The sequence below is a fragment of the Notolepis coatsorum genome, assembly GCF_963971535.1.
Source record: "Notolepis coatsorum genome assembly, chromosome: 17".
In the NCBI taxonomy this organism is placed as follows: Eukaryota; Metazoa; Chordata; class Actinopteri; order Aulopiformes; family Paralepididae; genus Notolepis; species Notolepis coatsorum.
Window position 1 is genome coordinate 24958839 of NC_140181.1, and position 72089 is coordinate 25030927.

Consider the following 72089-nt stretch of genomic DNA (forward strand, 5'->3'; position numbering starts at 1 on the left):
ACTGACCTTTGGGAAGTATTTTGACATGTACATGGGTACCTTGGTCGTGTAGTGTATCTTGTAGACCAGGCCCATTGCAAGTTGCTGTACTCTGTCGTCTACTCTAAGCCATCCTAGGTTGTCAAAGTGGGCAGGGGTGAGGTGGGTTCTAGGAGTAAGGTCAAGCAGTAGTCTGACCAGTTTGTTTTGAGATGTTTGTAATTTTGTTTTTAGCGCCTTTGAGGTGCTTTGGTACCATGAGGTGCAAGCATAGTCGTAGTACCCCTGAATGAGTGCTCCTGCCAGAGTCTTCAGGGTATTCTTGTTTACCAGAGAGGAGATCCGGTACAAGAATCGAGTTCGTTGGTTGACTTTTTTTTATTACATTGGATGCCATTTTGTCACAGGAGAGATTAGCCTCTAGGATGGAACCCAGGTAGGTAATTTCATCTTTCCTTGTGACAATATTGTCACCCACTGTAACTGAGAAGCCGTCGGTCTTGCTGAGTTTGTTATTTGAACCGAAGAGAATGGACTCTGTTTTGCCCATGTGTAATGATAGTTTGTTATCAGCGAGCCATATGCAGATTCTGCTACCTGATTCTGTTACCATGTTGGTGAGTGGGTTCATTTACATGTTACATTAGCTCAAAGCTGTCCAGTAGCTTGGTAAGCTCAATAGCCTTGGGGTCGTTCTTCTTATTTATATGAATATTCAGATCTCCATGTATGATTAATCTTTCACATCTAAGGATACCGACTGAGATTAGCTCTGAGAATTCCTGCAGAAATATTGATGAGTATTTTGGTGGCCGATCAATGTGATGATGAGCAAAGACAGTTCAGCTTTGAGCTCAATAGCAAGATATTCAAATGATGTAAATTCACCCATGTCAATGTCATTACATACAAACGATGTAGATAAAATAGCAGCAAGCACTCCCCCTTTTCTATTTTGTCTGACCGATTGATAATACTTTTTTTTTATCCACTTATTCTCCCATTTTCTATATTTTCTCCCATCCCAATTTCGTATCATCCAATTCAACCCTCCCCTGTCACGAACGCTGTTTCTTGCCTCCCACAAGCCGGCTGCAATGTGGACTAAGTCATACATAGCACAAGTCCCCTCCGGTACTTGAGGTAACAGCAGTCGCATCTTTTCACCTGCGCAGCTCGATCTCTGTGGCGAGGAGTAACGCGTGGGAGGCTCACGCTGCCCCCGACACTTCCTGATTCTACTGCGCAGGCGCACCAACCGACCTGTAGGAGTCGCTGTCCACAACGCCCGATCCCCACCCATCAGTTTCCCACCCCCTAATACGGCCAATGTGTATTAGTATGGACGGCCAGCTAAACTGAAAGCAATGTGGAGCGCTGGGCTCGAACAGGCAAGCCCAGCGTCTCCGTCATTCGTGGCGAGCGCCTTGCCCACTACGCCACGTAGCCGCCCACCGATTGACAATACTTATAATTTGGAGGGCAGGCTTCTATCAGCGTTGTCGCACCAGTAATGTCATTTAGCCAGGTCTCGACTAGGAACATGCATTGCAAATTCTTTTCAGTTATCAGATCATTGATTAAGAAAGATTTGTTGCTCAACGATCTAACATTCAGAAGGGCCATTGTCAGTGATTTTGTGATGGGGGTGTGGCCGGCCTTGGCTGAGCGATGATGGGTCTGAGGTTGCAGTACGAGTCAGGCATTTCTTCTTGAGTCTGATAGTAGTGAGAACAGGAACAGCATGGTTTGTTATTGGAACAAATTGATAGCAGTAGTTTGGGTGTGAGGCGTGGTGGACGTTTCGGAGGTTGCAGTTGCGGGCTGTCGAGGAGAGATGGCGGAATAGTTCTTTTGTGATGTTTTGGAGATGCCTGGCTGTAAATCCGACCAGCATTTACCAGTTCGACCATTTTTGACGTGAAAGGCAGGTGGGGGGGGGGGGAGCAGGGAGAGGGGGGAAAGGGTGCCTGGTAATTTGGTGATGACATGGCAAGAGGGAGGGGGCGAGGAGGAGAGTGACACAAGGGAGGAAAGATATGGGGGGCTGGGCGCCCTGCGTTTTAGAGTTGTTGATGGGGAGGGGGATCCTCCGTGATCCGATCCAGTTGTTCCGCCCCTCATAATCAGCTTGCTCTGTATGTCCTCCGATAGCGATTCTATCATCTTGATGTTATCAGAGTTAGGTTGTGTTATTGTACCGTCCGTCTTAGAGCTTGTTGCAAGGCCGTTGTAGTAGAAAAGGTGGGAAGTGAACATTTTTCCTCCATATCTGTTCAGAGAAAATCCATTCCTTTGGAACAACTGTTCACGTCTCCAGAACATGTCAAAGTTTGCAATGTAATTGACATTGTGTAGCACACAAGCAGATGAGAGCCATTTGTTTAGCTGGAGAAGTCTGCTGAATCTTTCAGTCAATTTAGAGACTGTTGGCAAGGGGCCACTGACGCCGTCACAACATAGATACATGCACGTATGCTGTTGCAACATAGATACATGCATACGCTGTAGCAACAGATACATGCACATACGCGGTCAGCAGCAATTGGGAAATCACGCTTGTTAGCTTTTATTTATTGATCTATTTTCAATCTATTTTTTTAATCTATATTGATCTATTAACAAAACACAACACCCGTTAAGATTTTATAAAAATGTAAAACAATTTATTATAATTAATTTGATACAAAGAGTGTTTGATTAATGAATGGCAATATTGTACAGATCAACATTATTTAAACTGAAAACTAAAAGAAATTACCTCCAAATTTGGATACAAACGAGTTGTGAAACTGGAGAACTCTACTACAGAATTACCCTTTTCAAATAGGTGACATACAAACACTCAGTATTAGGACCCACTTGAGTACAACAACCCAAGGAAATTATTGTATGTGGGTTTTTGATATTGCTTTAAAGGAACACTCCAATATTTTGGGAAATACACATATTTGCCATCTTCCCCAGAGTCCGACGACAAGATTGATATAAATTCCATCTCTGTGCATCAGTTTTGGAGTTGTTGGAAGTAGTTTTTCTTCACTTCCGACAGAGCTAGGCTAGCTGCTCCCTACGGCTTCCAGTCATTGTCCTAAGATAGACTAGCATGCACCTGGACCTCTCTCTGGGGCTACAGGACACACAGAGATGAAACTGATCAATCTTCTCAACTCTGGTGAAGATGGCAAATAAGTGTATTTCCCAAAATGTTGTGAGTGTTCCTTTAACCTACAATCAGGCGTAACAATGCAATCAACAATATTTCAGCCATATTGACAGTATAAACACTGTTGATATGTAGAATGTTACTTTGTGGTACATTAGAACAGACTAGATCCCCAGAGCCTAGAGAGGAAATAAGGTCAAATAAGGTAAAAAAAAATAAAAAGTCAATGGTTGATATATGAAAGGAGGTTGTGTAGAATAGAGGAAAGGTCTGGTGAGCAGGAAGAGTCACATATCAGGATAGGGAGCTCGGGTTCATCACATCTTCTCAGACCAGAAGATAGAGACCAATTTCTGGCTGCAAGCTCGCCTAGCTTAGCACAAATAAACGGAAATGAATACGGATCTGTAGCCAAAAACACCTGTCCCTGAGTTTTAAGCTAGGTCAGTGGTCCGTATCCACTTCCATTAATTTGTGCTAAGCTAGGCTAGCTTGTAGCCGGATAGCTTTCTACTGAACGCAACGAAATTGGTATCCATCTTCTTGTCTGACTCTGGTGAAGACTGCATTTCCCATAATGTTGGTGTGTTCCTTTAATCTCTGCTTCGATGACAGTAGGTTGTGTGGTTGGTGTTGGGTTGATCACATCTCTCCACACTGAGCGATGAGGATAGGGAGCTTGGGTTTGTTGTTGGGCCCCGTCGGAACATTCTGTAGGGAGGAGAGAGCAGAGGTTTAGGGCAGTGGTTCTCAAGGACCCCCACATTATACACATCAGGCTGCCGGCCTCCGTTTGATAACATCTCGTCTCAGGGACTCTCTTCCAAGAAGACATATTATTAAATTCAGTAGTTGAGGAGGTGACAGTGGATAAGTGGAAACATGCTGTATAATGAGAACAGTCACTCTTACACTGGATATTCTCTCAAGACGAACCTTAAAGGGGCACTTTATCATTGCTACCTTATCATTGTATTAAGCTGTAAATAACAAGAATTCAATGTCCCAGATGACATCACTGGTGGCCATATTATTTTTTTTTTTATATATATTTTTTTTTGCACAAATCTCTCCAACATTCCAAACATCTCTTTCCACATCATCATATTCAATTTCCAGGATTTGCCTTTTTCTTTTTTTGTAAGAACATACAAAACATGTAAAGGACTCATACAAATACATTAATAACTGACATGGAAAATAAAAAAAGACTTACGAAAAAAGAAACATACTATACTATACATTATGCGTATACATTCCTGATATATATACCTTGCATGTAGACCGAACTACCTTCGAGCAGGTATGTGCTGCATCCTCTATCGGGATGCCACCCTTCTCCATATTGCATGTGAGAGAAAGCGCCCCAGACATATGCAGTTGTGCATGATAACATGCATGCACGCATGTCTCCGACACATGTATGTGGGTACGTGTATCACGTAAGCATGTGTACATGCCTCATATGTGTGTGTGTGCATCTTCCTGGTATGTGACTGTACTCCTATCTCTTGTGTGTGTTTCGTATCCATGTGTGCCTCTGCCCCCTATGTGAGTGTATATCTCAGATGTGTATATATATGTGCGTCTCAGCTACGTATGTGTGTGTCTCCTATATACATGTGTATCCCCCTTATGTGTCAGTGAAAGCTTATATTTCAACTATGTGTATATGTAGGTATGTGTATGCCTATTTCCTATAAATGAGTATGTGCATGTATGTGTGCCCCTGACGTGTATACCTTATCCTTGTGTATATGAGTGTGTGTAAACCTATTATGTACACATATGAATATGTGTATCCTAGATACTTGTATGCGGCTATACCTGCGCACATGTGAGTGTGATAGAGACAGTGACCGTTCCATAGACACACCATCCGGACATAAAATATATGTACATATATACACAATACATTATAAAGCACAGGTACCATCAGATCAAATCCCCTTTTTCATATTCATCCTTGATAATATTGTAATCCCATCTTAATCATTTGTCCCCAGACCGTTCAGTCAGGTGTAGAAAACTGTCCCATACCTCAGCGAAAATATCCTCTCTCCCTGCGACTCTATACGTCACCCTTTCATATGATGCTGTCCGGAACATTAGTTCCATCCATTCTTTAAAAGTAATATCAACAGGTGATTTCCAATGTCGTAATGCAATTCTACATCCTGATATCATGGCCATTCTATACCACATTCCCCGGTATTTAGGCAGTTTAATCCCTTTCGGTACTATACCCAAAACACATGCCATTGGGGCGTTATTTATCTTCACATTCAAGACCTTACTTAGGAATATCACAATTTGATCCCACATTTTCCGGACCTTCTCACATTCGTACAACATGTGCAGTAAAGTGCCTGTCTCCTTCTCACATCTCCAGCAGATGTCACTGTCCCTTAATTTCAGTCTGGCCAGTTTACTAGGCGTCCAATAGCTTCTGTTCAACACTTTGTAAAAAATAAGTTGTGATTGCGCCTCCCTAGAGAATTTACTCCATTTGGACACCAGTTTCTCCCACATTTCCTCAGTAATATCCTCACGTACATCGTTCTCCCAGCTCAATCTCAGACCCGCCAATTTGGGTGCATTGTATTCTCTTATAACATCATAAAATCTTGACGCACCGCCTTTCCTACCCCATCCTTTATAGAATATTTCTTGAATTGCAGTAATCGGGCCACACTTTGGTCCTCCTATTGATGACGATATACAATGTCTAATCTGTAGGAATTTATAAAAGTTGATTCAGTTTGGAGAGCTGGGAGAGCGAGAATGCATAGTGATACCAGTCTAGTTTAGGCAGGGATAAGCCGCCATTTTCCTTTGCTGCATACATTTTGGCCCGTCCAAATAGCGGCCTTTTGCCCCCCCACAGATAAACATTAGTGACTTTGTCATACTGTTTGAGTAATTGGGTCGGGAGAGTCAGCGGCAACATATATAGGATATAATTTAATTTGGGAGCCAATATCATTTTTACTAGGTTTATCTTTCCCAGGAGGGACATATTCATTTTGGCCCAATTCTGGGTCAGAGCACTAATGTGTTCGATTATAGGGGCAATATTGGTTTGCATCAACTCTTTCAGACCTGGGATCAGCTTTATTCCTAGGTATATCAACCCTGACGGCATCCATCTGTATTGCCACCCCCTTCTGATATCAGGGGGACAACATTTAGAGAGAGGCATTGCTTCTGACTTGCTCCAGTTGATTGTGTACCCAGATATCTCGGAGAAGGACTCGATAATAGTTCCAATGACCCCAGCTGCTGTTCGGGGATTGCTGGATACCAATAAGATATCGTCCGCATACAAAAATAATTTATGTTCTACCTGTCCCGCTATTATCCCTTTGATGTCCTGATTAGTCCTTAGTGCGATAGCAAGTGGTTCGAGGAAGAGCGCAAACATTTGGGGAGAAAGCGGAGAACCTTGTCTCGTCCCCCGCCCTAGGTTAAAGGGCGAGGATACGATCCCGTTGGTCAATACTGATGCCATCGGATTTGTGTATAACAGTTTTACCCACCCGGTAAACGATGGTCCGAACCCGAAGCGCTCTAGTGTGTGAAATAAGAATGCAAATTCCACCTTATCAAAGGCCTTTTCGGCATCCAATGAGAAGGCCACTGTAGGTTCTACATCATTCCTGACCTTCCACATTATGTGTAGGAGTCTGCGGATATTATCAGCTGAGTTTCTCCCCTTCACAAAGCCCACTTGATCTGAATGCACCAGAGTTGGTAATACATCTTCTATTCTATTCGCAAGTACCTTTGCCAATACTTTTTCTTCCAAATTGCTCAGGGATATAGGTCTATAGCTTCCACAGCATTGAGGGTCTTTGCCCTTTTTCTGTAGTAATGTAATAGTGGCAGATCTCAAGCTAGTGGGCAAGCCCCCCTTTAATAATGAATCCTCATATACTTTTAATAGTCTCGGAGCGATTATATCACTGAATTGTTTGTAGAAATCGGGAGTAAACCCGTCGTCTCCTGGTGCTTTACCCAATTTAAGGCTGTTGATTGCCGCGTGTATTTCTTCTATCGAGACCCCCCCCTCCATTGATTTTACCTGTTGTTTCGATAATGACGGTAATTTGATTCTGTCGAAGAACGCGTCCATTTTTAGCTGATCCACCGCCTTCTGTGGGGTATACAAGTCCTGGTAGAAGCCCCTGAAAACATTATTAATTTCCTTTTTGTCTGTAATGATCTTGTCATCTTTATTACGAATCGAGGATATAATATTTTGATTATGCATTTGTTTAACCCGATTCGCTAGTATTTTACCCGCTCTCTCCCCTTGTTCATAGTATCTTTGGTTGGTCCTAAATAACGCATATTCAGCCTTCTTTTGATATATGTTGTTCAATTCGTATTTGGATTTGCTTAGGTTTCTCCACGTTTCTGGGTCTGGTCTCTGACTGTGCTGTTTCGAGAGTATTTTAATTTCCTCATCTAACGCTGTCATTTTTTGTTTCTCTGCCCTTTTTAGTATCGCACCGTATTGTATGAGTCGTCCTCTCATGTAAGCTTTACATGTGTCCCACATTATGCCACTATCATCTATTGACCCTTCATTAAGTTCCCAAAATTCCTTAAATATAGTTCTAATGTACGCACACGATCCTTCATCATTTAACATCAGGTTATTGAATCGCCATCTCCGAGATCGTTGCCCTTCTTCCATGGATGTGATCACTAAATCAACCGGAGCATGGTCAGATATTACAATGTTCCCTATCCCAGTACTTGCCACCTGTTCTACCAGTGCGCTAGAGATCAGGAAATAATCTATTCTAGAGTATGAGGAATGCGGGTGAGAGTAAAACGTGTAGTCTCTTTCTTGTGGGTTCATAGCCCTCCAAATATCCACTAGACCCAATTCCTCTATCAGAACACCAACCGCCAGTCTCCCTGTGTTGTCAGCGGTCCTGGGTTGATACGATCTGTCCATTAAGGTGTTTCCAACCAAGTTGAAGTCCCCCCCTATGATTACGTTGCTATTCCCTATTTTCCTGATCACCTCACATACCTCATGGAAAAAGTCTGAGGATGACCCGTTGGGCGCATATATATTAGCTAAAGTAGTCCTCTGTCCCTCTAAATCAGCATCCAGTATAACCCATCTTCCCTCATCATGTGAGAAACTATTGTGCACCTTTAGGTCTAAGTTTTTTCTCACCAATATTGCCACCCCCCTCTTCCTAGAAGAGAACGTACTATAGTATATTTGTCCCACCCAATCCCTTTTAAGCTTGGCCGACTCCTCCTCATCCAGGTGTGATTCCTGAATTAGTGCAATATCTGTCTTTTTTTGTTTCAAGAACGTCAATATCTTTTTTCTCTTAATGGGATGATGACATCCGTCTATATTCCACGATATTATTTTAATCAGCCCCATATTCCTCGTAATGCATCTCCCCATGTGCAATCCAGGACGTATTCTAGTGCCTGAGACTGTGAAGATATATATACAATAGTATAGCATACAATGAAATAAAAAAGAACATAAAAAAAACATAAATACATTTCCCCCCCCCACATTTACCCAAGCTACGTTCGATATGACCCCAGATAGAACAGTCGTACCGAGTGTGAGATCGATACTCACCCATGCACCTTGGTCCCCCTCGACTAACAGAGGAGTGCATATGGCACAAGGCAGGTTGCCCAAAACTGTGCCCCTACTATCTTGTATACCCTGATGTAACGTATGGCTCACACTGTAATCTATATACAGTGCGATCAATTCAACTGAACTTGACAAAACGGTAACGTTTCCAACAATTAACATTTGTATATCTCTCAGATATATATTGGTATATTGTAACTTCTATGACATAGCCATAATGGCCTGTGGTTCATTTCGTTATACTTTTCCTGTATCCATCCGGGATATTTCCCCTCCCACAGTTTTATCATATTCTCCTATCTATTGCCCTCTATTCTCATTACACATATCTTTTTTTTATATTTTTTTTTTTTTCTCAATCCCTTTTTTTTTTGTCTTTTCTTTTATATACCTATTGGCATTTTGTGATGTTATTTATTCTATGACGATGCCCCCGTGACTTATCTGTATCCATGCGCTTCATGAACTTTATCTCAATTGTCCGCCTCCGACTGTCCCCGTCTGAATCCCTGTAGTTTCTCCCGGTATCCGTGATGACCATTGCCCTGCTGTGTGGGGCGTTCAGTCCCCGTCGCCTGCATGTCGTTCCCCGGTCCCCGTTTTCTTCCCACTGTCTGCCAGGTAGACAGCCGCATTATCTCCTCTCGGTCCGGGTCGGTAGTCGGGTTCACCACGGTGATCTTGAATCCACGTTTTGCCATATCCGCCGTCGCCTCCGCCGCGCTCTGGTACAGGCGGGTGCCATCCTCGTAGAATACCCTCATCTTCGCTGGATACGGTGTCTGGAACTTGAGATTCTTCTCCTTCATTATTCTCTTGGCCTCGGCATATTCTCCTCGCTTCTTCAGTATTTCAGTGGGGAAGTCATGGTCGACATAGAAGCGATCGTTGCCACATGAGACGTTCTTCTTCTGCCATGTTCGGCGTATTATCTCTTCCTTCATTTTGTAACTCCCAAACTTAACCACGATTGACCGTGGCTTCAGCTGTGGGTTGTTAGGCCTTGGGGCCAGTGCCCGGTGTGCTCGTTCGATACGAAGGTCCATGTCATGAGGCAGTCCGAGTGCGTCCTTAAACAAGCCGTCTAGAAATCCATGCATGTCTTTTCCCTCTTTCTCCTCCGGGATACCATACACCCGCAGGTTCTCTCTCCTCGTTCTGCCCTCTTGGTCGAGCAGTTTAGCCTCCATGTCGGCCTGCCTCTGTATCAGTTTTTTTATTAAAACCGTCGCCGCATCAAGCACATTTTCATTTTCTCCGATTCTCCCCTCCGTTTCACCGAGCCTGTCGTTCATTTTGTTCATGTCATTCCTTATCTCCCGAAACTGACGCTCATTGTCTTTTCTGAAGTCTTTGAGCTCGTTGTATATGTTCAACAGCGTGGCTTCTTGTTCACAGTCATCGTCGCCATCTTTTCCTCCCGTTACTTCGTCATTCTCTGCCATTCCGTCGTCCTTTTCAGTTGTAATCGTGGTCGCCCTACGTCTTGTGATAGCCCCTTCTGACATCCCTATTAAATATATACCCTGGTGTTGTTAATAAATGTTTCCCGGGGCTAAATCATTTTGCTGTCGGGGAGCTCGCGAGTTAAGCAGCCATGTTCTTCCGCGGTCAAACCGGAAGTCCACTGGTGGCCATATTCTAATTAATTTACAATTTTTTTTTATCCACTTTATCTCCTCCTATTTTTCTGTATTTTTTCTCCTATGCCAATTTAGTCGTTATGCCAATTCCCCCCTCCCCTTCCTGGTCGTTGCGCGCATTTGCCCCCTACTTGCCGGTCTAGGGAGCCCTGAAGTCTATCAGATGCTTACACCGATACATAGGAGACAGCCAGCAGCCTCTTTTCACCTGGCAGCGAGGACTCTCATTGGTGAAGTGTAACACGTGGGAGGGTCACACTACCTTCACCAGTTCCCTCTCTCTCTGTGCAGGCGCCCTGACCAACCTGCAGGAGTCACTGTTTACAACGACCAGAATACCACCCACCAGCTTCCCTCCCGCTGACACTGCCAATTGTGTCAGTATGACGACCGGCCAAGCCGGAGGCACCGCTGACAGCCGGATTCGATACGGTGGTAGACAGACGCTTAGTCCACTGTCATTTTTTGTTGAAGTGCCCCTTTAAGTGAATGAAATAGTGAAAACCAGAAGGGAACTCAGAGATGCCTATAGTCACTGCTGTCCCCCCTGGGCTGCTGTCCCCCCTGGGCTGCTGTCCCCCCTGGGCTGCTGTCCCCCCTGGGCTGCTGTCCCCCTGGGCTGCTGTCCCCCCTGGGCTGCTGTCCCCCCTGGGCTGCTGTCCCCCTGAGTTGCTGTCCCCCCTGGGCTGCTGTCCCCCTGAGTTGCTGTCCCCCCTGGGCTGCTGTCCCCCCTGGGCTGCTGTCCCCCCTGGGCTGCTGTCCCCCTGAGTTGCTGTCCCCCCTGGGCTGCTGTCCCCCTGAGTTGCTGTCCCCCCTGGGCTGCTGTCCCCCCTGGGCTGCTGTCCCCCCTGGGCTGCTGTCCCCCTGAGTTGCTGTCCCCCCTGGGCTGCTGTCCCCCTGAGTTGCTGTCCCCCCTTGGCTGCTGTCCCCCCTGGGCTGCTGTCCCCCCTGGGCTGCTGTCCCCCTGAGTTGCTGTCCCCCCTGGGCTGCTGTCCCCCCTGGGCTGCTGTCCCCCCTGGGCTGCTGTCCCCCTGAGTTGCTGTCCCCCCTGGGCTGCTGTCCCCCCTGGGCTGCTGTCCCCCCTGGGCTGCTGTCCCCCCTGGGCTGCTGTCCCCCCTGGGCTGCTGTCCCTCCTGGGCTGTTGTCCCCCCTGGCTGCTGTCCCCCTGCGCATGTCCTTCAACATTGGAATCGATGTGTGAACTCACCACTAACTCACTGAACCACATCCAATTCTACGTCTACAGCTGTGACCGGTGTCTTAAATCGTCACAAGTATCAGTCTTTCACTTTTAAAGCAAGTAAAAAAAAAAAAAAAAGAAAAAAAAACACACTCCTTCTCCAGAGGCTGACAGTGAGCATGTAGAATAGTATATAATCATTAGAATGTTTGCACACCTGAAAGGGTTAAAAATAGATATACATCCCCAAAATGGGTATGCACATGGCACAAGATGGCCATTGCCTTGGTACATGCTCAAACTCACTGCTTTCCCATCAAATAATTACAAAAAACGCTTTTTACCTCAATTTTCCTCATGACCAGCAACCCGTCGACCACTTTCCCTGAAAACGACAGCAGTCAATAAAGACCAATTAGTATCTTCCCATGTAAACAACACCACAGGAAGTAATGCCAGTAAAGCTTCATGTTAAATATAGACGTGTTACTTATGTTATACTCACCGAAAACTACATGTTTTCCATCTAACCAGTCACACTTTGTACAGGTGATGAAGAACTGACAGCCATTAGTTCCGGGACCGCTGTTCGCCTGGAGAGAGATGCGAGGAAAAAGCTGTTAAAAAAATCACACCAAGCAGTGTAGAAAAGGTTACCTTCATATTGGAATCCATTGCAGATGATGGATTACCCGTTTACAATTGTTTTCAAACTCAGTCATGTAATCTGACCACTTTAAAGTTACTCTTCAGTAGAGGTGCAATTAGGGATGTCCTGATACAGATACCTTATGTACTTGTAAAACTACTCAGTGCCATGTCAGGAAAACACTAAATTGAATGTTAGAAATGTTGTATTTATATTATTTAACTTAAAATGTCTGCAACAGCGTCATATTGTATATTTCATTTGTTAGTCAGAAAGTGAGGAACATCTGATGAAAATAAAACTTTAACAAAGTCATTGTTAGAACTGTGATGGTATTACGTTTATAAGAAGAAAATTATGTAAACATGTACAAATGCCCCATGATGATGCAAAGGCCAGTCAGTGGCTGAGCTACAGTCCTGAAGCACCAGGCAGGTGTTGAACCTTGGTCTAGAGCAGGGGTAGGCAACCCTAGGCACGCGTTCCCGCATAGGCACGCAGGGGCATTTGCATTGGCAGTGCACAGGGGGCAGCAAAAAATAAATAAATAAAATTAAAAAATGTTAAATCATTTTTTACTTCGCTTTGAAATATTATAGTGAAATATTTTGCACTGTTGTCGCATTTATCTTGTTGAAATCCTCCCACAGGTTCTTTTTTGTAAGTAGACTGTTTTGCACACCCCTATGACAGCTATACAGCTGTTCCCATGGTGCTCAGCTGTCAGCAGTCAGCTGGCCTCCCGCGCCCGTGCGCAGTTCCCAGGTAATCACACAGTGCTGCGGTTGCATTCTGTATGTGCCGTCTTTCATGATGGCAACCCTGCTAAGAAAGTTAAAGCAAAGGAAATTCGGGCATTCCAGCCCTCGTGGACGACTACGGGTTTGTGTGTCAGAAGGACGTGCTGTGTGTACTTTATGTTTAGAAAATGTAGTTTGCAGAACGTCAGGTGTGAAATGCCATTTTGAGACAAAGCATCAAAAACGTTTCAAAGATCAGGCGTATAAGGCAGAATCGATTAAACATGCCGTGGCCAGGTATGGAAAGCAAGCCAGCACCCTCAAAGTGTTCACGACTGCTAAAAACCATGCAACTGAAGCAAGCTATCGCATTGCTCATTGCATTGCGAAATGTGGAAAGCCATTCACTGATGGCGAGTATATCAAGGAGGCTTTTCTCTGTAGCTCAGATGTTTTTTTTTTCTTTTTTTTAAACAAACATATAAACAAACATGACAACACACAATAAGATATACAAGCATTATTAACAGTGCACATCCAATGAAATCACCATTTAGTTAAATGTCTTATACAGGATATACCCCTAATACCTGCTATCTAATACCCTACACACATATGCTCGTACCCCCCCCTCCCGGACCCCCCATTGGATAATCCATCCATTATCCCTCGCTCCTAACCAGACACTACCATTATATGCTATCTTTTATTCTCTCCACCACTTCTAACCACATTGTCATTTTGGATTCATTGAGACCCAAAATTCTTGCTGTAGATATTTCTTGATAAATCACATCGAGATATGTAAGAATCCAGACCTTCCGGCACATTTTTTCCGGTTGGAACCATCGTGATGCTATCAGCTTTTTAGCCACTGTGATACCCGATAAAACCAATCTCTTTAGCTGTGGATGTACTGCACACTCAAAAACATCATTCAGCAGTAATACAGAGGGGTGTACAGGTATATTCAGAGTTAAGATATTTGATAATTGCTGGGTCACTTCTTTCCAGAATATCTTAACTGGTGGGCAGTCCCAGTACATGTGCATAAATGTCCCCTCGTCCCCATTTGTACATAAGGAGCATTTGGAGTCTTGTTTAAGACCCATTCTGTTCAGTCTTATAGGAGTCAAGTATGTCCTGTGAATATAGTTAAGATTGATTTGTTGATGGTCCGGGTTCCTTGATGTAAATCGAACATTTGCCCAGGCTTCTTGCCAATCAAAATCTTTTTCCAGGTCTGGTATATCCCTCCTCCACACTGAGTCTAGGTGGAGGGTTTCATACGAGGACGTTAGTAATTGATGATAAAAATCTGAAACAAAAACTCTCGATGTCTCTCTTTCATAGAAGAATTTGTGGTATCTGTGGTGTTCAATTGGTATCCTTAATGGAACACCGTGAGCCTTCAAACATAACAATAACTGTGCGTAAAAATAATATGTGGACTCTGTGAGATAAAAAAAATTGCGTATTTCATCATAACTACAAAAACCCTGTTTGTTGAAAACATCACCTAATGAGTGTATGCCTTGCTTTTCCCATATAGGGAATCTTATAGGTCGTTTTCCAATCAAGAGTGCATTGTTATTGAATAAGAGAGTATGATTATGCCATTTATGTGGGTTAGAATATTTTTTTTGTGTTTCCCGCCATATCCGGATCGCATGAGTAATTATGGGGCCAAATTTCCGTTTGCATTGCTTAATTGATAATTTGGTGTATGCTATGTCCTTCAGTCTATGTGGAGCTACTATATTTTCTTCTAAATTTCTCCAGGATACTAATGTTTGGGGATCAAACCATCAAACGTTATATTCCTCTTACCAATGAGACTGGCGGTGAAAGATCCCATTTATACGACGCTGATCGCCTAGGTCCATTTCCGGTTTGTATGGCGCAATAAACGCCGAAATCATATCGATTATTAAATTTAGAAAGCGATCCATATGTACATAGTGTCTGTCGGGAGTCCCGTAACGAGATGTGACTGCTGGATGATTTTCATCGATGCACTGATGGCACATCCTGTTTGCGAGTGTAACTCGCCCGACCATCCACCAGGCGGCGGTATTGAGCCGTCGTTGCAGTCAGATCTGGGGTCCAGCTGCAGGACCGGGGGTGGGTATATGAATTATGAATGCGGGTGGCTACGTGGTGCAGTGGGCAAGGCGCTCACCACAAATACTGGAGACGCTGGGTTCGCCTGTTCGAGCCCAGCGCTCCACATTGCTTTCAGTTTAGCTGGTCGTCCGTACTAATACACATTGGCAGTATTAGGGGGTGGGAAACTGATGGGTGGGGATCGGGCGTTGTGGACAGCGACTCCTACAGGTCGGTTGGTGCGCCTGCGCAGTAGAATCAGGAAGCTGACTTAGTCCACATTGCAGCCGGCTTGTGGGAGGCAAGAAACAGCGTTCGAGACAGGGGAGGGTTGAAAAAATTAAATATTGATCTCAAAAACGCTGTACAGCGATCCTGGCAGACAACGCATGGCGGCCAATAACGCTGGACAGCGTTTTTGGCACTGGAAGTGTTAATGTTGCATTTCTTTTTTTAAATGTAGCCAAGAGTAAAAACCCTAACCCTATCAAAACAGCAGTCAAAGTGTATATTTTCAGCACTACGTTTGTTTACCAATGATTTTAACCCTTTCACTGCCACACGACAGCCGGTTAACCCTTTCACTGTGACAATAATAATAATAATAATAATAATAATGGATTGGATTTATATAGCGCTCTTCGTGACACCCCAGAGACCCCAGAGCGCTTACAGAGTCCTAGGTTAGCCCTTTACTATCACACAACCGACGGCGATGCTCCAGCATTAGCATCATTAGCTCCGAGGGTTAACCTTCTGTCGTGTGGCAGTGAAAGGGTTAATCTTGTAAAAAATCTCTGCGCATTGCATCGAAAAGTGGAGGATTTAGGCGGAAGTAAAGCAAGCTGTCATTAGTGTGTGTAGTCCTATCAACGCGGAGACCCAGGGCTTTCGATGGGCTTTCGAATTTCATAAAACTACACTTCCCAGCTCATGCCAGCCCCAGTCAATCATCGGACTTCCAGCGCAAAGCTTTTTTTTCCCCCCGTGATTTTCGGGGTCATATATCTTCTTTTTTTTAACAAATGTTTTTCATTTTCCCTTTTTTTAACATAAAACTAGACAAACAATACAGTGGTTGTTTTGTCTGGTACAGACCAGGTGTGGTTGTTTTGTCTGGTACAGACCAGGTGTGGTTGTTTTGTTTGGCTCAGACCAGGTGGTACAGATTTTAGTTGGAATTGATCAGTAGGTCACAAGATGTTTGAAGAATAGGATTGAAAACATCCAGGGTTTCCTAGCAGTGTGTGTGTGCTGTTATACACACCATGGCCAGAAGACCAGGGGCAGAATGCTTCATTCTGAAGTTTTCATCTGAAAATGGACCTCTGTAGATGCTGCAGATGCCTGTGCCGTCACCCTGCACCGCAAGACAAAAGGCAAAGAGTTAAGGACGAACGTAGGAGAGAGAACGTGTCATGATGAAACCTAAGCAATGCAATTGTATCTTACAGACTTGATTCTTGTAGTGCTGGGAGGTATACCATCATGGATGTATGGAAAAGGTAAGGCGTTTTACTTTACGTCGTCCATGATACTATAGTATATATTCTTTAAGCTCATAAAATAATTGTCCCTTGCAGCAACATTAAAAAAAACACCACCATGACAACTGTACACCAAGAGAAAGAGATCAAAGAAAAACACATGCATCACAACTTTACCCTGACAATGGTAAAAAACAATGTCATTCCTTTATTTTCTATTACTGCCTAAATTGTAGTTCCAGCTATTTAACTCCCACCTCAAAATGTGAAAAGTAATTAACTACTAAAGTCACTACGGAAATTTTAATTAAGATCCAACAGGAAGCAAAAAAACCTGCTATTTTAACTGCTATTTATTTGAGTGAAACTAGTCCCCAAACTGATAACATCACATTTACTAAATGTTATTTAGTATAAAGTGAAACTATACAATTTGGTTTTATATTCTTCTTCAGAATTCCCAGACCTGTGTAGTGACCATGAGAAAGGGGCCTGGAGGCCTGATTGCTTTTACCAAACGGTTCGTGTTTCCGCATTCCCGTTTTGCGCTCTGATTGGCCACTGACGTTTCTGGTCATGTGACATGTGTGCCCAATCGTGTGACGGCAAGTACTTTGGACGGTTAAGCTTAGGCGCTCTTTCGAAGTTGGTTAAGGTTAGAGTTTGTCTTAGAACAGGGCGATATCGTGTGACGGCAAGTTCTTTCGCCGGTTAAGCTTAGGCACTCTTTCGAAGTTGGTTAAGGTTAGAGTGTGGATCGTAGGCGTTAGGTAGTTTGCTGCTGGTTGAGGCGGAAATGGGCGCGTCATGTGATTGGGCGCACATGTCACATGACCAGAAACGTGCGTGGCCAATCAGAGCGCAAAACGGGAACGCGGAAACACGAACCGTTTGGTAAAAGCATAGACGCGGCCTGGAGGTCATACAATGGTGGTGGAGTTCCCAACATACCCACTAGAGGGCAAAAGATGAGAAGTCTACACTCTACAGAGTTGTTTAAATGGGATTATTATGCATCATTCCAATCATATGATGACTTCCTTGAATCTGTGGACATGTTTGTTCATTTGTTTTTGCAAAATAAACTAGTCTAAATCTAATTATTTATTTTCCTTCCCTTGTAATGAACACAGTGTTTTAGTAGGTGTAGATATACACCACATTATACATTAATTATACATTTCCCTGCCTAAAACACCTTGACAACTGAACTGGGCAGTACATTCAAGTAAACAGTGTTCCTGGCTCAGCTAACTGATCAAAACGAATTCATCCCATTGTGACATCACTGAGGAATAAGCAATAGAGGCCTTACACGGAATGTTTGTGTAGTTATTTCTTCCAGCATGGCACATGGCATTGCTTTGTACATAGCAATGGAAGAGACAACAGTTGCATTGTGTTAATAAGAGAGATACATCAACAAAATATACTAATTTGGTGTCTTACTACTGGATCTTGTAAGCAAGTCAGTAGAACAGTAATAGCATGCTTCTCCAGTGTTTTACCTACACTAACACGGCACACAGAAATGAGGCATTTTCTTTTGAAATCAGTTACTAATGGTTACAGGCAGCCATGCTGGAAGAATCTAACTACACAAACATTCAGTACAGCAAGGCCTCTATAGAGCGATAGATGAACAATCATTAACCACACTGCTGAAAGAAGGGGGGGGGGGCAGGGGGAGAGAGAAGGAGATGAGAAGGAGACGAGAAGAAGAGAGGGGGGGGGGGGGGGGGGGGGGGGGAGAAAAAAAAAGAAAGATTGTACTCACATTTACAAAGTCCCCTCCCTGGATCATGAAGTCTTTGATAACCCTGAAAATAAAGCCACAACAACACATTAACGAGCTGCCATGGAGTAGCCTTATATGCTCTTAGTGCTGGGAGGTAATATTACCAAATATCAATCTACACCATCATGAATCCATAGAACCACACAATAAATATGTCATGTCGCATTGTAATTTGTCTCCGTCTCAATACACCAAAAAACAAACAAACAAACCCAGAAAGGACAGTGTTGTTGGAAAACAAAAAGATAAGGTCAACTGATAGGATCTGTAATACTGGGACTGGCTCCTAAGTATTCTTTTGTGGATCAGCAAACAAAGCCGCCATAACGATTTCCAATGGGAAGGTCTAATTATTAATACATTTTTGTATTATTATTGCCCCCCCCCCCCCCCCATCTTATATTCAACTGTGGGGTTGTTATACAATAGTCAGTGCATAACATAACTTGATAACATTTCAAGAATTCACATAATATGTTTTAATATGTTCTTCCTGTACCCCCAGGATAGTTCAGTCAGGATATCTGAACACGCACCACTCTCTACTAAAGCTAGAAATCAGAAAGATAATCAGTGAGTTTAATTCTGGTTCAGACTTTCTAGCAATGCTACAATATAAACCTTATTTAGATGTAAGAGCTCACGCCTCGTAAAGTCAGAGACAGAGCCCCATTCAATGTCTGTGGAGCAACCCCAGATTTTACATCCCAGTGACATCATTGATTGGAGGGTTCTTCTCTCTCTCATTTCTAGCTTCAGGAGAGAGTGGTGTGTCTTCACACAAATACTGACTCAACTGTCCTGGGGCACAGGAAGAACACCTAGTTGGTGTGTGTGAACCACCGGCGAGATGCTGGGTGAAAGCTTTGCTCTAAATATGAAATGTGTAACTATGAAGTATGCACTGCTAAAGACTCTGCAACACACAGCACTGCTAAAGAGTCTACAGGTGTCCAACCTTTTTTGAACCAAGATCTACTTTTTTATTTACCACCTAGCCCGAGAGCTACCAGCCAAAATTGTATATTGTAAGCCGTCATTTGAGGCTTTATAAAAGCAGCATAATGAACACAAATCTGTCAGTGCCGAGTCTGACCTCATCTTAAATAACAAACAGCATTGCTTGTTGTAGTTAACAAGGAGAGGAAGAGTTGATTTAGCAAAAAAAAAAAAAAAAAAAAAAAACACGTTTTTTTTTTTTTTTTAAATAATCGAATTTTATTAATCAAGATCTACTTGAAATCAGCCCGCGATCTACCTGTCGATCGCGATCGACTGGTTGGGCCCCACTGGTCTACAGTAACACACAGCACTGCTAAAGACTCTGCAACACACAGCACTGCTAAAGAGTCTGCAGTAACACACAGCACTGCTAAAGAGTCTACAGTAACACACAGCACTGTTAAAGAGTCTACAGTAACACACAGCACTGTTAAAGAGTCTACAGTAACACACATCACTGTTAAAGAGTCTACAGTAACACACAGCACTGTTAAAGAGTCTACAGTAACACACAGCGGTGCTAAAGAGTCTACAGTAACACACAGCACTGTTAAAGAGTCTACAGTAACACACAGCACTGTTAAAGAGTCTACAGTAACACACAGCACTGCTAAAGAGTCTACAGTAACACACAGCACTGTTAAAGAGTCTACAGTAACACACAGCACTGTTAAAGAGTCTACAGCAACACACAGCACTGTTAAAGAGTCTACAGTAACACACAGCACTGCTAAAGAGTCTACAGTAACACACAGCACTGTTAAAGAGTCTACAGTAACACACAGCACTGTTAAAGAGTCTACAGTAACACACAGCACTGCTAAAGAGTCTACAGTAACACACAGCACTGTTAAAGAGTCTACAGTAACACACAGCACTGTTAAAGAGTCTACAGTAACACACAGCACTGCTAAAGAGTCTACAGTAACACACAGCACTGTTAAAGAGTCTACAGTAACACACAGCACTGTTAAAGAGTCTACAGTAACACACAGCACTGTTAAAGAGTCTACAGTAACACACAGCGCTGCTAAAGAGTCTGCAGTAACACACAGCACTGTTAAAGAGTCTACAGTAACACACAGCACTGTTAAAGAGTCTACAGTAACACACAGCGCTGTTAAAGAGTCTACAGTAACACACAGCACTGCTAAAGAGTCTACAGTAACACACAGCACTGTTAAAGAGTCTACAGTAACACACAGCACTGTTAAAGAGTCTACAGTAACACAGCACTGTTAAAGAGTCTACAGTAACACACAGCACTGTTAAATAGTCTACAGTAACACACAGCACTGCTGAAGAGTCTACAGTAACACACAGCACTGTTAACGAGTCTACAGTAACACACAGCACTGTTAAAGAGTCTACAGTAACACACAGCACTGTTAAATAGTCTACAGTAACACACAGCACTGTTAAAGAGTCTACAGTAACACACAGCGCTGTTAAAGAGTCTACAGTAACACAGCACTGTTAAAGAGTCTACAGTAACACACAGCACTGCTGAAGAGTCTACAGTAACACACAGCACTGTTAAAGAGTCTACAGTAACACAGCACTGTTAAAGAGTCTACAGTAACACACAGCACTGTTAAAGAGTCTACAGTAACACACAGCACTGCTAAAGAGTCTACAGTAACACACAGCACTGCTGAAGAGTCTACAGTAACACACAGCACTGCTAAAGAGTCTACAGTAACACATCACTGTTAAAGAGTCTACAGTAACACATCACTGTTAAAGAGTCTACAGTAACACACAGCACTGCTAAAGAGTCTGCAGTAACACACATCACTGTTAAAGAGTCTACAGTAACACACAGCACTGTTAAAGAGTCTACAGTAACACACAGCACTGTTAAAGAGTCTACAGTAACACACAGCACTGTTAAAGAGTCTACAGTAACACACAGCACTGCTGAAGAGTCTACAGTAACACACAGCACTGTTAAAGAGTACAGTAACACACAGCACTGCTAAAGAGTCTACAGTAACACACAGCACTGCTAAAGAGTCTACAGTAACACACAGCACTGTTAAAGAGTCTACAGTAACACACATCACTGTTAAAGAGTCTACAGTAACACACAGCACTGTTAAAGAGTCTACAGTAACACACAGCACTGTTAAAGAGTACAGTAACACACATCACTGTTAAAGAGTCTACAGTAACACACAGCACTGCTAAAGAGTCTACAGTAACACACAGCACTGTTAAAGAGTACAGTAACACACATCACTGTTACAGAGTCTACAGTAACACACATCACTGTTAAAGAGTCTACAGTAACACACAGCACTGCTAAAGAGTCTACAGTAACACACAGCACTGTTAAAGAGTACAGTAACACACAGCACTGTTAAAGAGTACAGTAACACACATCACTGTTAAAGAGTACAGTAACACACATCACTGTTAAAGAGTACAGTAACACACATCACTGTTAAAGAGTACAGTAACACACATCACTGTTAAAGAGTCTACAGTAACACACAGCACTGCTAAAGAGTCTACAGTAACACACAGCACTGTTAAAGAGTATGCAGTAACACACAGCACTGTTAAAGAGTACAGTAACACACATCACTGTTAAAGAGTCTACAGTAACACACAGCACTGTTAAAGAGTCTGCAGTAACACACAGCACTGTTAAAGAGTCTACAGTAACACACAGCACTGTTAAAGAGTCTACAGTAACACACAGCACTGCTAAAGAGTCTACAGTAACACACAGCACTGCTAAAGAGTCTACAGTAACACACAGCACTGTTAAAGAGTCTACAGTAACACACAGCACTGTTAAAGAGTCTACAGTAACACACAGCACTGCTAAAGAGTCTACAGTAACACACAGCACTGTTAAAGAGTCTACAGTAACACACAGCACTGCTAAAGAGTCTACAGTAACACACAGCACTGTTAAAGAGTCTACAGTAACACACAGCACTGTTAACGAGTCTACAGTAACACACAGCACTGTTAAAGAGTCTGCAGTAACACACAGCACTGTTAAAGAGTCTGCAGTAACACACAGCACTGCTAAAGAGTCTACAGTAACACACAGCACTGTTAAAGAGTCTACAGTAACACACAGCGGTGCTAAAGAGTCTACAGTAACACACAGCACTGTTAAAGAGTCTACAGTAACACACAGCACTGCTAAAGAGTCTGCAGTAACACACAGCGCTGTTAAAGAGTCTACAGTAACACACAGCACTGTTAAAGAGTCTACAGTAACACACAGCACTGTTAAAGAGTCTACAGTAACACACAGCACTGTTAAAGAGTCTACAGTAACACACAGCGCTGCTAAAGAGTCTACAGTAACACACAGCACTGCTAAAGAGTCTACAGTAACACACAGCACTGTTAAAGAGTCTACAGTAACACACAGCACTGTTAAAGAGTCTGCAGTAACACACAGCACTGTTAAAGAGTCTACAGTAACACACAGCACTGTTAAAGAGTCTACAGTAACACACAGCACTGTTAAAGAGTCTACAGTAACACACAGCACTGCTAAAGAGTCTACAGTAACACACAGCACTGTTAAAGAGTCTACAGTAACACACAGCACTGTTAAAGAGTCTACAGTAACACACAGCACTGCTAAAGAGTCTGCAGTAACACACAGCACTGTTAAAGAGTCTACAGTAACACACAGCACTGTTAAAGAGTCTACAGTAACACACAGCACTGTTAAAGAGTCTACAGTAACACACAGCACTGCTAAACAGTCTACAGTAACACACATCACTGTTAAAGAGTCTACAGTAACACACAGCACTGTTAAAGAGTCTACAGTAACACACAGCACTGTTAAAGAGTCTACAGTAACACACAGCACTGCTAAAGAGTCTGCAGTAACACACAGCACTGTTAAAGAGTCTACAGTAACACACAGCGCTGTTAAAGAGTCTACAGTAACACACAGCACTGTTAAAGAGTCTACAGTAACACACAGCACTGTTAGAGTCTACAGTAACACACAGCACTGCTAAAGAGTCTACAGTAACACACAGCACTGTTAAAGAGTCTACAGTAACACAGCGGTGCTAAAGAGTCTACAGTAACACACAGCACTGCTAAAGAGTCTACAGTAACACACAGCACTGTTAAAGAGTCTACAGTAACACAGCACTGTTAAAGAGTCTACAGTAACACACAGCACTGTTAAAGAGTCTACAGTAACACACAGCGCTGTTAAAGAGTCTGCAGTAACACACAGCACTGTTAAAGAGTCTACAGTAACACACAGCACTGTTAAAGAGTCTACAGTAACACACAGCGCCACAGCGGTGCTAAAAGCTCTGCAGCAATAATCTTATTTCTAGCTGAAATTCTTGGTAATTATTGCTCACTGAAGTAGCATGCATGGTTCAGACTCAGAGGGTTTTATTTCTGGTTCAAATCGAATAAAAAATAAATAAAGACAAAACACGCTCACCTCACAATTAGATGACTAAACGCTGGGTGCTGTACCCTCAATGTAATACATCATAATGAAGAAACCAAAACAGCCACATGGACACTTCAGGAAAGACACCCTTCGTCAGTGTGTTTTCTGGCAATCTGTCATCTAGTCACAGGTGGGTTTAATTATACCCTGTCCAGCCCAACGAATCAAGATCAGTAAACATTCACATGTATCATGACTATGTTGCTGCCATGTACTGGACACTGTCATGCTGATTACAGTTAAAAAAAATTAAAACTCCTGTTCACGTTTTAAGCGGGTAGGATACTTATTACGCAATGTAATAATGTTTATTTGGAAACAATAGCAAATGGACAGAATTGAGATGAGATGGAGGGAGAAAAAAAAAGACGCTGTTCCCTCATAGTTCTATGGTTGTTCCCTCATATAGTTATATGGTTTTTCCCTCATATACTGTAGTTCTATGGTTGCTCACTTCCCTCATATAGCTCTATGGTTGTCTCTACTAGTCTAGTGGACTGCTGGAGACCTTGTTCCCTCATAGTTCTATGGTTGTTTGTCTCTACTAGTCTAGTGGACTGCTGGAGACCTTGTTCCCTCAGTTCTATGGTTGTTTGTCTCTACTAGTCTAGTGGACTGCTGGAGACCTTGTTCCCTCATAGTTCTATGGTTGTTTGTTCCTACTAGTCTAGTGGACTGCTGGAGACCTTGTTCCCTCATATAGTTCTATGGTTGTTTGTTCCTACTAGTCTAGTGGACTGCTGGAGACCTTGTTCCCTCATATAGTTCTATGGTTGTTTGTCTCTACTAGTCTAGTGGACTGCTGGAGACCTTGTTCCCTCATGTAGTTATATGGTTGTTTGTTCCTACTAGTCCAGTGGACTGCTGGAGACCTTGTTCCCTCATATAGTTCTATGGTTGTCTCTACTAGTCTAGTGGACTGCTGGAGACCTTGTTCCCTCATATAGTTCTATGGTTGTTTGTTTCTACTAGTCTAGTGGACTGCTGGAGACCTTGTTCCCTCATATAGTTCTATGGTTGTTTCTACTAGTCTAGTGGACTGCTGGAGACCTTGTTCCCTCATATAGTTCTATGGTTGTTTCTACTAGTCTAGTGGACTGCTGGAGACCTTGTTCCCTCATGTAGTTCTATGGTTGTCTCTACTAGTCTAGTGGACTGCTGGAGACCTTGTTCCCTCATGTAGTTCTATGGTTGTTTGTCTCTACTAGTCTAGTGGACTGCTGGAGACCTTGTTCCCTCATATAGTTCTATGGTTGTTTGTTTCTACTAGTCTAGTGGACTGCTGGAGACCTTGTTCCCTCATGTAGTTCTATGGTTGTTTGTCTCTACTAGTCTAGTGGACTGCTGGAGACCTTGTTCCCTCATATAGTTCTATGGTTGTTCCTACTAGTCTAGTGGACTGCTGGAGACCTTGTGTGAAGAGAGGTCTGGCTATGAGAGACCGGCGGAACAAAACAATCATAGAGGAACGAAATGTATTCAGCGTAACACCTGTGGTATCGAGCGAGCTAGCTGATGCTACGTTAGCTATCCGTTAAATAATAAAAACTCACGTCGTCTGAGTCTGGCATGATTTTGCCTTCAAAATTAAAGCATGAGAATGTTTTATTTTCAAAGTTCTGTAAAAATATATGCGTGTGTGTGTGTATGTGTGTGGGGGGGGGGGGGGGGTTGAGATTACCCAAGGAGGACCAAATGTCAGGCTGTAAGTGCCACACAGCCTACCTGTGGAATGTGCAGCTTTTGAAACCAATAGGGACTCCATCTTTTCTGTACGACAGACATTTAAGGCAAAGACAAGAAAACATCAGTTAAGATTAAAGCACAAGAACATGACAGATGGAACTTCTCTCCATGTCTATAGTCAGCGAGGCATGGATGCTAATATCTCTGAACACACTAAGTTTGTATTGGATGCAAGACGCTAATAAATATTCTATGAATTTACAAGCAGTATGCTTGATATTAGTAATTGTAGGTTTCTTAAAAAGGTAGAATCTGTAATGCTGTCAAACAGCAAGCTCTGGTGTGTGGGTTGGAATTGAGTGGGGAGGAGGGGGAGGGGGGTGGCTATTGCTGCCCACACCTCAGGCTCTACCAAGAGAGGTCTGGTCACAGTACTAGTGCAGCAGTACCTGTTCAGAATGGCCCCCTGACACTGCTGTTGGCAGCAACACAGCTTTGTTACAAGATACAAGATACTTTAATGCCACACAACAATGGTTGGTGGTAATTGTTTTCTGTACAGATTGTTAAGCACTGGTTACATCAAACATGAAACAGACATCAAACGTCAAAAACGCCCCCCTCCCACCTCCCAATAAATACATATAGGACAGTCACGGTAACAGTGTCAGTCAGTGACAGATGCTTGCCCGTCTGTACAAAGGGGGGCGGGCCAGGGTGTTCAGTGTTCGGACTGCTGTGGGGAAAAAGCGGTTTGTGAAGCGTGTGTGTCTGGTTAGGATGGACATGTAGCGACCTGAGGGCATGTGCTGGAATAAGTGGTGTGCTGGGTGAGAGGGGTCATTGACTATTTTACCAGAGCGGGTGACTGTGCGTGAGGTGTAGATGGAGTCCAGAGAAGGGAGGGGACAGCCAATTATTTTGGAGGCTGTCTTGATGATGCGTTGTAGTTTGTGTTTGGTGTGTTCGTCAGTGGAACCGTACCAGACTGTGATGGATGAGGTGAGGATACTTTAAAATTCCCTGCCTCCCCCCCCCCCCCCCCGCTCCAGGCAAAACCACCATTTTCAAGTAAACCTCTCCTCAGAGAAGCCTCTCGTACTTTTTTTTTTTTTTTTTATTATTGCAAAACAAAACTTATTAAAAGTCAGTACTCAACACACAATGTATAATGAAACTTTCAGTAAAGGTGGTTAAAATATATGCAAGTACAGAAACAGGATAAAACAAAAATAGTCAATAATAACATTTTAACTGTATACAGTGTATATCCAGCGAAGTTACAATTATATAAATGTTAGTATATAATATACCCCTAATACCTATTTTCTAAAACCCTACACACATATGCTCCAGCTCAAACCCCCCCCTCCCGGACCCCCTCTTGGATAGTACCTCCATTATCCCTCACTCCTAACCAGACACCACCATTATAGGCTAGCTTTTATTCTCTCCACCACTTCTAACCACATTGACATTTTGGATTCATTGAGCCCCAGAATTCTTGCTGTAGATATTTCTTGATATATCACATCGAGATATGTAAGAAACCACACTTTCCGGCACATTTTTTCCGGTTGAAACCAACGTGATGCGATCAGTTTTTTAGCTACTGTGATACCCGATAAAACCAATCTTTTTAGTTGTGGATTCACTGCAAACTCAAAAACATCATTCAATAGCAATACCGCGGGGTGTACAGGTATATTCCAAAATACGAGTATTGATAATTGTTGGGACACATCTTTCCAGAATGCCTTAACTGGTGGGCAGTCCCAATACATGTGCATAAATGTTCCTTCGTCCCCATTTGTACATTGGGAGCATTTGGAGTCTTGTATAAGCCCCATTTTGCACAGCCTTATAGGAGTCAAGTATGTCCTGTGAATATAGTTCAGATTGATTTGTTGATGATCCGGGTTCCTTGATGTAAGTCGGACATTTGCCCAGGCTCCTTGCTAATCAAAGTCATTTTCCAGGTCTGGTATATCCCTCCTCCAGACATTGTCTAGTTGAAGGGTTTCATACGAGGACGTTAGTAATTGATAATAAAAACCTGATACAAAACCTCCCAATGTATCTCTTTCATAGAAAAATTTGTGGTATCTGTGGTGTTCAATTGGTATGTGTAATGGAACACCGTGAGATCTCATACAAAGTCGTAACTGTATGTAAAAAAGCCATGTGGACTCGGTGAGGTTAAACTTTATGCATATTTCGACATAACTACAGAGGCCCTTGTTATTAAAAATATCCCCTAATGAGTGTATGCCTCTTTCTTCCCATATAGGGAATCTTATAGGTCGTTTTCCCATTAAGAGAGCATTGTTATTGAATATGGGAGTGTGATTATGCCATACTTGAGGGTTAGGAAATTTCCTTTGTGTTTCCCGCCATGTCCTGATTGCATGGGTTATTATTGGGCCTCTCGTACTTTCTATAATTATATGAAGACCTCTCCTCATAGAAGCATCGCATACTTCCTATTAGATGAAGAATCTGTGTTTGCTTACCTGAACTCTCCAGTACAAAACTGCCTGTAAAAAGAATTGAAAAAATAAGCTGATGATTAAAATCCATCATCAAAACGATAACATGATATTTTAGAGAGTAATTGTGTTCAGAATCGAGTTATTTTCATGAAGTCACGTAGTGTAAGACCAGGGCTGTCCTTGACTAAAGAAAGAAAAAAATCTATAAGTATAATAATAATAATAATAATAATAATAATAATAATAATAATAATAATAATAATAATAATAATAATAATAATAATAATAATAATAATAATAATAATAATAATAATAATAATATTATTATAATAATAATAATAATAATAATAATAATAATAATAATAATAATAATAATAATAATAATAATAATAATAATAATAATAATAATAATAATAATAATAATAATAATAATAATAATAATAATAATAATAATAATAATAAATGGAGAGGGGGCAGGCATGGTAAACATGTAATGTAGACCAAGTTCCCTACCGGAAATTCTCAGCTGTCTTGGGAACTACGTCGGCAAAGAGTTCAATCTTCATACGTCCAACTTCCTGTTAAAAAAATGTAAATAAAAAATTAGCAGACTTTCAACTGTGAATGAATGATCATTACATTAATATAGCGCTTTTCTAGACATTCAAAGCGCTCCCCACAATGTAGGGTGGAAATTGCCTCCTTCACCACCACTGGTAGCACCCAACCTTGGGCTACGCAAGCTCAATGGCTGCCATCAGTGGCACTGGTGATTTTATCTTTGGTTGCACTATGTTTTAATGACTTGTCTTGTATTTGACCAAGGACCTGCCTTGTTCTGTTCATATGCTGAATAAAGACGATGACTAGTAATTGCCTTTCTAGGAATGGAATGCAACACATTTCATTCACAGGTTGCATGTGAACGGTCCAACTGTCTGCTGACGACCTGAGCTATTGTTGTGCAAAGTAGCCAGGTGGGTACTTGGCACACACGAGTCGAGTGGAACACATTCTTGTGTGCACACACGTGCGGCGTGCCCATCCGTGCATGTGCGTGCGCGTGCTCCTGCTCAAAGAAGTTTGGTATGCCGTGCAACCCCGTCCCATGAGCACTGCATGCCTGGCTGCCATACACTGGCACCAGGCACACATCACACTACGCAATGTCTGAACGGCTCAGGAGACAGGGATTGATACCAGCCAATTAAGGGGAAGGGATGATTAGGTGGCCTTGATGTCAGAGATCTGATTGGGAATTTGGCCAGGAACGTCGAGGAACCCCCTACTCTTTCCAATAGGCGTCCTGGGTTCTTTAATGGCCAAACTCATTCAACTGTGTTGACTACACTACACCCAACAAAACAAATAAAATTAATAGTGAGGTGACATAATGACAGGGGGATACTGTGGCATGCCCTTTTTTTGCATAGAGGCCACATGTAGGAGAACAACTCTGTCTGGACTAACCAGTTCCTCACAATCAAACAGGCACCAGGCGCAAGCAGGACAGGTTCCACTTGTTTTACATATCTGTGAGACTATAGACTTGATAATATACATTGTATACTTTATTATTTGTATGTATTCAGAAAGTATACTAAAGTTGTATTAAATTGAAAGCACTCAAGATAATCCACAAAACCCTGTTGTGAGCAGTTTCATGTAAGAACCTTTTTTCTACCCAAGTGGCGGGTGTACTTTGTTAGAAAATAGTTCCTAAAATAAACAGCTCAGTTTGTGTATTATCTAGACTCGGAGTAACCAGGGCATGCTTTCCAGAGACACTGCTTTTGAGTTTTTCAAGTGTATCTCTTTGCCCTTTTGAGACAAACCCAGTGCCATTCAGCTCCATTGTAGATCTTGTGTGCAGAACAGCATGGATTGTGTGCTGAGAAGGGAGTGGGACTCTACGGAGAATCTAAAATTGTGAACTTCCCCTTTAGGAGTTGGACAGTGAGGAAGACTGAGGCGTACACGTCCCGGACTGTCACAGCACTGTGTGTGTGTGTGTTTGAAAGAAACGGTTTTCTGGTGCAAAAAGAGCCGTTTGTTCCCAGACACCCCCTCACTGCCCCATTCTGACGACTCACAGTGAAGCTGGCCGTCAGTTGGTCTCTATCATCTCTGCTGTACAGACCATATAATATTGGTCGTCTAGAGAGGTTATGAAATATCGAAATGCTAAACTTCACCACCACAGGAGGAGAACATGGTGACTACTACACATCCAAAGACATGGTGTTAAAAAGGCTTTCTCTCTCTAGAGTGGGAGGCTACATGTCAGGTGTATGTGATGAGGCTCCAAAAAGGTAAGCTAACACTATCACTGGTCAAGTGATAATATACAGAATCTAGAAACATCTCTTAAAGTCTAAATTATTGTATTTAGTATGTTTTGGTCCATAAGCCAGTCTATTTCTTACGCTTACAATGTTTAGTGTGTAAATGCCTGTGTGTGTATACATTTTGTGTGCACTGTTTAGTGTGTCAAACTTCCAAGGGATCACCTCCAGGCACCTTGCATGTGAAATGTAAGCTACTAAGATGAGGCTGAAAGGGTATTACTATTAAGTACACCATTTTAAATGCAGGGGACATACTCTGTGCGGATTTGGCTTCAGTTTGAAATGTTATTTGGGTGCCGGGGTAAAATGACAGATAGTGGGGGAGGTGGGTGTCCTGGGATGGGAGAGGTATTTTGGGTGTGGAGGGCGGTTGAGCTGGGGGGATTTAGGGTTAATTTTCTATACTTTTTTTTTTATCCACTTTTTCTCCTCCTGTTTTTCTGTGTTTTTCTCCCATCCCAATTGAGTCGTTATGCCAATTCCCCCCTCCCCTTCCTGGTCGTTGCTCGCATGTGCCCCCCACTGGTCGGTCTAGAGAGCCCTGAAGTCTATCAGATGCTTCCTCCGAGACATAGGAGACAGCCAGCAGCATCTTTTCACCTGCCAGCGCGGACTCTCATTGGTGAGGTGTAACGTGTGGGAGGTCACACTACCCTCACCAACTCCCTCCCTCGCTGTGCAGGCGCCCTGACCGACCTGTAGGAGTCGCTGTTTACAACGACCAGAATACCACCCCACCGGCTTCCCTCCCGCTGACTCTGCCAATTGAGTCAGTATGACGGCCGGCCCAAGCCGGAGGCAACGCTGACAGCCGGATTCGATACCAGTGTCTGTCGCGTTGGTGACGAGCGCTTAGTCCGCTGCGCCACCCAGCCGCCCATACATTTTTCTTTATAAAGTTTGGACATTTAAAAAATGTGAATAAACAGATTCATGTATTATTCTTTTTATTTAGACTAGTTTATTTGCTAAAAAGATTCAAGGAAGTTGTAGGCCTATAAGACACACGATGTCTCCTTTAAGGCCTAACAAAATTAATAGTTGGTTTCAGGTTGCCGACCGACCCTGCCGATTTAGGTGCGACCCAATATATTTTATGAGTTTTTAGAAAAAATTATAAATTTTTTTTTTTTTTTTTTTTTTAATAAAGTTTCATAGAAATCTTAGTCAAACATTTAGTATTATGGATATTAAACATGCTGGCAGAGTACATGCATCCATGTTGTTGTGAACATTTTAATTAAATAAAGAAATTCCCTATCCATAGTCGCCGTGGGAAAGAATAAAATAAAAAAATAAAATAAAATAAATTCCCTACCTACCCATGGCCAAACTGACAACCAACCTGAAACCAACTATTAATTTTGTTAGGCCCAAGCCAGGGTACATACTAGTCTTCTGCATCTCCTCTTTTGGCTCATTATTTCAGCCAGACTGACCTGACTCACTGGCTGACACGCCTTAGTAACCTTAACATTTGCACTGTGATAACAAGTGCAAACAAACAAATGTAAGAACCATTCGGTTCACACAGATTGTGCCACAAAAGGAGATTATAAATGAGCCTTCCTCTTTGGGGGGGGGGGGTTCTACAACATGGCCTGGCAGATGTAGAGTGAGGGTCAAACCCAAGATTTGAACTTGTCATTAAGGATCAAGTCGAGTCAAGTGTTCCTTTATTAATCCCCAGGTGTCATAGCAGCATGGGGGGGGGGGGGGGGGGGTACAGGCAGGATGCAAAGATATGAGTATAGGATATCAAGCCGATCCCAGAATATTGGCATCTGGAAAATTGCATTTTGGCAGGTAGAAAGATGTTAATTCTGTCCAGTGGCAAAACCTTTATTCTATCTCAATAATATTTGTCCAATGACCCCAAACCAGGGGTCTAACGTCTACATTGTTCAGTAAAAGCAATGCGATTGGCCTTCTGTAAGCTGACTCCAAGTCTGCATCTCAAACCACTGTAGAAGGGTTGAAGTAATCTCCTGTGCGTCAGAAAGCGTGTCAGCTATTGTTATCTGAAGGACGTTTAGTTGTTTAGGAACTGCATTATATCATAAGCCACCTTGTCCATAAACTATTTATCATCAAAAACGTTCTGTCCCAGTTCAGACTTAGATTCAACACCACTATCATGCACGATAGAGAAACTCCTTCAAATGTACAGTGAGTAAGCAGACGTGTTTTTGTTTCAGCCACCTTCAGATGCAAATTTTCAAAACAGGATATGCAAATTGGCATTTAGTAAACATACCTGCGGGGCAGAGGACACAAGACAGAAAACTATACTTTTCCTGAAGAGGCAAGTAGGTGCTTTAACAAGGTGCTCCTCCTCGGGTATTGGTTTCACACTGCGAAGGCGGGACCAAGAACAAGCCGGCAGAATACCCACTCCACCTGCTATAACAGCCCGTCAAGACGCCTCCTTCACTGCTAACCGCTTGACCGGAGAGAGACACGCTGCCGCTGCTCTTGTTTTTGTGTTTCTTAGGGCAGAGTTAAGCCTTGGTGTGGCAACTGGACGTCCAGAGACTCCCATGGGATCAGGAGAGAAGCCTGGACAACATCGAGGTAGACACCACTGAATGTGGAATACATTTTCTTCGTTTTACTTATCATGCTAGGAGCGAGAGCACTCAATTTCTTCTTTTGAAATGCCAGGGAAACTTGTTTTACAACATACATTACATATTATGCATGGTTGAATGCATAATGCAATTACCAACTGTCTTGCATTTAGAACAAATACTAGAAATTGGGAATGTTCACTACCAAAATAAATATCAACCTTGCTCTGGATACGATTAGTTTCACAATGTCGGAAAATAGCAAACCAGAGCATATTGCAGAAATATTTACGTGACTATGATGCAGTTTGGGCAAAATTGTACATTTCAGAAGGTTGGGAGAGTCATGTCTAAAAAGGTGGAGTAGATGACTTTCCTCCATTTGCACAACAGGTGTCTTGGTTTCATGACCATCTCTGAATAAAATGACAGTAGATCAAGATGAGCCACGAATGACATAGTAAAATGAGAAGTATAGTGTAACAAACAAGCATTTGATTCTTCCAAGTGTAGATTCGAAGTGTGATTACAGTGGTGCTGCCAGGTGTTCCGACACTACTCCAGGGACACGGTCATGGACCTGCCTCAGCTGTGGTGCTCGTGGGGTAGTTCACCACTCCAGGGACACGGTCATGGACCTGCCTCAGCTGTGGTGCTCGTGGGGTAGTTCACCACTCCAGGGACACGGTCATGGACCTGCCTCAGCTGTGGTGCTCGTGGGGTAGTTCACCACTCCAGGGACACGGTCATGGACCTGCCTCAGCTGTGGTGCTCGTGGGGTAGTTCACCACTCCAGGGACACGGTCATGGACCTGCCTCAGCTGTGGTGCTCGTGGGGTAGTTCACCACTCCAGGGACACGGTCATGGACCTGCCTCAGCTGTGGTGCTCGTGGGGTAGTTCACCACTCCAGGGACACGGTCATGGACCTGCCTCAGCTGTGGTGCTCGTGGGGTAGTTCACCACTCCAGGGACACGGTCATGGACCTGCCTCAGCTGTGGTGCTCGTGGGGTAGTTCACCACTCCAGGGACACGGTCATGGACCTGCCTCAGCTGTGGTGCTCGTGGGGTAGTTCACCACTCCAGGGACACGGTCATGGACCTGCCTCGGCTGTGGTGCTCGTGGGGTAGTTCACCACTCCAGGGACACGGTCATGGACCTGCCTCAGCTGTGGTGCTCGTGGGGTAGTTCACCACTCCAGGGACACGGTCATGGACCTGCCTCAGCTGTGGTGCTCGTGCCTCGTGGGGTAGTTCGTTGCGGCGTCCATACTATAGAGGTTGCTCCGCGTCTGCTCTAACCTGCTGTAATATTATATTACTAGTACGTTGTGTTCCGTTAAAGGGACACTTCACCAAAAGACAATGCCCATTTATTTTGTACATAATCTCATGCACATTCAAAAACAGTTAATTTAGTTTTACAGTTATTGAGAGTAAATGAGTTTGAATATGTGCCACACACACAAGTGATGACATTGGGGACATTGAATCCTTATGTTGTGTTAACACTTTGGCTGCCAGGAGCCGTGTTAAAGCGTCATTCCCGGCCATGCTCAAGTTGCCGAGGACGCTTTACAGCGTCTTTAATATCAATATTTCAAAAATCTGGAATCGGATTAATATTTCCCCTCCGCTGGCCTGAGATCCACCAGGAGGACCCACTGAGCTCTCTGGCGGTTCAGGAGCGCCATCTGGTGGCCGATCGGCGCAATCGCTTAACAGGAAGCGCAGTAGAGGTTTTGCTGGACGGCCGTATTACTTCCGGGCACTCGGTACATGTCCCGGGACTCTGGCTCGTCACACTACATGGCGATCGATTGCCAATAACTCGATAAACATGATTTGGACGTATATACCATTATACAAGCTGGAGATGGACCGGGTAAATCGCCATCCCATAATGATAAAATTTCTACTCTACGATGATCGCCCAACGGCGCGCGGAGACTGGGGTGAGTTTTAGCGTGTAACGTTACCGTCTTCGATACTAACTGCTATTATCAACATTTGACCCACATTAGATGATTGGTATAACGCTGCCCACGGAATTATAAACGCCCCCTCGCCCATCCGGTCAACATCAGATGACGTGTAGTAACTTCTAGAAGTACGTCTAGTTGGAATTTTTTATATCGCGCTGATTGCCATCAAACTGTATTTCATCATCAATATAATGCATTTGGGGCTATATATCACGTTCTGGAGAAAGCTGCAGAAAGAGATGAAAACATACTTATACATTAGACCATACTTTACTATGAATATGTGAATGGCCCATCGAGATATTTCTATTTATTTACTGTGTATATATTTATCCACACCTGTCTCTGAATATATTCCAGTTTGCATACCTCGTCTATATAGTATATGCATATAACCCAAACATACTCTTAGTAGTTATACCACTGGCCAGTATGGCTACGCCTACTACTATAGTGTATTTATACCTGTATCACTGTACATACATCAGATTAGCATCATTACTCAGTAGTACTAATTTATTTAATATATATTCCAGTTTAATCACTTGTGCATTGTATATTGCACTTTACAGTTACATTTGCACTCTGGTTTAGATGCAAACCTATTTTTGTGTGTGCTGTATGACTTGAATCTAATCCAATTGTAAAGTCTGTGAATAAATGTGAGTATTACACTTATGTTAAGGTTTTACACATGTGGCCAGGGAACAAACTTAACTTTTTGACTTACCAGCCATTTTTACCAGCCAAAAATTATAAATAGCTTTTTAGTATATCGCCATGTGTTATTATTACTATATAATACTCTCATATGCTATTTTCAATTAATATCATAAACAACATAAGGAATATTAGCATAATTTTGAGTGGACTGAAGGAATGAGTCAGCGTTAATAGTTTTAAATGCAAATAATTTATTGAAACATAGAAGTGGGGTCGGGACACACACACACACACTGTTTCAACTCACCACCCCTGCATCATATTGTAGTCTAGTCCGTCTTCAAACTTCCACCCCTCTCGAAACTTTTTTATATTTGAATATCAACATTATCTGTCCATCCTCAGTAATCCTCAGTTTACTATATAATATACTCCTGTCCTGAGTCCTGACTAGTGACTTCATCGTCTTTCCAAACGCAAATAGCACGGACTGGGCGGATATGACTCGCGGAGTTGCTACAGGGTTTTTCAAAATAAGAGTATCATATGAACCGAACGTTGCTAGCTGCCGGAGCCATCGATATTATGACTGGAGCTGCGCTTGGGGCGGAAATGAGACCCACACAGGATTTTCAAAATAAGAGTATCGATATGAACTACACGCCAGGTGGCGGGCAGACCTCTCATTTTTACTCGCCAAACCTTAAATCTACACGCATTTGGCGCTTGGCGGGTGCTTATTTTGTTCCCTGCATGTGGCCCATGGCGTTGGTCAGTCTACTCATGTATCAAGTCAAGTCAAGTCAAGTCAAGAGTTTTAATTGTCACGGCATACAAGCAAGGAGCGAAATTAACTTTGACTCACCGGCCAGTGGCGGGTAGATGGGAAGAGTCTACCCACCAAGCATATTTCTTACGTGCCAAACATTTTTTGATTAAAAAAATTATATATATTTTATATAATTTTTTTTTAAATAAAATATATATTATATAATCATACTTGTAGTTGTATTATCTGCGAGACATCGCCACCACGCAATAAGTCAAAATGCTTGCCATCTGCAAACAGCTCCACTGTCTGTGTGTATACTTGAGTAGCCTCCAGCTCCAGCAAGGATTCTCCTGCCCTGCAGCTAGACCCTATATTCAGCTAGACCCTACATTCAGCATGCAAGGATTCTCCGGCGATGCAGCTGGACCCTATTTATAACGTTACGGTTCTTTTGTCAAATCACATTCAACATGCCCTCAGCTAGAATACGCATTCAATCAATGTTATAAGACATTGATATCAGGAGCTATCTGTAGCTACTGCTAGCCCGGTAGATAACGTTAAGACAATTTAGTTTACTGGGACAGATAGATCTAACGTGAGCTAGCTAAGCTAGCTAACGAGGGAACGGAGGTATTATGCACTCGAGTCGACTATTGCTGGAGCATTTGTTGATATCAGCAGCTATCAGTAGCTAGCCAGCTAGATACCGTTAGACAATGCCTCGTCATGTATTAAACTAAAAGTGAATAGTTGACTGGGTCATTGTTTAAACAGTAACGGTAGCTAATGGAGGTCCGCTCTTCTAGACTAGAGCAGACAGACTGCCTGTGTTGACATGAGCACTGCGAGCAGAAGCCCTTAGCCAATAGTATCCCGCTGCAGGGCTGGGCGGATATGACTCGTTGCCACGTTTTTTTTCAAAATAAGAGTATCATACGAACCTAATTGTTGCTAACTGCCGGAGCCATCGATATTATGACTGGAGATGCGCTTGGGGCGGAAATGAGACCCGCACAGATTTTCAAAATAAGAGTATCGTTATGAACTTGATTGATTACACGCCACACGGCGGGCAGCCCTCTAAGTGTCAAGCGCCAAAGGTAAAAACTGAGCGCCCCTGGCGGGCAGCGGGCTTTAGTTTCGGTCCCTGCATACAAGTATACAGTGAAATGCGGGTGGTCTTGCCCGCAACGATGTGCAATACAGTGGTACAACATATAATAGAATCCAATAAAAAAACAACATTGTGCAATAAACAGGTAACAGGTAACATGGTGTGACATCTCGGTATCTGTACATAGTTATTTACAGAGCATATAGGACATGCTAGGTAGCTTTGGTAGTGCAATACACTGTTCCTGTTATTCTAATTTAAAGTGGCCTTTCCTTTTGGCCATAAGTGTGCGTGTGTGCGGCATGAGTGTGTGCCCGCTCATGTTAAAGTGTTAAGTGGCTGCTAGTGTGTGAGCGTGCACAGCGTGCGTGTCGTGTGTGTGTTCATGTGTGCTTGTGTGTGGATAGTTCAGTGTTCTGTGGCACTCAATGTTCATTGTTCAGGTCTCTGATGGCCTGGGGGAAGAAGCTGAGCCTAAGCCGCTCTGTCCTAGTAGCTGGGGTTCGCAGGCGTCTGCCTGACCTCAGCAGCTGGAACAGGCTGTTATTGGGGTGGTGAGGGTCTTTCATTATCCTGCAGGCTCTGGATTTGCACCTCTTGTTGTATAGAACCTGCAGGGGAGGTAGTGCAATACCCGTGGTACGCTCGGCTGAGCGCACCACTCTCTGTAGGGCCTTCTTGTCCTGTGCCGTGCTGTTTCCATACCAGGCAGTGATGTTTCCGGTCAAGATGCTCTCTACAGCTCCTGAGTAGAAGGACTGGAGTATCTTCCCCGATACTCTTGAACTTCCTTAACTGTCTCAGGTGGTAGAGGCGCTGTTTCGCCTTCTTTACTACTGTGTCTATGTGTGTTGTTGACCATGTCAGATCCTCTGAGATGTGGACCCCCAGGTACTTAAAGCTGCTCACCCTGTCCACGGTAGCCCCGTTAATCATCAGTGGTGTGTGTGTCTCCTGCTGTCCTCTCCTATAATCAATGGGCCATGGTCACGGGTAGGTGACAGTGGGGTCGCACATTGGCAAAAAAAAAGAAAATCCTAAATAAAATGGGGTCGTGGTAGAAAAAAGTTTGAGAACCCCTGCACTAGAGCGTTGCACCTCATATTGATCTTCTGATTTCAGGGTGCTGGAACCTGTGATCCCTGGAGCTCATATCCTCACACTACTCATGACAAACAGCACACTGCAGACGTCAGCCGCTTGACACATCAGGTTAGTGAAATTTATTAGCCAAAATGTTGTTGGGTCATCATTATCTCGTCATCTGTCCTGGTCCCTTCTAATGGGCCGGGAGACTATTAAATATGACTGTCCCCATTAGGCCTAACAAAATTAATAGTTGGTTTCCGGTTGCCGACCGACCCTGCCGATTTAGGTGCGACCCAATATATTTTATGAGTTTTAAAAAAAAATTATATATTAATAAAGTTTCATAGAAATCTTAGTCAAACATTTAGTATTATGGATATTAAACATGCTGGCAGAGTACATGCATCCATGTTGTTGTGAACATTTTAATTAAATAAAGAAATTCCCTATCCATAGTCGCCGTGGGAAAGAATAAAATAAAAAAATAAAATAAAATAAATTCCCTACCTACCCATGGCCAAACTGACAACCAACAGGAAACCAACAATATATTTTACTTTGCCTTATAGTAGACACATCAGACCCATGGCCATGGAGCAAGCTTGTATAGGGTTCCATGGGTCTGACGTGTCAGCTATGCCCCGATCCATCCCAGAATGCAAATCACATACCACATCTTCTTTTGCTGTTGGCAAACAATCGGTGCAAACGTAAATTAGAGCTAAAGTCAGCTACCTAATGTTGCAACAGACTCCAGCTACTATTAACCAAAGACTATGTAGCATTAGCTGTCATATTTGGTAGCAAATATTAGCACTAATGCTTTCTAACAGCCAAAGATGCTTTGCATTGTTAGATGTATAGAAAATTCTTGATGACATCATTAATGTCACCCATTGTTTGCCATTTTCTAATTTTCTAGCATCTAACCACCATCCTCTTGTTTTTGACAGGTTTTCCTGGTGCATGCAGATACTGGACTGACTGTTGAATGTGCTATACGCAAGTCTCCATGTTGCCATTTTCTCTTGATGGAAGTCAAAACAAAATGCTGGCCATCATAGAGCGGTGGGAGGAGACCAGCTGTCACGTGGACAACACTGGAATATATATGTTCATCTTGCTCATCAAGCTAGCCTTGGATGCCTCCGTCTTGTGCATGCGCTGCCGCAAACTGCACACCTCCTTCCTCAGTGTGTCGGGCCTGTACGTGGTTCTGGCCGACGCCGTGCTGGCGAGCTCCATAACAGCTGTGTGGTTCCTGGGGCCCAAACAGTCCCTCCTGTCAACCTGCTTCCTCTTGGCCCATGCCTCGGCGACATACGCAGCACTTCCACTGCCCACGCTGGTCCTGGGGCTGTTGGACTACGTCTTCTGTAACAAGTATGCCGGCGGTCGGCACGTCTTCCGCAAAGCCTTAATAAACGTCACCGTAGTCTCGTTGGTGTGGGTGCTTGCTGTCGTTTACTCCCTTAGAACAACGGAAACGGACCCGGTGGAAATTGAATACGAGGGGGGCAACGCTCTGGTGTGTGAGGTGCAGGGGTCGATGGTCATCAACTACTTCTGTATGGAGCTTTTCTTAGTTGTACTTTTTGCATTGGTACCCCATCGCTCAAAGCTCCCCGGATGGTGGAAAGAGGCCAACAGGTTGTCTGACCAGAGGGAGGCCCCTGCTGAACACCTGAAGAGTGACGTTGTGTTCAATTACACCAGGTTCCACAACACCGAAGGGGACGAAGAGAATGTCCCCATGGAAACTGTCCAGCGACCATCGCTGTTTCTTAGCTTTACTTTGGCCTTTGGATCCATATGGATACCTTACTTGATCGTATCTGTGATTACCTTTTTACTGGACTTCAGAATACCTGCTTACATTGTTGTCAACCTGCTATGGCTGGAGTGTAGCAACAGTCTATTGATAGGGGTGATTTTCTGGCTGAAAGGAGACTGCCTGGGGCCATACAATCATCTCCCAGACGACATTTGCTCATGGCGCATTTATTGGTACTTGAGTAGAGGAACGGATCTAGATCTTCACACAGCTTTCCACAAGCCATCAGAGAAAAACAGTAACCCACTAATACATTTGTGAATCAACAGTAAAGTAAATAAATGTATATGATATGTAGCAACAAGTGCCTGGAGAGATGAACCCTTTGCTCAAGACTTAAGCTCAGGTTAGACCTCAAGACTAGACCACAGTTCTACTACAACTTGAGCAGTGACCACGTGCTGGCTACGGAGGTTATTTGACAACTCCATCATCAGTTACATCACAGACGACCACGAGGATGAGTACAGTGCCCTGGTGGAGAGCTTTGTAGGGTGGCGTGACAACAACCACCTCTCCAACTGAACATCAGCAAGACCAAGGAGATAGTGATGAACTATCTGCGAAGAAAGACGAGGCCCCCTACTCCCATCACTCTCTGAGGGGAGGTGGTACATTCAGTAAACTGGGCTGGTCAGACAACAATGAGGCCGTCTACAGGAAGGGTCAGAGCAGGCTGTTCTTCCCGATGAGACTCCAGTCTTTCAACATGTGTAATAGGCTGCTGCAGCCGTTTTACCAGTAACCTAACCAGCATCATCAGCATCCTCTTCTTCACCGTCGTATGCTGAAAATATCTGGTGAGGAAGGCTAGCTCTGTAGTGGGAGTTGAACTGGTCAAGCTAGAGGTGGTGGCAGAGAGGAGGATGATGAAAAAGCTGGACACTATACACTGGAAAACCCCTCCAACCCAGGAGAATAGCCAAGATGAGGATCCCCCGACACACCACAAATCACCTCGGCCAGTCCCCATCAGGCTCCACAACCATGGGCATGGACTGCTGTCAATAGTTGGATAACTAATGGCTGGAGAACTTTAGGACTGTGACTCTTAATACTAAAGTTAAACAGTACACTTGACTGCATGGACTCTGGCGCAGTGTGCTGCTACTACTATTATATACCATTATTATAATTATTGATCAAATATACTGCCATTCTACTATTATCATTATAATCTTCTACTCTATTATTATTACTATATAAAAATGTTCCCTGCCTGTATCTCCGCTCCCCCTGGCATCCCCATGCTGCTATGACACCTGCATTTCCACAAGGGGATTAATAAAGGAACACTTGAATAAACAAATGGCAAGCAGAAGCCTGGTCTGTTAATGGTTCATTTAATAATATAATAAGCTTATGACTGAAAGGTTGCTTGTTCAAATCCAACACATCTCATCCCCACCTCCAGCTAGCCTAGCATACCACTGACTTAACCCCTTGATCAAGGCACTTTCTCAATCTTCAACTGCTCCAGTGGAGTTATTCCAAAAGTGAAAGAACCAGGCAAATCCCCAGAGCAGGAATGTGTGTATGTATGTACAAAAGACAGTACGTCTAGTAAACTGAACTGAAATGTTTAACTGAAAGGTTAAAAATATTTAGAGAGGGGGGGGGGGGGGGTTCATCCTCGATTTAAAAAAAAGAAATGTAAATCACAGGAAATGCTGCTGGAACTCTGTATAATAAATTATTACATTCAAATCATCTGGTTTTCTGTCTGAACATGAGTGAAATGGAGAATCCAACTAAATGAATTACTGTAATGTAACTACTTTGTTTTTCAATACAAAGAGACCCGCCTTGTTAGGTGCGAGTATCTGCACAGACTCCTTTTAAATTCTATTCTATTCAATTAGGCTTGAAGGCACTGGGTTCAAAGGGCCAACACCTACCACTGTTGTAAAATATGTCATTTGGTGGTGTGGCTGGGTAGTGTAGAGCTCTAAACACTCACCTACCACCGCAGAGACCAGGGTTAAATTCCTGTTTAGCTTTTGTAAAATAAACTCACTACACCTAGAGTAAATTGATCAATGACAGAACTGGGCAGTGGCATGTTTAGTGATACAAGTGTATAGTGAACGAAATAATAGTGATACAAGCGTATAGTGAATGAAATTCAAATGATAGTGAATACAAGTGTATGCCGATTGCCGAGACACTTTCTCTCTCGGGCAGAGACAGGTACAAACAGGGACAGAATGGTTTAAAATCATGGATTTAAAATGTCCAAGCGTAACAAAAGTGGTATCGACTAGGGTTGGGTGATTAATTCAGTTTCAATTAGGATTGACAAAATAATCCAGATACCGCGTTGCTCTCACTTTGTCTTGTGTTGCAAATGCTACACCTCAGCTCGTGTTGAGAGGGAGGAGGGGGCCAAGGTGCGTTTCCCCAGGTATTTTGAAACGTCTTTGGCAACTTGCAAATGACAGAAAGGCAGCCTTTGGTCGTGAAGAAAGGTTAAACTAATTCAGTAGTCTTCATATAATGATTGAAAATCAATAAGTAATCATGATTTCAATATCAATCAAAATAATCATGAATTTGACCATAATCAAGCAGCCCTAGTATTGAGCCATACCACCATTGCCAAGTTCAGACCCCACAGAATATTAACCTCGTTCACAGTTTTATCTCCTCCGTGAGATAAAGACTGGTAAAGCACTACGATCGAAAGTGTGAATTTCCGGTGTATGTACTTCCCCTGGAAGCTGCCTCCGAACGGACCAAACTTTTCCCGAATCCTGTCGGCAAACAAGCTAGAACGTCCCGGTCATGTAGTAAATTCTTCAGGCAAAGCCGTTGCAGTGGCTTAAACAAGGAAATATTGTGCACTTCACACGTTTCTATAATTGTTTTGTCGAAACCGGAAAGCCTGTATCCTGTACTTCCGTTTTCACACTTTAGGAGGCATAGCTTTACCAGCCTATCATAATCTATTATTAGGCTACATTTCAATTGGTTAGTCCTACTTGAAAGTCCTAACATTCACCAATAATACTTGGCCAAAATGAATACACTTCTATAATATTGTACAGCTCAGTTTCAAATTTGTGAACGTTTTGGTGTTAGGACCAGACCGGTCTTTGACGTGTGGCTTCCAAGTAAGTATTGCCTCGATACAGAAATCACATGCCCTTGTTTTTCATGATATCTTCCCGTTATTTAAGTTATTTTCTTCCGATAAGTAATGTTGCATATGCAGTGACATGCTAGCGTTACAGATGTTGTGCCACAGGGCGGGGCGGAAACAGGCTGATGCTGCATTGGATTATAACTGAGGTAACTGTTAGGATGACATTCCGACTTGCTCATAAGGAAAGAAAACTAATAAAACGGCGGGTCAACTCAGAGCTCCTAGTCGCAAACTCGGGTATGATTGTAAATCGGGTAAATCATGTTAAACCCAGATTTGGCTCAAACAAGGGACTAAATACGTTTAGCAATTATGCCACATCAATGTGGAACGCCCTACCCAAAGCTGTAAAGTAATGTCAATCCCTACCCACATTCAAAACCGCTCTCAAAGAGCACCTACGGGAGGCTGCAATTGGAAACTGGCCACCGTAAATGTCCAAACCCCCCCCACCCCCTCCTAATACAGTTTCCTCCCCACCGTATGTATATATTCTCTCCCCACCGTATGTATATTCCCCCCCCCCTCCTAATGTAGAGTCTCCTCCCCACCGTATGTATATATTCTCTCCCCACCGTGTGTATATTTATCTCCCAGTCCCACCCACCCCCTCCCCATCCATCATATGTATATACTCTGTCAGGATCTATGGGTAACAGCACTGTATATTTGCATATCATATATGTCACAAATGTAACTACTGTATGTCATGTATGTCCCTATGCCATAAATGTCATGATGTGTTGTGTATGTCATAAATGTCACTATGAATTGAAAATGGGGGACCCTGATGTAAACAAGACAAAAGTCATTCTCTGGTCTGCATCCCCTTAACAATTGTGTGTATTGAGCCGTACTGTATTGTACCCATTCTACAATCTGTTAAATAAAGTTTTCATTCATTGCACAACCCTCAGCGTCATTTGACGTCATTTCAACATGGCCACTCGCGTCGTATACACGTTCATGTTGTTGTTAGCCGTTTTAATAGTACATGTGCAAGTATATGAACTAACGTGTATTTGTGAGTAGTAGTTCATGCGAGACTAATTGTAAGACAAATTTGGCGTTTAACGTGAGCACCCGTGTTTTTCAGACTTTGTAGCTCGAACGTACGTAGGTCGCATTTTCTACTTCCAACGTCCCACCCACTACCATATCGAACGCAGCATCACACACCACACTGGTGTTTTGCATCAACGTGCTGGTTTTACTCCACGTTACTCACCTGGCCCCCGATAGTGATGTCGAAGAAGACAATCGGGTTGTTAGGATTTGACGGTTGGACATTCATTTCTAAGGCGATTTGGGATAAACAATAAACTCCACAGAAAGGCTGCTCGTAACCAAACGCACGCCACCGGTTTTCAAAAATCCTGCATTTGCGTTGTACGGCGGCTCACGGGGTACAAGTTAGGCGATTCTTCTTCTTCTTTTGGCTTTCCGGCAGTCTAGACGCCCGTCAGCGTATTGCTGCCTCACACTGATGGGTTTAGGTAGTTTCAAGTTTCTTTAATAGTTGTCATACAGAAGTACAGAATACTTTTATACAAAATGCTTCTTACTGTTACGCTCCAGAGACTGTGCTAGACAAGATAAGTATGAAATAAAATAGTATAGCATGTAAAATAGAAGTAAAAATAGAAGTCACAGTGTTCTGTATAGACATATGTACAATGTTCGATGCAGAATAGAAGTAACTGAGTTACCATACAATATACTATGCAATGTACTAATATACAATACTATATAGTGCAGAGCAGAATGGGATGAGGTACAATTTAGGTATAATTTACAGTAAGGTGTACGAGTTGTAGTGCAAATCCTTTACCAATAAATATAAAGTGTGTTTAGGTGATCTAAAGTGTGGAGAGTGGGTGCTGCAGTGTGTTGTTTGTTTAAAGTGAGTGTGTGCGTGTGGATGTGTGTGCATTTTAAATAAGAACGATATTCCATTTGTTCCATCCAGTTTAATAAAAGAAGAAAACAATATACAAACAAGTCTCGGACGATTGTAGGTGTATTTACAAGTAGCGTCTCAACTTCCTGTTCCGGTCACTGCGCTACTGTGCAGGACCGTCTGTTATAGAGGCGCTGTCTAGATATTCTCTATCTCCCCCAGAGTCTTTAACATACTGTGTAAAGGCTGAGAAATAATAATAAACGAACACACAAAAATGTGGACAAATACCTGTATAACCCACACCCAGGTTATGTGACTATAAATCATGTGTCCATTATGTGACTAGCCCATGGAATAGTCCCTGTGCCAGGCAGGCACTCTGGTCGCCCTGGTGGATCGGCGTAAGTCCGCCCTAGGTGCAGGGGACGACACAGTGGGCCCCGGTGGGGGATCGGCTCCCGGGTCCAAAGGGGCCGGTGGTGACGCCTGAAGGATCGTGTGCGAAGCAGGTGGCGTCCCATGCCGGGGTTGGCTCGCAAACGTGAGTACTGGTGGCGAAGTGGGGGACACAAGGTCGCAGTTGGGGTCAGGCAGACGTGGTGTCACAACGAGCGCTGGTGGTACGGTGACACGGGTCGCCAGGTCGTCGTAAATTGATCGAGGAGGCGGAAGGTTGTTGCGAACAGGGCTGAACCTGCGCAGGAACCTCCTGTTCCGAAGTGTGACTCTGCCCGAGCCGTCGATCTTGACCACGTATTGGTCATGCTGGCGTACCTCCACAACACTGCCTGTCCTGTCCCATTTGTTGGGGTAGGGCCCTGTCTGGTTCTGTACACGGACCATGTCCCCTACCATGAGTGGCGGGAGGCGTTTTGTGTGCTCCGCCCAGGCATCCGCTGTGCGGATGTGGCGTTTGCGGAGAGCCTCCTCCCTTGCCGTCAGTGTCTCACGCCAGGTCTTGTGTGGTCTGTACTTCCCAGGTACAACCGGGATGAAGTCACGTATCGGGCGGCCGAAGACACACATTGCCGGAGATATCTTTGTGTCAGGGTCAGGTGTGTTATGATATTGCAGGATCGCTCTCTGCACAGCATCTGTGTCAAGCTCCCCCTTTGGGCCGGTGTTGTCAGTGATAAGGCGTTTCATTGTCTTTACCCCAATCTCAGCGCGGCAGTTGCTGTGGGGGAAGGCCACAGATGAGAGGCGGTGGTGTACGCCCCATCTGTATAGAAATGACCTGGTCTCGGTGGAGGTGAACTCTGGGCCCCCGTCCGATGTGAGCTCTTCTGGTGTCCCGTACGTCACGAAGGCCCGACGTAGGTGATTTATGAGGCCGGCGGCGCCCCCCGTCGCCTTCGAGATGATCGGCCAGTTTGAGTACCGGTCCACCGTCACGAGGTAGTGCACGCCCCTGTGCATGAAGAAGTCTGAACACACCGCCTGAAAGGGGTAAACAACTGGGATCGGCGGGGTTGGCGGCGCTCCAGGCTGTGAAGGTGCCATCTGGTGGCAGTGCTTGCAGTTCCTCCGAGTGGCGCTGATGTCAGCCGACATGCCTGGCCAGAACACAGAGGATTCTGCGCGAGCGGTCATCATCGATACGCCCTGGTGGGCAGCGTGTAGGGCGCTCAGCACTTCTCTGCGGAGTGAGAGTGGTATAATTACCCTGTCCTTGTACAGGACCACCCCATCAGTTGATGTGATGTTCTCACGGTACTGGTGGAAGTCACGGATCGTCGTCGGCATCTCGAATTTTGAGTCGGGGATGCCGTCCGTCGCCATTTCCTCCAGGGTGTGCATCTCACCATCGCTGCTGGTGGCCTCCCTGACACGATCCCATGTCACTGACCGCAATGATTCAAGGCCCGCAGCACACCATGCCAGGTCATCCTCCTCAGTGTCGTCGTCATTCCCTGGCTCGGTCTGGCGTAGGAAGGACAGTACATCAGTGTGCGTACTTGGTGGGAGGTGGGCGTTGTCATCCGGAAGGTCCATAAGTGATGGCCGTGTGGTGCCAACCGGCCTACGTGACATGGCATCCGCCGCCTTGTTTCTCATGCCCGGGACATGCACGATGCGGAAACGATAACGCAAGGTCTTCTCCTTGAGGTTCCGTAGGCGGGAGTTCGGTATGTCATCGAGCGCCCTGTCTGCAAGGAGTCTCAGCAGCGGCTTATGGTCTACCGCTACAATCAAGTCCTCACATCCCAACACAAAGTAGCGTGCCTTGTCCAATGCGTCCGCGACCGCAAGAGCCTCGCCCTCTATGGGCGCGTATCTGGACTCCGCCGCATGCGTGAATCTGCTGCCAACCAGGGTTATCTTCCACCCATCAGTGCAGCAGAAGGGTCTGACTGGCATACATCGGCAATGTTTCTGGAATAACCAGAATCCAATGCCCTCCTTTGACCAGTCCGTGGCGATGCATGTTGGCCTGGTTTTGTCAAAAATGCGGACACCACGCTCAATTTCTTCGATGATCACATCCTTTGACTCACGGAATATGTCTTCCAACTCCGTGGACCACTCGAAGCGTTCTCCACTCTTCAGGAGCTTCCGGAATGGCTGCATACGCTTGGCCATACTGAAGGCGTAGGCCACCTGGTTGACCAGCCCGAACCACGACCTGATGTCCGTGACATTACGTGGTTGTGGGAAGTCGTGTATCGCCTCCAGGTAGCGACTGCACGGTCGCACGTCAGTCATGGTGATTGTAAAGCCTGCAAAGTCCACCGTGGGTGCGCTAAAAATGAACTTCTCCGGGTTGAGGACTATTCCATTCTGGCCGCATATGTCCAGCCATTGGACCGCCTGGAAGTAGCTCTCCTCAATTGTATCTGACCATAGTAGTGTGTCGTCTATGCACTTAGTTTTGTTGCCTATGTCCGCAACAACCTTGTCGTACCGTCGCGAGTAACCGTCCCCCGATGCCATGTACCCCTGCGGGGCCGACAGGTACCGGTAGCGGCCCCATGGGGTTATGAACGTCGTCTTGTGGCGATCGTCCTTGTGTAATGGGACACTGTGGTAACCGTTCCAGGCATCGAACACAGTCTTGAGTTTCCCGTTAGGCACACATCTCGCTTGGTGGAATGGAGATTGGGTGTGGTGGGTCTCGCGGAGTGCATACTTGTTCAGGGCCTGGAAGTCGACAGTGCGTCGCGGTTTGCCTGTCTTCGCGCAGATCACCATGCGATGACACCACGTCACCGGTGTACCGATTGGTACTTCCTCCAACACGCCGAGGCGGACGTCCTGGTCGAGGCCTGCCTTTACCTCCTCTTGCCAGTGTAGGGCCACGGGGATGGGGGTGTGACAGGCAACCGGTGTCGCATCCTCATTAAGCATGAGGCGGAGTGGTGGGCCGGTCATTTTCGGTAGTGTCTGGTGGGGGCATGTGTTAAATGTGCTCTGAGCGTACAGTTCTAACAAGTGTCTCCGTAACGCCTTCCTGTTAGCCTCGATCGCCAACATGGGGAGTGTGGTTGGCCTGGTCGGCGGCTCCGCACGCCGCAGGCAGTCACATACTTCTGATGTCGCCAGATTCACCTCCCCGAGTGTTGGGAACTGGGCGGAGATCATTCCCAGGTCCACGCAGGCTGCGCGGGAGAGAAATATGCGGTCTGAGGTGTCCGTCACATACGCGATTTGGCGTGTCTCCAACCTTCGAGCGTCACCACTGTTGCCGGCGAATCTGACTACCGCAGCTCCGAGGATCCGAATTCCCTTATTGTTCGCAGCCTTCATGGTCATGGATACGGGGATGAGGTCCTCTGTGCTTAGGCCCATTTGTTGAGCGACTTTAATGCCGATCAGGCAGCTTTGGCATCCCGTATCGGCCATAGCAGGCAGGGATACTGCACGGGTGCGTTTTAGGAGGTCAAAACCCAGAGCCTTGTAATCCTTGTGCTCGGTGGTGAGAGTGAGGTTGACGTATGGCTGCGGGCTGGACGCACGCTTCATCCACTTGTCGCACATGTCATCGTACAGGTGGTGAGCGAGGGGAAGCGTGCGTAACTCGCCATCTGTGCTGATTGTGCATAGCTCAACGAATTCTGCTGTCTGCTCGTCACACGTCCAGTCAGTCTCTCCGGGTGGGGGCCTAGTCGATCGGCCACCCAGGCAGGCCCTCTCGAGGTGATTCTGGCGGCCACACTTCCGACACTTTTTACCGTATGCGGGGCACTCGGCACGTCTGGCGTGCCACTGGGGTGTTTTGCCGTGGCCCACCTCGCCACAGTGGATGCATACCCCTTCGGGCTTGGCCTTTGGTTTCTCTAGCCTGGCTCCTCCTCTGGCGCGGGTGTCCTGTTGTCTCACCCGCCTGTACGAACTGCTGACCGTGTCCGCGCTCTGAGGGTCAAGCAGGCGCGATGCCGAGCGCTTTCCAGACTCCTTAGCCTCGATATACTCTATCATGTCCTTTAGTGGCATGTTCTGGTTCTTCTCACCGAGCAGGTCGAGCTGTATTTCCGAATCTGCAATGCCACGGGCAATCACGTCACATAGGATCTCTTCCGTGAAGTCATTGACTTGGTCGCACCCTGTCCTAGTGCATTTCATCTGGTACTTGCACGTGTCCGCCTGCCCCTTGATGCGGGCGTGGAACGACCGGATGGGCTCTTCATAACCCTGCCGCATGTTAGACAGGGCTGCCCGAGCTACCATGGTGTTCTCTGTGCGAACGGCGAGTGCCTTCATGGCAGCGAGGACGTCCTCCTCGTCGTTGCCCGCTAGGCTCCTGTCTGCCGCGCGTGTGAGGTCCTTCCTCAGATCCTCCTCGCAGCACTCCAGTAGCTGTGAAACTATGTCGGGCCCGACCAGCTTGGTGCCTGTTTTATACTCACCCCAGCGGGTTACGAAGTATGACCAGGCCTCGCCCGTTCCGGCCAGTGCTATGGAGTGACGCTTTAGCTTCTCCATTTTAGCATTTACGCCCGGCGCCCAGGGGGCTGCGACATGTATAGTGGCGTGTACACTTAACATGGCCGCCACCACCGCCGCCGCTACATGCTCAGCTACATAGTCACAATCCTCAATAGGGCACTCTGCATTTATAAGCACCATTGTCAGTTATTTGGATGAATAATTAATAGCTTGCTTCCAATGTATAAAAATAACTTCAGACTACAGCTGTAGCTCCAAAAAAATAATCCCTTTTGGCATCTTCCGTTGGAACTAATAATAAAAGTCCACTATAAAAAAAAACCTGAGCTGACTTCACTGTGTTCTTGCTGAGTAATGTAAGTTAGTACTCAATCCATTGTATATTTTGATAATTGTTTGTTCTTAATCAATCAGGCTCTGTGCAACCCCATTGGGTTTGACTTGAGCAGCCTGTGGTAATTAGTCCAATCAGTCAGAGGCAAAGCTTGTTTAAATACATTTGCCTGTGCACACATTTCTCTAAAACCTGAGCTGACTTCACTGTGTTCTTGCTGAGTAATGTAAGTTAGTACTCAATCCATTGTATATTTTGATAATTGTTTGTTCTTAATCAATCAGGCTCTGTGCAACCCCATTGGGTTTGACTTGAGCAGCCTGTGGTAATTAGTCCAATCAGTCAGAGGCAAAGCTTGTTTAAATACATTTGCCTGTGCACACATTTCTCTAAAACCTGAGCTGACCACTGTGTTCTTGCTGAGTAATGTAAGTTAGTACTCAATCCATTGTATATTTTGATAATTGTTTGTTCTTAATCAATCAGGCTCTGTGCAACCCCATTGGGTTTGACTTGAGCAGCCTGTGGTAATTAGTCCAATCAGTCAGAGGCAAAGCTTGTTTAAATACATTTGCCTGTGCACACATTTCTCTAAAACCTGAGCTGACTTCACTGTGTTCTTGCTGAGTAATGTAAGTTAGTACTCAATCCATTGTATATTTTGATAATTGTTTGTTCTTAATCAATCAGGCTCTGTGCAACCCCATTGGGTTTGACTTGAGCAGCCTGTGGTAATTAGTCCAATCAGTCAGAGGCAAAGCTTGTTTAAATACATTTGCCTGTGCACACATTTCTCTAAAACCTGAGCTGACTTCACTGTGTTCTTGCTGAGTAATGTAAGTTAGTACTCAATCCATTGTATATTTTGATAATTGTTTGTTCTTAATCAATCAGGCTCTGTGCAACCCCATTGGATTTGACTTGAGCAGCCTGTGGTAATTAGTCCAATCAGTCAGAGGCAAAGCTTGTTTAAATACATTTGCCTGTGCACACATTTCTCTAAAACCTGAGCTGACTTCACTGTGTTCTTGCTGAGTAATGTAAGTTAGTACTCAATCCATTGTATATTTTGATAATTGTTTGTTCTTAATCAATCAGGCTCTGTGCAACCCCATTGGGTTTGACTTGAGCAGCCTGTGGTAATTAGTCCAATCAGTCAGAGACTAGCCCCCTACAGGTGTGGGACAATATTCAATAGGGATTTAAGTGTAGTCTATCGAAGCGCCAGCAGAGCGCCGGCGACCGACTAAGACAGACAAAGACTTGGAGTTTTCCTGCTGGAGTTAAGACAGACAAAGACTTGGAGTTTTCCTGCTGGAGTTATCCGAGGAGGCAACCGAGTGCACTAGCGTATCTACTGCCCCTCACCTGCCCTCCTCTAGCAGGCCACTCCTTTGTACCTGCATTTTCTGGTCTTGCCTTGTTAGCTTGTCAACTTACTCGACCCACTGGTTTTAGCTCATTAGCTAAACCTTCAATCGGCTTCATACACATAGCCTTTAGCAGTTGATCCATAGTACTTCGTATCTTTATTTGTTCCTGCTCTACCTGGTGTAAGCATGGCTATGTGTTCTGTCTGTCCTGTCTGTCCCTCTCTCCTAGAAAGGTTAACTCTGTTAGAGAGTCGTGTCCTTGAACTTGAGTCAGGAAAACAGTCAGCTTTAGACGTCTTGGACACTACAGGCTTTTCTGAGGAGCCTCTAGCGGGGTCTTCTCGTCTGGAGAGTCCCAGACATAGTGCTCAGGACAAGGCCTTTGCGCCCACTACGAAGCGGCAGTGTAACCGCTCGGCCCCGGCCTCAACAGCACCTGCTCCGCAACATGATTTTACACGTGTTGCGGGTTCCGGTCCCAGTACGCAGCCGGTTCCACTGCAACCCCGTCGTTCCGTCCTTGTGATTGGCGACTCCATCACCCGGCATATTTTGCTAGACAAGCCAGCCGAGATCAAATGTTATGGGGGAGCCAGAGCTACCGACATTGAAGCCAACCTGAGATTTCTGGCGAATAGCATAGTCAAGGCAAAAGGTAACCCACGTATCACACCCACTGAAGATAAATTCGACCATATTGTTATACACGTCGGAAATAATGACTGTAGGATGAAAGTCTCTGAGGTCACAAAGATCAACATAGTTAGGCTTTCTGACCTCGCCAGAAAGATGAGTCGGCATCGAGTAATCTTCTCTGGCCCCCTGCCTGTAAACCGGCATGATGATGAGTTCGTGAGTAGGACAGCTTCTCTACACCGATGGCTGGAAAAATACTGTAAAGAACAGGGCTTAGGGTTCGTGGATAATTGGTCCTCTTTCTGGGGGCGCCCTGGCTTGCTGAGAAAGGACGGCGTGCATCCTAACATGCAAGGCGCCTCTCTCTTATCTCGCAATATAGACAAGATTATAGCTTCGGGCTGACAGCCACCCCACAAGCATGCCAGGGTGCAGGCTCTTAGCGAGCCTGCTAGTCATGCTAAACTGATGGACCCTGCCAATCCTTATACCTTTCTTGCTCGGTCCCTCCTCCACCAGGCTCCCCACTCCTCTCTTTCTATCTCTACCCCTAAACCTGTATACCCAATCAAAACTAGAATATCCCGTTACGCTCCGCTTTACCCAGCTCGTCCTTGTGCGATAAACCATGCCAACTTAATTGCGATTAAACCTACCCACATGGCTGAAAACCGCGCTGCTAAGTATACAGAGAGTGTGAAGGTTGGCCTTATCAACATCCGCTCTCTGCCAACCAAAGCTCTTTTGGTAAATGAACTGATAACAGACCATAGTCTCGACCTATTTGGCCTCACTGAGACATGGCTTAAACCTAATGATTTTCTGCCCTTAAACGAGGCCTCACCCCCTAATTTTAGTAGCTCCCACATCGCACGCACCTCCAAGAAAGGAGGCGGAGTTGCTCTAATTTATGACTCTAAGCACAACTTTACATCCGACGCAAACTGTAAGTTTTCCTCGTTTGAGGTGCTCCTGTTGCATCCCTCTCCACCCAACAGAAAGTGTGGCGGTCTGATTCCTACCTCCACTGCATCCTTTGTAATGGCTGTCCTATACCGCCCCCCAGGCCCTTACACCCTCTTCCTAGATGAATTTTCAACTTTCATCTCTGAGCTTGTTATGCGCTCAGATAACATTTTAATTGTTGGTGATTTTAACATTCATTCCAATAAAACTCTAGATCCCCTAAATAAGGCTTTTACCGACATCATTGACTCTGTCGGTCTCATTCAAATCGTTGACCAACCCACTCACAGTGGTGGGAACACCCTTGACCTAGTCCTAGCCCGCGGTCTCACTGTGTCAAATTTGACCGTCTCCCCCTATGTTCCTGCTCTCTCAGACCACTACCTCATCAAATTTCAAATTGATCTGACGGTTTCTCGCCCAGACAGTGTAGAATCCTACATGAGCCGTCGTATTAACGCCTCAACTGTCCCAATTCTAGTTAACTGCCTACCAGACACCCTCTCTCCCTTCCTCTCTTACTCTGGCCCCCTTGATCTCTTTACAGACAAACTTAATGCCGCCCTTCATAGCACCCTCGACATTGTCGCTCCCCTTAAACCTAAAATTAAACGTGCTCCGCAAAAACTAACTCCCTGGTTTACGGAGGAAACGCGCTCCTTTAAAAAGGCTTGTCGCAAACTTGAACATAAATGGCGTTCGACCAAACTCGAAGTATTCCGCCTCGCCTGGAATGATAGTTTACGTAACTACAAAAAGGCACTCTCACTTGCCAAAACCTCTTATTTTTCCAGGCTCATAAATGAAAACAAAAACAACTCAAAGTTTCTGTTTGACACAGTTGCAAAACTTACGCAGAAACAACCAAGTGCCCTAAACCATGCGTTCTCGGCTAACGAATTCATGACATTTTTTACCAAGAAAATTGACCTCATTAGAGATGAAATTGTTGCTTTACTCAACAATCAGAGTCCCTCCCAACCTTTGACGGGCATTCCCCCTGACTTTGATTCCAGTCATACGCTATGCTGCCTTGAAAACGTCTCACTTAGTGCCCTCTCTAAACTGGTTGGCGCGGCTAAACCTTCAACCTGTCTGTTTGACCCTCTCCCAGCAACTCTCATCAAAAAACTCTTCCCAACTCTAGGCCCTGCCCTACTCAATATCTTCAACACCTCTTTGTCTACTGGCGTGGTGCCCCTGGCCTTTAAATCAGCCGTCATTAAACCATTACTTAAAAAACCGAACCTCGACCCTCTAATCTTGAAAAATTACAGACCTATCTCCAATCTCCCATTCCTATCCAAAGTGTTAGAACGGATCGTCGCAACGCAACTTACTGACCATTTATCAAACAATAATCTTAATGAATCATTTCAATCTGGCTTTAGAGCCTTACACTCCACCGAAACGGCGGTTACCAAAGTCACAAATGACTTACTGCTCTCTCTTGACTCAAACCTCACCTCTGTGCTCTTATTGCTTGATCTCAGTGCAGCCTTTGACACTATCGATCACTCGATTCTTCTAGGTCGGCTTGAGAACCATGTTGGCATTCGGGGTCTCGCACTAGCTTGGTTTAAATCCTATTTAACTGATAGAACACACTGCGTGGTCTATAATGATTTAACATCTGAGACCCTCCCAGTGCAATGTGGTGTCCCACAAGGCTCTGTCCTGGGCCCTTTGCTATTTTCGATTTACATGCTACCCCTCGGCGATATCATACGCAAATTTGGCATAAACTTTCATTTTTACGCTGATGACACCCAATTATATATACCTATTAAGCCAAATGATTCCTCCCAACTACAAAACCTTGAGGCCTGCTTGCTTGCCGTCAAAAAATGGATGTCGCAAAACTTTCTACTCCTTAATGCAGATAAAACTGAGATGTTAATTGTTGGCCCCCCAAACCACAGAGGCCTGTTTCAGGACATCTCCCTCAACTTTGATACCTGTCATGTATCCCAGAGCTCCACCATAAAAAACCTCGGAGTCATTTTTGATTCCTCCCTCTCATTTAATGCACATATAAAAAATGTCACCAAAATTGCATTCTTCCATCTTCGTAATATCGCAAAAATACGCCCCATTTTAACTCTGGCTGATGCTGAAACCCTGATTCATGCTTTTGTCTCATCACGTCTGGACTACTGTAATGCACTTTTTTCAGGCTTACCTAATTCAAGCATCAAAAATCTTCAACTCGTGCAAAATGCGGCTGCACGGATACTAACTAGAACTAGAAAATTTGATCACATCACACCAGTTTTGTCCGCCCTACATTGGCTTCCTATCCAAGCCCGCTCTGACTTTAAAGTGCTACTCCTCACCTACAAAATTTTAAATGGGCTTGCACCGCTCTATCTATCTGATCTCATCTCCCGATACTCGCCCGCTCGTGCTCTGCGCTCACAAAATGCGGGGCTTCTATCGACCCCTAGGGTTAAAAAGAAATCCGCCGGCCACAGAGCCTTTGTCTACCGCGCTCCCTACCTGTGGAACAAATTACCTGCCGTCATCAGGGGCGCCTGCTCTGTCGAAGCTTTTAAATCCCTGCTTAAGACTCATCTTTTCTCTCTCTCCTTCAACCTACCTTGATCTCACCTGGTCGGGGACTGACCTTTAGATTAATCTGTGTAGTTTAGTTATGGTACAGGGTACTACATGGTACCACTGGGTAGTTTACTATAGGGTAGTTTAGTTAGGGTACAGGGTACTACATGGTACCACAGAGTACTACTTGGTACTGCATGGCTTTACAGGGTACTACATGGCTTACATAGCTCTACATGGCACCACAGGGTACTACATGGCACTACAGGGTACTACAGGATACTACGGGGTACTACATGGCACTATGGGGTACTATAGGGTACTACATGGCACTACGGGGTACTACATGGCACTACAGGGTACTACATGTCTGCTCCTTTGCAGCACCACAAACATGGGAACTCTCTAACTCTTCCCCCCCCCCCCCTCTCCCCCCCCCTCCCTCCCCCTTCTCTCTGAGTACCCGTCTCCTGGCGCTGACCAAGGTGATGGATGCCTCGGGGTCTTGGCCAAGCTTGTAGTGACTGCTCTACATGCACCTCCGAGGCATTGGATCAGTTATTCACCGCCGTCTGTCCGTGGTCCTGTCAACTGATTAACATACTGTTAACAGATTAACAGTCAACGCGGTTTCATTGCTGGGTTAAGTACTTCTATTCTATTCACATAATACGCTTACTTCATATATCTACTCCATTCACATATATGCCTACCACTTGTATCTATTGCTATGTCCGCCTACTACAATCTCATGAGCTGTCTAACGCCTGTCCCGTCTCCCTATCTTCCTATGACTTGCTGTCCTGGAGTGTTGACCGGAGTGTTGGACGTCCCGTGACGAAGGCCGGGAGATTGCGACCCCCTCTGCGTGCCCCCCTGTCTTCGAAGGTCTCGTAGTGGTGACCGGAGTGCCGGATGTCCCGCGATGATATCGGGGAGTTCGCGACCCTCTCTGCGCCACCCCCCTTCCCCCTGTCTCCGGCTGTCCCTGAGCAACGACCGGAGTGTTGAATGTCCCGTGACTAAGACGGGGAGGACGTGACCCTCTTGCGCCGCCCCTGTGCCTCAAATAGATCCGCTATCAACTCTATCTTTAATCTTTCAAAATGTTCAGTTGCTATCGCTATTAGCTCTATCTTTAATTTTTCAAAATGTACAGTTGCTATTGCATGCACTCATCTGTGTTTCACCACACACATGAGTGCATGCTTACCAACTGTCCGTCTGCAACACTACTATCACCGACATCTAAGAAGGGAGATCCCCCCTTGAACGGCCCTTCTAAGGTTTCTCTCCTCCACATTGCCTGTGGAGCTTTTTTTCCCTATTGTTAGGTTTTAGTGAGTTTTTCCTTACCTTCGCGTGGGGTATGTCTGGGAGTGCTTGCATTCTTTCATTTATTTGCATTCATCTAAAAAATGTTTGGACCCTATGGTGTTCTTGTTCTGTTCTTGACTTATTGTTATGTTGTCTTCTTGACTTGTTTAAAGAAGACCTGTACAGCCCATGGGGACATTAACGTGTGTTGTCGGGCCCTATAAATAAATTTGATTTGATTTGATTTGATTTGATTTATAATCCAATGAAATTATCCTTTACATGAAAGCAAAAAATCCATACCAATTGTCGACGTTAACAGTGTCCTGGCCCTTTAAAAGTCGACAAGGTGCCGTGTTGTTTGCCGACGGCTCCATCGACTATCCGACTTCCTCCGTGGTCTGTTTGCGCACCTCGTCGTCCTCCTCTGAATGTTCCACTGATCATATCCGTTGGACTACATCCAGATGTTTGTATATAAATAAGAACGATATTCCATTTGTTCCATCCAGTTTAATAAAAGAAGAAAACAATATACAAACAAGTCTCGGACGATTGTAGGTGTATTTACAAGTAGCGTCTCAACTTCCTGTTCCGGTCACTGCGCTACTGTGCAGGACCGTCTGTTATAGAGGCGCTGTCTAGATATTCTCTACATTTGATGGTTGTTGCATAGTGTTTATTGTTCGTTGAGCAGCCTGATGGCCTGGGGATAGAAGCTTCTTCTGAGTCTTTCTGTACTCGCCATGAGACTCCAGTATCGCTTGCCTGACCGCAGCAGGTACTGCACAATACTGTGGCCTTACACCTAATATGATGCAGGCCTGTGTCCACAAGAAATTCCATGACAGCTTTCACCACTGCACTTTGCTGTTCCTCAGGTTCTAATATACTCCTCAGTGAGATGCAAGGCATCCCTGCATCCAGTACTGCAGTGAACAGCACACTCCTCTTTGTTGTGTATTTGGCACATTCCATAAACACATGTTGCACTGTTTCTTCTGCCCCACATTCATGTAACGGAGGTACCGCGAGTATATCCACAGTCACGATGGACTTCAAGTGTTGTGAAGTGACTGTGGATGTTAGCGGTACTGCAAGTAAACTCACTCCACGACGCAGGAGACTGGGGTTCAACTCCCACTCGGGGCAATCCCTTAACAGGGGTCGAATCTGAAACACAACGCAGAGCAATACGAGACCGGCTACATTCACACAGTCCATTTTCATGCTTCCCAATGCGAGCCAGTCCCCCTGCTAGTCCACAGTGTCCAAAGTTCCAAACCTCAACCATGTCATTATCACCTGTTCCCTTCTGCTGTTCCCCAGAGTGACGTTCCCTCCCCTACTTTTTCAATTTTTTCAACCATCCCAATTTAGCCATGCCAATTCTCCCCTCCCCTGTCTTGAACATTGCTTGCATATGCCCCCCACTGGCCGGTTGTAGGGAGGATAGAAGCCTTGCATCACATCAGACCAGGCTGCAGAAACAAATTAGTGGGGGGGCATAAAATGTTCTCGGGGGGGCACAATGGTTTTTCAACACAGGTTCCCTTTTATACGTTTCAGCTGGGACAGCGGCGCTGTGGCATACAAAAACAGACTGAACGGATATATATAACAGACCTGCTGGGGCAGCGGACTGAGAGCAGGGGACACAAACAGGCTGGATAAGATGGTCAAGAAGGCCAGTAGCGTGGTTGGGGTGGAGCTGGACTCTAGCGAGGGTGGCGGAGAGGAGGAACCTTGCTAAGCTCCAGGCCATCAGGGAAAACCCCTCCCACCCACTATACACAGACTTGGCTGACAGGAGGAGCAGGTTATAGGCTCACACTACCTAAATGCAGCACTGAACGGCACAGGAAGTCCTTCATTCCGACAGCCATCAGACTATACAATGCATCACTGTGCCTCACTGCATCACTGAGCACAGAGTGACAGTTACCATCTTCCTGGACTCTTACTTTTTAAACAGCACTGTGCATTATTACACCTACTGTAGACTTCAGTATATTTTTACTGTATTTATTTACTGTATCTTTTATTCTATTTTTATTCTATTTCATTTTATTCTATTCTTAGGCCATTTGTTTAGTTATTCTTATTCGTGACTTGTTCTGTCTAAATGTTTAATGTTGAGTGATTTGCAGTGTCAAATTTCCCTCAGGATAATACATTTCTATTCTATTCTATATCTTTGAAAAGTCTCCATTTATTCAACACTTCTGAATTCACTGACAAACTGAACTGAACTGACAAAAATAAGGTGCATAAAAAAGCAAACAAAATTCCTCCACAGGCTACTCACCATCATAAGTAGAGAGGCAAGCGGCGTTTGGGGACAGAGTGAAATCTTCTTAAAACACTGCCCCTCCACTCATTCCTGAACTTTTTTGTTAAGTCCTTCTCAAATGCCAACTGAATTAAATTGGCCTTAGAGTGCCGTGCTAGCTTCAGTAGTGTTGTTGTTGACATCAGTGCCTACTAGGGCTGTCCCCGACTAAGGATTTGGATAGTTTACTTTGATTAAAAAAAAAAAAAAATCTTTTTTTACCAGGGTGGGCACAGCTGACTCAGTGGGCGGGCCCGGCCCCCTAATGCCCCTAATCCCCTCCGGTACATGTGGAGGCAGTGTGGTATAATATGTCCTCATGTAAATATGTTCCCCTTACCTGTGCCCCCCCCCCTCTCTGTGGAATCACCCCCCTCCCCTGTGTCCCCAAACCTGTACCCCCTCCCCCCCATCTGACCTATCAAATGGGACCACACACCCCCTTTGTTGAACTATAAAGGGCTCCTCCCGACCACAATCAAGGCTTCTTACCTGGGTAATTTCAGCTGATCACCTGGGGCGAGAGCCTCAGCCATTCTCTCTATGTAATCTATCTGTTTGGTTAATAAACCCTTGTTATTATCCAAGCCTCGGTTGACTGAGACATTCTTCATCAGGATATCCACAAATATCCCACAGCAGCCTGTCACATCTTTTCACATGCCAGCGCGGACTCTCATTTGGCGAGGAGTAACGTGTAGGAGGCTCACACTGCCCCCGCCATTTTCCTGTCACTGCTGTGCAGGCGTCCCCCAACCGACCTGTAGGAGTCGCTGTCCACAACGTCCAGATTACCACCCATCGACTTCCACCCGCTAACTCTGCCAATTGAGTTAGTATGACGGCCGGCCCAAGCCGGAGGCAACGCCGACAGCCGGAGTCGAACCCGGTGTCTCTTGCGTTGGTGACGAGTGCAATGTCCGCTGCGCCACCGAGCCGCCTCTCCCCTAACATTATTAAAACCTTCCTCTCTTTTCTCCCTCCCATTCCTTCTGCCACCTCCTGGTTATCTCCTCCTTTATTTTACTGCAGTATTCTGAGATCCCCAAGGCTAAGCCCACATCCACCTCCTCCCTCCGCGGGGCCTCTTTGGCTCCCAAATCAGCAGCCTCGTTGCCCTCCACCCCCACATGGACTGGAACCCATATGAAACCCACTTCGATTCCCGCCCGTTCTACTCTATAAAGTGCAGTTTGCAGATGAGATCCGGCCTAACCCGTGACCTCCCACCCTGCAGAGCCATCAGTGCAGCCGCCGAGTCCAAGCAGATAACCACCTGCTGCGGCCTCACACTTCTTCCACACAATTTACTGCCCATAATAAGGCCATTACTTCCGATGTAAAAACTGACACCCCGGGGCGCCCAAGTGGCGAACCATGTAACGCGCTGCGTCGCAGCACAGCCGACCCGGGTTCGATTCCCGGACCTGGCGTCATTTGCCGAATGTCTTCCCCCCACTCTGTCTCCCGCTCTTCCTCTTCCTCTCTCTCTCTCTCTCTCTCTCTCTCTACTGGACTGCCCAGTAGCAAAAAGCGATAAACGCAAAAAGATTTATATAAAAAAAAAATAAACTGACACCCCATTTGACAGCCGTCTGCTCTGGGTGACCCGCAGGGCAGGAATGTAGACTGTGAACCCCACCCGTTTACTGTTTGGGTCCATGGACCCATCGGTGTAAATCTGTAAGGCAGTGTAAACAATATAATTAACTCTGAGTATGTGCATATGGGCAAGTAGGCAGTGTAAATAAGTCAAGGTGCAGATGAGGGTATGTATGCCCTCTCATTTATATTTGCCTTTGACATTTTATTTGACAATAAATATAGTTACAATATATATGTAACGGTTGTGACAACGTCACCTTAAACTTCGATGCCCCGAGTGGGAGTCGAACCCCGGTCTCCCACACCGCGGGCAGCAACACAGACCGCTATACCAAGAGGTGAATCCACTTCTAAGTAATGGGTTTATGCGTCTTTTTGAGGATGTGAGAGTGAGTTTAACCCATAGCACCGCTACTCACCCCAGCCCTTCTTGACTGCGCTTCACGATACCATCCGTTACACTCACCCTCTCAAACTCACTCCACTCCACCCAAGGCATCCGGGTCAATCGGCACCATTGTAACGGTTGTGACAACGTCACCTCAAACTTCGATGCCTCGAGTGGGAGTTGAACCCCGGTCTCCCGCACGGGGGCCGACATCACAAACCGTTGCGCCGAGAAAGGATATCCATCCTAAGCGCTCAGTCTATGCGTCTTTTGAGGATGTGAGAGTGAGTTTAACCCATAGCACCGCTACTCACCCCAGCCCTTCTTGACTGCGCTTCACGATACCATCCGTTACATATATATAATCTAAAAAATATATATAATCTAAATATATGCTATGATTGAGTAAGTAAGTATACAGTATACACAGGTGCAGTATGCATAAGGTATGTATGCCGTGATATACTTCATACGTTATACATTGTCCGTTTAGGTGGAAGTCAGACACACTCAGTGATCATAGTTATATATCGTATGGCTATTGCGTCCCGCTCTAGCCTAATGAGATACCCCTTATCTCCTAGTACCTACTGTACACCACCACGAACAACTTAATGCACCCATACCTGACCGGGCCCCGCCCCTATGGAGGCGTAGCCTATAAGACCATGGTTATGGTCACCAAACACTCTTCCTCTATTTTCGTTCCATCATATCGGCTGCGTGCACCGTATGTAACTAGTAGGATGAAAAGATTAGAGAAGGTTCATAATGTTGAAAGCTTACCGGAGGATTGCTTTTCCCTGGCTTCTTCGGAGCATGTTTCAGCGACACATGGGGCCTGTGCTGATGTTTCCTCGGCTGACGACGGCAGATCGAGGGGCAGCGTACAAGGTTTGACTAGCAAGTCGGCTTGTACAAAGGTGAGGTCTGTGTCAGTAGGCATCAATGTCGGTGTTGGTAATGCTGTGGAGTATGTTTCGGCGCCAGGGCCGGGGCGGCTTGGTGATCGTTCCACTGCAGTGGACGATTTCCTGGCAATCCTGGAGCACGCTGCTAACACTAATGCTGCTACTGCTACTTCTGCTAATGCTGATGTTGACGCTGAAATGGATCGTTGTTCTAATAATCCCGCCGCGGGATACCGCTTTTCCCTCCTCTTACCAGCTTCATTGATGAAGGTCAGTCGGTGGTGGATGTGGGGGGTTTCGCTGAGTCCTATTTACATTTTTTGCAGGTAAAGGGGCTAACAACAGGGTGCAGGCCGGGGGTACCGTGGCTAAGCAGCCAGGTAGCTTTTTTCCTGTGCCCAGGCGGGGATGAACGACGTTCCGCCCGGCCGATGCTTGATAGCGAATCGGCTCGGAGGGTGGCAGTATGGTCGGATGAGTTGTATACTGCTACAGGATGGTATTTAGCGGCGGCCAGTGTTATGGCTCAGCTGGCTAGTTTCCTATCCACAGTGGCGTCGGGTAGTAGGACTTTGGGTCCAGCCGGCATTGTAAACATGGTTCATGTTTGTGGTGTTATGGAGATCTTGACTCAGTCGCAAGCTATAACTGCGGGGAGGATTAAGATGCTATCAACTTTGGTTGTTAGGCATGTTTGGTTGGAGCAATCTCCTCTTGGGGAAGAGGATAGGTTTTCTCTCCTCACAACTCCTTTTTCCACAGATAGTCTTTTTGGGCATTCTGTGGAGGCGCAGGCGGTTGTTGATCTGGGTCCTACACCGCCTCACGCTGTGCAGCCAGAGGTGGGAGCACGGTTCCTACGGTTCCTGTTTCAGGGCGTAGCGTACGAGTACCAGAGGATGCCGTTCGGTTATTCTCTGGCTCCCCGCACATTCACCAAGTGCGTGGCAACTGCACTGGAGCCCTTGCGTCGTCGGGGGTTACGAGTTCTATTCTATCTCGACGACATTCTACTCCTCAGTCGTTCGGAGGAGGTTGCCAGGTCTCATACCCGGCTGGTGGTGGAATTCCTCACCGGCCTGGGTTTTGCTGTGAATTGGAAGAAGAGTACCCCTCTTCCCAGTCAACAGGTGGAGTACTTGTTACGGCGCTGCAAGTGATGCGTCTGCTGGGCATTATGTCATCTGCTCACACGGTGGTTCCTCTTGGCCTCCTCTTCATGAGGAGGATACAGAGGTGGTTTCTCTCTTTGAGAATAGATCCGGTGAGGGACAAATGGAAACGGTTGACGGTTCCTTTGTCGATATGGGGAGATCTTGCCCATTGGAGGAGGCTGGGTATCCTCACCATTGGGGTCCCCATAGGCAGCAGGGGCTCACACGTCACGGTCTTCACCGACGCCTCTCTCACGGGTTGGGGAGGGACGTGTCGGACCCATGCAGTGGGGGACAGCTGGACAGGTCATGCTGGCCCGGCTACCCTGCATGTCAATGTGTTGGAGTTGAAGGCGGTCCTCCTGGTCCTCAAACGGTTCGACCACCTGGTGGTAGGCGAACACGTTTTGGTCAGGACGGACAGTATGACGGCGACGGCGTATATCAACAGGCAGGGTGGAACTCGTTCCATCCACCTGCTCCGGGCGGCGGTCGAACTTTGGCTATGGGCATCCCGCAGGCTGCGCAGTCTGAGGGCGCTCCACATTCCTGGTACAGAGAATATGGGGGCGGATTTGATGTCTCGGGCGGTCCTCATCACGACGAGTGGGAACTCCGCCCCGACATAGTCAGACAGATCTGGGATCGGTTCGGGGAGGCCTCGGTAGATCTGTTTGCGTGCCGACGCTCTCACAAGTGCCCCTTGTGGTTCTCGCTCAGTCGAGCAGATCATCCCCCCCTTGGGGGTGGATGCCTTCTCGACCTTTCCATGGCCGCCCGGTCTTCTGTACGCCTTTCCTCCTGTACAGCTGTTGAGTCAGCTGTTGGAGCGGATACGGAGGGAGCGCAGGACGGTGATCCTGGTCGCGCCGGACCGGGGCACGGCAGTGTGGTTCCCGGTCTTGATCCAGCTTCTGGTCGCTCCTCCTTGGGTCATTCCGTGGTCGGCGACGGCCCTCTCACAGCACGACGGGTCACTGTTCCGGTTTCCGGTGTTGAGCCAACGCCTGTTGGTGTGGCTGGTGGGAGGGTGAGTCTGGAGAGGATGGACCCCTCGGTGGTTGATACCATCCGGTATGCGCATGCTCCCTCCACTGTCGCGGTTTACGCGGGCAGATGGCGTGCGTTCCAAGAGTGGTGTAAGGGGGGGGGCTGGGACCCAGTCTCCTGCCCCCTGGATGCTGTCCTGAGTTATCTCCAGTCTCTTCTTGATAGACTGTCGGCTTCGACGGTGAGGGTATATGCGGCGGCTATATCCTCCTATCATGAGGGAATTGAGGGGACTGTTTTGTTCAGCCACCCTCTTGTGAAGCGTTTCCTGCTTGGCGCTCGACACGTTAAGCCGGTGCAACGCTCCTTGGCTCCGACTTGGGATCTTCAATTGGTCCACAACGTCACCTCAAACTTCGATGCCTCGAGTGGGAGTTGAACCCCGGTCTCCCGCACGGGGGCCGACATCACAAACCGTTGCGCCGAGAAAGGATATCCATCCTAAGCGCTCAGTCTATGCGTCTTTTGAGGATGTGAGAGTGAGTTTAACCCATAGCACCGCTACTCACCCCAGCCCTTCTTGACTGCGCTTCACGATACCATCCGTTACATATATATAATCTAAAAAATATATATAATCTAAATATATGCTATGATTGAGTAAGTAAGTATACAGTATACACAGGTGCAGTATGCATAAGGTATGTATGCCGTGATATACTTCATACGTTATACATTGTCCGTTTAGGTGGAAGTCAGACACACTCAGTGATCATAGTTATATATCGTATGGCTATTGCGTCCCGCTCTAGCCTAATGAGATACCCCTTATCTCCTAGTACCTACTGTACACCACCACGAACAACTTAATGCACCCATACCTGACCGGGCCCCGCCCCTATGGAGGCGTAGCCTATAAGACCATGGTTATGGTCACCAAACACTCTTCCTCTATTTTCGTTCCATCATATCGGCTGCGTGCACCGTATGTAACTAGTAGGATGAAAAGATTAGAGAAGGTTCATAATGTTGAAAGCTTACCGGAGGATTGCTTTTCCCTGGCTTCTTCGGAGCATGTTTCAGCGACACATGGGGCCTGTGCTGATGTTTCCTCGGCTGACGACGGCAGATCGAGGGGCAGCGTACAAGGTTTGACTAGCAAGTCGGCTTGTACAAAGGTGAGGTCTGTGTCAGTAGGCATCAATGTCGGTGTTGGTAATGCTGTGGAGTATGTTTCGGCGCCAGGGCCGGGGCGGCTTGGTGATCGTTCCACTGCAGTGGACGATTTCCTGGCAATCCTGGAGCACGCTGCTAACACTAATGCTGCTACTGCTACTTCTGCTAATGCTGATGTTGACGCTGAAATGGATCGTTGTTCTAATAATCCCGCCGCGGGATACCGCTTTTCCCTCCTCTTACCAGCTTCATTGATGAAGGTCAGTCGGTGGTGGATGTGGGGGGTTTCGCTGAGTCCTATTTACATTTTTTGCAGGTAAAGGGGCTAACAACAGGGTGCAGGCCGGGGGTACCGTGGCTAAGCAGCCAGGTAGCTTTTTTCCTGTGCCCAGGCGGGGATGAACGACGTTCCGCCCGGCCGATGCTTGATAGCGAATCGGCTCGGAGGGTGGCAGTATGGTCGGATGAGTTGTATACTGCTACAGGATGGTATTTAGCGGCGGCCAGTGTTATGGCTCAGCTGGCTAGTTTCCTATCCACAGTGGCGTCGGGTAGTAGGACTTTGGGTCCAGCCGGCATTGTAAACATGGTTCATGTTTGTGGTGTTATGGAGATCTTGACTCAGTCGCAAGCTATAACTGCGGGGAGGATTAAGATGCTATCAACTTTGGTTGTTAGGCATGTTTGGTTGGAGCAATCTCCTCTTGGGGAAGAGGATAGGTTTTCTCTCCTCACGACTCCTTTTTCCACAGATAGTCTTTTTGGGCATTCTGTGGAGGCGCAGGCGGTTGTTGATCTGGGTCCTACACCGCCTCACGCTGTGCAGCCAGAGGTGGGAGCACGGTTCCTACGGTTCCTGTTTCAGGGCGTAGCGTACGAGTACCAGAGGATGCCGTTCGGTTATTCTCTGGCTCCCCGCACATTCACCAAGTGCGTGGCAACTGCACTGGAGCCCTTGCGTCGTCGGGGGTTACGAGTTCTATTCTATCTCGACGACATTCTACTCCTCAGTCGTTCGGAGGAGGTTGCCAGGTCTCATACCCGGCTGGTGGTGGAATTCCTCACCGGCCTGGGTTTTGCTGTGAATTGGAAGAAGAGTACCCCTCTTCCCAGTCAACAGGTGGAGTACTTGTTACGGCGCTGCAAGTGATGCGTCTGCTGGGCATTATGTCATCTGCTCACACGGTGGTTCCTCTTGGCCTCCTCTTCATGAGGAGGATACAGAGGTGGTTTCTCTCTTTGAGAATAGATCCGGTGAGGGACAAATGGAAACGGTTGACGGTTCCTTTGTCGATATGGGGAGATCTTGCCCATTGGAGGAGGCTGGGTATCCTCACCATTGGGGTCCCCATAGGCAGCAGGGGCTCACACGTCACGGTCTTCACCGACGCCTCTCTCACGGGTTGGGGAGGGACGTGTCGGACCCATGCAGTGGGGGACAGCTGGACAGGTCATGCTGGCCCGGCTACCCTGCATGTCAATGTGTTGGAGTTGAAGGCGGTCCTCCTGGTCCTCAAACGGTTCGACCACCTGGTGGTAGGCGAACACGTTTTGGTCAGGACGGACAGTATGACGGCGACGGCGTATATCAACAGGCAGGGTGGAACTCGTTCCATCCACCTGCTCCGGGCGGCGGTCGAACTTTGGCTATGGGCATCCCGCAGGCTGCGCAGTCTGAGGGCGCTCCACATTCCTGGTACAGAGAATATGGGGGCGGATTTGATGTCTCGGGCGGTCCTCATCACGACGAGTGGGAACTCCGCCCCGACATAGTCAGACAGATCTGGGATCGGTTCGGGGAGGCCTCGGTAGATCTGTTTGCGTGCCGACGCTCTCACAAGTGCCCCTTGTGGTTCTCGCTCAGTCGAGCAGATCATCCCCCCCTTGGGGGTGGATGCCTTCTCGACCTTTCCATGGCCGCCCGGTCTTCTGTACGCCTTTCCTCCTGTACAGCTGTTGAGTCAGCTGTTGGAGCGGATACGGAGGGAGCGCAGGACGGTGATCCTGGTCGCGCCGGACCGGGGCACGGCAGTGTGGTTCCCGGTCTTGATCCAGCTTCTGGTCGCTCCTCCTTGGGTCATTCCGTGGTCGGCGACGGCCCTCTCACAGCACGACGGGTCACTGTTCCGGTTTCCGGTGTTGAGCCAACGCCTGTTGGTGTGGCTGGTGGGAGGGTGAGTCTGGAGAGGATGGACCCCTCGGTGGTTGATACCATCCGGTATGCGCATGCTCCCTCCACTGTCGCGGTTTACGCGGGCAGATGGCGTGCGTTCCAAGAGTGGTGTAAGGGGGGGGGCTGGGACCCAGTCTCCTGCCCCCTGGATGCTGTCCTGAGTTATCTCCAGTCTCTTCTTGATAGACTGTCGGCTTCGACGGTGAGGGTATATGCGGCGGCTATATCCTCCTATCATGAGGGAATTGAGGGGACTGTTTTGTTCAGCCACCCTCTTGTGAAGCGTTTCCTGCTTGGCGCTCGACACGTTAAGCCGGTGCAACGCTCCTTGGCTCCGACTTGGGATCTTCAATTGGTCCTCGGTCGGTTGTCCTTGGCCCCGTTTGAGCCGCTCGAGCAGGCGCCGTTGGGACAGCTGTCTTTCAAGACTGCGTTCCTGCTGGCTGTCACTTCCGCTAAACGCGTGGGTGAGCTCTGTGCTCTCTCGGTACGTCCAGAGTGCCTGTCTTTTCGGGCCGATTGCGGTGCCACTCTGCGACCTAATCCTGCTTTCGTGCCTGAAAATATCCGGAGTTCCTTCCGCTCCCGGGATATTGTGGTTCAGGCGTTTCGTCCTCCTCCTCACACCAGTGAGTTGGATGCGGGCCTTCACCTGTCATGTCCAGTCCGTGCTTTGGGAATTTACCTCAGCCGTACTCAGGACCTCAGGGTTACCGATCAGCTTTTTGTCTGTTACGGTGGGTCTCGTGCTGGTAAGGCACTGTCGAAACAGCGCCTGTCCCATTGGTTGTGCGAGGGCATTGCCCTCTGCTACACATTGGCTGGGCAGGATCCCCCTGGGGGCCTCAGGGCGCACTCCACTCGTGGGGTGGCTGCCTCTGCCGCTCTCCTGGGTGGGGCCTCGGTGGAGGACATCTGTGCTGCAGCTTCATGGTCCTCCCCGGGCCCCTTTGTAAGGTTTTACCTCATGGACATGACCGGGGGTTCTGTCTAGAGTTGTTCCGATACCGATACTGGTATCGGAAAAGCCGCCGATACTGGCTAAAATGCTGGTATCGGTATCGGCGAGTACCCTCTAATGCTGCGCTCCGATACCATATGACGTAATTTATCAACAACACTGTGGTCTGTTGAGTAAGCATTATAAAACAAACGTGTGCTTAATCGATTAAAGTGTCAATGCCATTTTAACAGCAGATACTTTCTTAAATGTCATCGTCCCGACAGAGCGGTGTTGACGGCGAGCTCATGGGTTCGCTTGGTGGCTGGTGTTATTAGCATTGAACGGCTAACCGAAAGCTAGCTTTAACATTACCTTGGCTAAAGTTGGGGCTATTCATATAATCCAGCAATAATGGCTGCAGACCTGCAAGCAAAGTACAGCAAGTTGGCAAAGGAGTATTCCAAGTTAAATCACAATGTCACCAGTAACGTTACAGTCTTCTATGGTCTTCCCATATACCGGTAGCTCATGCTAGCTAACGTAACGTCGTCATTGCACAATTGCACGTCGCGTACACAATTAATGACATGTTGCGGACAGCCATATCGGCGACAATGTTTAGCTTTTAGTGCCAAATGATAAGAGTCTGAGGCGGAGTCTCAAAAGAGAATGTTGAATATTTATTGTGCAAAAATCACAAAAGATCCGACTGCTACTGAACGGAGCCTTGTAGACAGACTGAGTAGGGTATATCTGCAGAGCCAGTGGGTAGCGAGTGCAGCAACGTATAATGTCCGTGTGGATCATTGGAGTAGGGTATATCTGCAGTGCTGAAGCCCCATACTCATTGATTAATGATACTAATACAAATCTATACAATCACCTGTTGTTGAATAAATACCATTACTTTCTAGTTATGACTAAAAAACAGTATATATAAAACAGTATTTGTTAAAAAAAAAAAAAAATTATATTTATAAAAAATTTATATAATTTTTTTTTTTTTTTTTTTTTATGTATGCACTGGTATCGGATAAGTATCGGTATCGGCCGATACCCAAAGCTTAGGTATCGGAATCGGATCGGAAAGGAAAAAATGGTATCGGAACATCTCTAGTTCTGTCTCCCAGGCGGTTCTGGGGTCTGTGGCCTTTCCTGCTTCCCGTCCTTTGGTAGGGTAGCAGGAGTGTGTGGGTATGGGCCACAGTGTGTTGAGTCACACGTGGTTCCGCCTGTGCGGTGTGTTCAAGGGGTTCTAGTTCCCTCTTGTTCGCATTCAGGTGGAGTTGACTGCGCCCCCCCCTTCATTAGGAAGGATGGGGTGACAGGGCTCCCCGCACCCCTTGATGTGGGCTTACGGGTCCTCAGGGGGTACATCTGTCGGGTCTCGCGTCCGCTCTAACCCATATCTCATTAGGCTAGAGCGGGACGCGATAGCCATACGATATATAACGATAGGTTATGTATATAACCTAGTTATATTAGTATTGGCTGAGCGTCCCGCTCTACGCGGCCCCGAGTTCCCTTTTGAGGGATCTTTTACTGGAACGAGATTTGGCGAGGAAGAGTGTTTGGTGACCATAACCATGGTCTTATAGGCTACGCCTCCATAGGGGCGGGGCCCGGTCAGGTATGGGTGCATTAAGTTGTTTGTGGTGGTGTACAGTAGGTACTAGGAGATGAGGGGTATCTCATTAGGCTAGAGCGGGACGCTCAGCCAATACTAATATAACTAGGTTATATACATAACCTATCGTTCCTAGTAGTTGAATGTCTGGCAGCTGTTCCTTTTTTTTCACTTTTTTGTTTATTATACTTTTTTGAGGACATAGAAATTATAAGTATATGTCTGCATATATACATTATTGTATTGTCATTGTCCACATAGAACAGATAACAACATTAAACAGAAGAAAATAAAATTAAAAAATTAAAAACAAGAAAAAATAAAACAGAGTTCAAAAGTAAATAATAATACAAACAAACACTGACTTGGTCGCACGACAGTCGTCTCAAACGTATATACATAGTATATCAAATATATAGCACATGTTTAGGCAGCTGGCAGCTGTTCCTGCACACTGTTGGCCTGATGGCCGCTGGTATGAAGGACTGCTGAGACGGTTAGTTGAGTGTCGGGGGCCGTATGAGCCTGTAACTGAACGTGCTTCTCAACTTGACTAGCTCATATAGAGGGGGTGGGAGGGATTCTCCAGGATAGCAGCCAGCTTCCTTCTCATCCCCCTCTGCCACCACCTCTAGTCTGACCAGCTCGACCCCCACCAGAGCTAGCCTTCCTCACCAGCTTGTTCAGTTTGTTGGTGTCCCTTGAGTTGATGTAGCCCCCCCAGCATAGAAGAGGACGCTGGCCACTACAGACTGGTAGAACGACTGCAGCAGTCTATTGCACACGTTGAAGGACCGGAGTCTCCTCAGGAAGAACAGCCTGCTCTGTCCCTTCCTGTAGAGGGCCTCTGTGTTGTCCGACCAGTCCAGTTTAGGTGTACCCCAAGGAACTTACTGTATATGTCTCCACCACCTCCACCTCATCCCCTTGGATGGTGATGGGAGTCGGGGGGCTCTTCTTGCCCCTCCGGAAGTCCACCACCAGCTCCTTAGTTTTACTGATGTTGAGTTGGAGGTGGTTGCTGTCGTTCCACCCTACAAAGCTCTCTACTCCTCCTCATTGTCATCGGTGATGTAGCTTACGATGGAGGAGTCATCAGAGAACTTCTGCAGGTGGCACCCGCTTGAGTTGTGGCAGAAAGTCGGCGGTATGGAGGGTGAAAAGGAAAGGTGACGGCACAGTTCCTTGGGGGGCGCCGGTGTTGCTCACCAGTACATCAGACTGACTGTCCTGTAGTCTGACGTACTGCAGTCTG

At 45.9% G+C, this 72089-nt stretch overlaps 2 protein-coding genes across 3 annotated transcripts; one reads left to right on the forward strand and one right to left on the reverse strand.

Moving 5' to 3' along the window:
• Window positions 1-2617: 2617 nt before the first annotated feature.
• On the reverse strand, window positions 2618-44931 carry ppih (peptidylprolyl isomerase H (cyclophilin H)). 2 transcript variants are annotated; one of them, XM_084333645.1, is made up of 9 exons: window positions 44789-44931; window positions 28551-28615; window positions 28059-28082; window positions 25585-25629; window positions 18375-18417; window positions 16378-16470; window positions 12121-12208; window positions 11960-12000; window positions 2618-3856 (listed from the first exon to the last, which is right to left on the reverse strand). In XM_084333645.1, the coding sequence occupies exons 1-9, from the start codon at window positions 44852-44854 to the stop codon at window positions 3788-3790; spliced, it is 534 nt and encodes a 177-aa protein (XP_084189771.1). In that variant the 5' UTR covers window positions 44855-44931; the 3' UTR covers window positions 2618-3787. The 2 variants fall into 2 exon arrangements, with proteins under 2 accessions (XP_084189771.1, XP_084189772.1); XM_084333646.1 differs by lacking the exon at window positions 44789-44931 and adding an exon at window positions 32643-32773.
• On the forward strand, window positions 32788-41957 carry LOC311244238 (putative G-protein coupled receptor 160). The gene is made up of 3 exons (XM_084333643.1): window positions 32788-32959; window positions 38615-38704; window positions 39535-41957. The coding sequence occupies exon 3, from the start codon at window positions 39573-39575 to the stop codon at window positions 40674-40676; it is 1104 nt and encodes a 367-aa protein (XP_084189769.1). The 5' UTR covers window positions 32788-32959; window positions 38615-38704; window positions 39535-39572; the 3' UTR covers window positions 40677-41957.
• Window positions 44932-72089: the final 27158 nt, after the last annotated feature.

Bases quoted from the DNA above. Each gene is read 5' to 3' on its own strand.
- LOC311244238 (XM_084333643.1), top strand. From the start codon at position 39,573: ATGTGCTATACGCAAGTCTCCATGTTGCCATTTTCTCTTGATGGAAGT.
- ppih (XM_084333645.1), bottom strand. From the start codon at position 44,854: ATGAATGTCCAACCGTCAAATCCTAACAACCCGATTGTCTTCTTCGAC. The intron at 28,083-28,550 runs GTAGGGAACTTG...TTCTTTTTACAG, and splicing joins AAGACAGCTGAGAATTTCCG to GCAGTTTTGTACTGGAGAGT. The intron at 12,001-12,120 runs GTGAGTATAACA...TGTCGTTTTCAG, and splicing joins TGGAAAACATGTAGTTTTCG to GGAAAGTGGTCGACGGGTTG.